Source organism: Buteo buteo, chromosome 15, assembly GCF_964188355.1.
Source record: "Buteo buteo chromosome 15, bButBut1.hap1.1, whole genome shotgun sequence".
Lineage (NCBI taxonomy): Eukaryota > Metazoa > Chordata > Aves > Accipitriformes > Accipitridae > Buteo > Buteo buteo.
In genome coordinates, this window is record NC_134185.1 from 23457352 (window position 1) to 23529440 (window position 72089).

The following is a 72089-nucleotide window of genomic DNA, read 5'->3' on the forward strand; positions in this document are numbered from 1 at the left end:
GTGAAAGGTGAAGGAAAGGGAGTTTCTCATGATAGGTATGTGTGTGTGCTGCCCACAGCAATGGAGCACATTAACAGCATAGTTAACAACAACCACTTAATTACTCTGCTTTCACAGGTGTTTTTACAGATGCTTTCACAGCAATCCTTTCAGATATCCTTTCAGATAACCTTCATTCTTTTAAAATGCTTTTCATTGAAAGCAAATATTCAGATAATTTTCTTTCTCAGAAAGCCCATGCTGAGGGAAATGACTTTGCTCAATGCCATGAGGGATTAAAAAAAAGGAGTTTACTTCATGCTAAGAGAAAGGCCTTTGAGCTAAGGGATGAAGTCAGGAAAATACTCCAATGCAAGTAAAATACGATGAAGATAAACAATGGGAATTACTCTGTGATGAGGGAAGGGACTCAGTTTCCCCTACCTCTACAAGTGCAAACACCTTTTTAATTTGTAGGTCACACAGAATATAGCAGTAAGGGGAAAAAAAAAGGTTTAAAGTGAAAATATTCATCTAAAAACCACTATTGACAGTTGGCAAGATTACATTGTAGAGTAAAATTGGGTAAGAGGTTTCAGGTGAAAATTTGGAGCTTAATACTTGGGGTAACTGCAAATAATTCAAACATTAACATACATAAGTTTTCTCCAGTCATTTAAAAAAAAAAAAAAAAAAGAGGAAATTCTCTTCAACACTTTTTAAACAGAATATTTCAGTCTTCCATATGATTGTTCCCTATTTTTCAAACCTTAATGCCAGAAAGTCAGTTCATAGTATGGTGGTTGGGGATAGTCTGTGTATTTGGAATTCTCCTCAAGATGTCTGAAGTCATGCTGAAACCAAATGAATGGTTTGCACACCTATAATGATTTTTACTTTTGAAAAGCAGGTAATCATTCCCACTTCAACAGACTTGATAAATTGAATAGATTTAGAGCAGAGACGTGTTTTAATAGCAAAAGAAACAATTCTTTAATGTTCTCTCAAATGTAATCAGAAAGAGATGACAATGAGACAACGCTGCCTTATTGCCTAGCCCTTTGCGGCTACAAGTCACCTTGCACAAGTTTGATAAAAGGCTTCATGAAATAACTCCTAGACATATACTACACTCCGAAAATGGCAACACTATTAATTTTCATTTTATGAGCATCCTCACACTCAATTCAGATCCTGTCCTCTGTGCGTACTTATTTCTTTCATACTCACTCTTTCACTTACTCTCCTTGCTGGTTTCTATACTTCTCCCCCTTTCTTTGCTCTCTCCATCAGAATTTCTCTGTGCTTTTTCCAATTTATATTTTATTTTTTTTTAAGAGGCACAGTTCAATGCCGGTTCTCTTCTTGTTCTCTGAAACAGCTGAATTATTTTGACGATGAAATTTCCAGGCCCAAAACTGAGGCTGAAAGACACCAGACATGGAAAACTCAAACCTGCTGCTTCAAAATCTGAGAAAGGTTGAAGCCACAAAAAGCATACTCTGGTGTTAAGAAATATCAGGAAATTTTTACTAAGGTCAGCAATATCTACCTCTCCTTTAAGTCCTTCCTTTCTAGTGGAGCAGGGGATGCGCCTAAAGAGGCGAGAAAAGAGAAGGGTCATGTTCAGGTGGTAAAAATGTGCATCTGTTGGACGAAAGACCAAATAACAACCCATTCATTTAATTGCCTGACTAATGCCAGGATTTCACTCAAAATCATTTCAGGCTTGTGTTGCTGAATTATTTTTATTCATACTGAGTTCAAAGGGAGCTAATGACTTTCAGCCCCTTCCACAAGTGAGCACTAACAAACAAGCTGGCCAGGCAGGGATAGGACCTACAGGAGAAATCCCTCTAGACAACGCATCCAACTTGCTGGAGAAGAGAGGTTTGCCTCGGGGTTGGCACCCTGGAAAGCAGCTGCCTTGGAAAGCTGAAAACTCCTTTGTAAGCACAAGTGTTGGCATCGGGCCGGCCGTGAGGCTTGGGGGAGCTTTACCCTCCCCAGCAGTCGCCGTAAGCTGCTGGGGGCTGCCTTCAGCTCCTCCGGACCCTGCTGCACACCTCTCCGCCTCCCGCTCCCCAAAACTGAAGAAAGGACAAAACCAGTCCAGCCTCTTCGGGGGGTACTGCGAAAGCCCATGCCACCGGGCAGGAGGAGAGGCGTGCTTCTGGAGGAGAAAAGAGCAGCTCCTTTGCCCGAGGCTGGGCGGTGTGTTTGCTCAGAAGACATCCCTGGTCTGTGCTGGAGCACCACGACCCCATCCCGTTTTGCAGCGGTGGCCGTGATGCTCCGCGGGAGCATGTGCCGGCGTCGGCAGTGAGTGCAGGTCGGCAGGGCTGATGGATGCAGGCGTGTCACTTTGCACGTGAGAAGGCCTTAGACAACACGTGCTCTCTCTGCGATGTAATTCACCGTATTAATTTCTCTGATCGATTCAGGCTATTTTTTTTTCCTTATATCTAGCAGGAAACATAAGCTATTTTTTTGTTCTGGCAAACACTAAATCACTTTCTTTTGGTGAAGAAAAAAATAAAAAAAAAGAAAGAAAATACTTTAGGTTTGCATGTTCTCCAGTAGCTGAAATTTTGAAAAATATTTAGTAGCTTAAATCCCCAAATGGTCTGTCTTATCACTTAGCTGTAAAAGGCAATTTGAAACAGAAAGTTTCATACATCATTTAAAGCCTTGTAGATTTGTTATTTCCTGAAGGCCATTCTAATTTCATGATGCTGTTCTGTTTGCTAGAATTTCTCAGCGATTTAGGTTAAAAATAACAACTGTATCATACAAATAGTAAAAATGTCAGAAATTGGTGGAGGAAATTCAGCAATGTGGAGGACTGATGCAGTAAAGCAGAGATAGATTTTCATTTCCAGAGACTTCAAAAGTGGTTTTCACTGGTTTGGGTTACTGGTATCATTCTTAAAGGAGTGCCTCATCAATCAAGCGTTAATTTTTAAAACTTCCTTAGATAGACTGCTAAGGCCATGGCCCTTTAAATCTTCACACATCTTTCTGCACGAAATCTAATAAGCAACACCCCAGTTATAGTCCAGATTTCCATGAGCGTAATTGCTTTTCCCTTAACAAAGCGCCTCGGACCCCCCAGAAGGATGCTGCGGGGGGGGTTCCCCTCCACCCCACAGCACCCAGCCCTCCGCCCAGCGGGCAGGCGGGAGGGCTGGCGCTTCTCTGCTGCGCTCAGCACCGCAGACAGGCCCCGACCCTGCTGCATGGCACATTGCATGAAACGATGCAGATGGTAACCACAGTTACCGGTTGTTCTGCCCAGTGTCGTTTCTCGTCTAAGATGCTGGTCTGGTATGCAGGGAATTGCATGTGGCTTTTTTTTCATGGGAAGTCTCGTGCTGAAGTCTTTATAGGATCTAGGCTTGCCTTGGATGAAAGAAAAGAATACTATGCCCCTTTTATAAGCAGGGCATCATATACCCCAAGTAACAATAACATAATTAGCAGAGCCAGGAAAGGAAGCCAGAAATCATGCTGTCTAAGGTACTCTAACCTTAAGGATTAAAAAAAAAACAACAACAAAAAAACCCACAAACTTCCACAAACTTTACCTTGATGCAAAGCCAGTGAAAGGCAGTACCCCTCAGGCTGCTGCTGGCTACAAATATCAACTTCTTGGAAAACAAGAGGCACGGTCAGTGCCGCTGTGATCCCCGGTGCCTTCAGAAAAGTGCAGCCAGTCAAGAACTCTCTGCAGATGTCGGGAGCAGTCGGTGAAGCAAAGGGGAGCTTCCCGGCACGAGTTCCCGCACCTGCTCACTATGCTGGGGCTCTTCCTTCCTTCAGAGGCTTTCTTTTTTGGTCTATATATAGAAGAAATGCAGATGTCTGTTGTGAGGGGGTGGAAGGCACTGCAGAATCGTTGCTTTCCAAAGCTACAGAAGTTAAGACGCCTGCAATAAGGCACTTGACTCATCCTGTACGTGGCACTGAGTCAGCGTCTTAGAGCAAAGGAGGGATTGCGTGCAGCAAGGTCATATTCAACTAGTGACAATCAGCCTTACGGTACTAAGAAGCAAGCCCAGCTTATTTCAGTCACTTTAGTAAAATCGTTATGGGAAAAGGTTACCCAGGACTAAAGGGATTCTAAACACTCTTCCATTACCAAATTAATGTCACGCAATGGGAAGAGGTTGTAAGCTGGGATGTATTCCTCAGCATTGTGCCTGAATCATTCTCTCGCTGCCGTGGCTTGCCTGAATGAGACAAGCGGTGCTGCCCTGTGGATGCCCTCCAGCCTTCCACCACACACATCCATGCCGGTGGTGATACCAGGCTGTGATGAGCGTACCAAAGACGGTGTGCTCACTGCTGAACTGCTTGTGCGTTCATGTAGGAGAGAAAGGGATCTCCCACCACGTGTTCTTGGCATGCTACTCTCAGTCATGCCTTGGTGAGGGCATTACGGTAGGCATAGATGGGAGAAGCCTCATGTCATTCCTCCTTAATTCCACCCAGCCCCCCTATGGAAATTGAAATTAGCTGGGCAAGGGACAGATAGGGGCAGCCCGCTCCCTCCATGGACTGAACGGAAAGCAAGGACGAATGTTTTGTTTGCACATATCTTGGCTTTCTATAAAACAGTTGTTGATTGTCATAATTTCTAGCTCTTAAAAGTTTTCTGCCTTGGGGACTGGGTTTGTTTTTTACTGAAAACTCTCTTCAGCTTTTACAGGGGCAGAGTTGTAAAATTACCTTGAAAGAAAGATTAGTATAAGTTTGCTTCTTTTTTCACTCATATCCATACACACCCGAACTTTTATTTGACTCATAGCTATACATTGGAAAGCTTTTTAAAAGGGCTATCACTATTGAGGAATTTCATATACTAACCCCCAAGCTGACATAGGAGCACACAACAGACTCCCAGCTCTCCATTCAGCTTAGTTGTATGTAAGGCAACTTCGAGTTCAACAGAATTGTTTCTCCAGCCTACAGGCAGAATCAGGCCCTCCATATTATATTTAGAGTTTGCCGGAAATTTTTCACCTGAAAAGATTTTCAACAAAAACCAGGAGCATTACTGATGAAAATGTTTGTGATTATAAACTACATTATGAACTGCCTCTTGAAATGATTGTTTATTTGTTTTTGCTGGTATCTGTCCAGCTGGCTAGAGAAAAATAAGTATCTTCCAGATTTTCTTTCTATTTTTTTGTCAGTCTTCTGATGGAAAATGTTGAGGGGGAAAATGGCAACAATGTGAAACAAAGCAGCATTTTTCAAAATACTGTTTGTCTAGAAAAAATGCCCATTTCTCACTCCTTGGAATTCTAACAGCTCTAATTCTTATGTATACATGAAAGGAAGAGAAGAATTGTTCCACTAACTTGTCCCCTTAAGCAGAAAAGCTTGCCCATATGTCTTGCTTGCTCATGGCTCTTAGCCATTTTTCATCATATTTTGCCCACTTACATCCTTTCTCCACCCCCTCCGTAGCCCCGTGCCATTTGCAGAACACTTGCAGGTGCTGTTTGTCACTGCCGTTCCCCAGGCTGCTCCTACAGCAGGGCGACTGCTTAATGCAGCCTGCTGGCAGGGCTCCACGTGGAGCCCTCGCCAAGAGTTCCCCCCTCTCCCCCTTGGTGGATGAATGAGTGCGAAATAAACTCAGCAGAAATTTGCATTCAGGCTTACACGGACTGAGCATGGAGTTTGGATGGGCTGACCAAACTTATCACAAGTTTTCACTTTTCTTTCGGTCACAGGTAGAAAGGTTGTCACACTTTCAGTTTACTCTATAGAAGAAGAGAGCTGCGCGCAGTTAATGAAAGTCATAGGAGCAGTTCAACTGTGCTGTTAGGTTCAGAGCATGAAAGATCATATATCATTGTAACCTGCCTAACCTTCCCTGTACTAAATGACAAACTGCTGGAAATAGCCTTTGGGTCAGGTCTCACATTCACTAAAATACTTGTCCTTCAGCTGAGGACTCTGTTGAACTCATTTATCATTCAGCATCTTAAATCACACAGACTTGCATAAATGCTAAATACTAATTAAGATTAAAAAAAATCAGTGAAAGATAAAGTCCATGAAACAGGTCAAATTAAGGCTTAATTATATTTAGAATTTATCTTTTTAGGTGACCTTAGGAAGATATAAGACTGCAATTTTCTAAGAGTTTATTAAGTTGCTACTGCACTTCACGCTGCAACTCATATCACCCCCAGAACCCATTCAGACTACCGTTCGTGCTCATCCAGGACTGGATTCCCAGTTGAACGCTTCAAGAAGCGGGATGTGGTAACATGGCTGAGCTCACAGGGGCTCGGCTGGTGCTGAGAAGCTTCTCAAATTCTTACACAGTTTGATTAATGGATCTCAATGAGCAGTTAAGAACTGGTAACTAAACAAAAAGCTTTTGTTTCTAAGGTTTTATTTCACATACAGGGCGTCATTTGCTGGGAAAATGTTGTTATCGGAAACATTTCAAAGACCGATATAAAAATTCATTTTGGAATAAAGCAGGAGCTATAGGTGGTGGCTTGTGCACTTAGGTACACAATGAAGTTAGCAATTATTACTTAAGCACTGCTCTGTGCATCCTAAATGCTTTCTGAGGAGTGTTTCTGCCCTGAGGAACAAACACACTGAGAGGAGACAGCTAAATAGTCAGCAGACACTTGAAAAAGGGAAGACGAATGGCAATTTATATATCAAATCAGTCAATTCCCTGCAAGTAGCGTGGTAGAAGTGTTGGGTTTTTTTATGTGGCAGAAGGCAGGAAAGTAGCAGATATGTTCAGGGAGGTCGGGCAGTGACTAAAGAGCTTTTAGGTGATGGAGAAGCTGACAAACTGACTGCTTTGATATGAATTGAATTGCGCCGGGGTTTTCAGAACTGAGTAACACGACTTCGTGTAAGGCACATGGTATAAATAATGAGAAAGAGAAGGAGACACGGTACTGAGTCATATGTTTTGAGATAAGATACGAGCTGCCGGCAGGGAGATGCAGGACCTATTCTGAGCACAGCAGCCGAGGCGAGGACTCAAACAAGAGAGGTGACGAGGGAGGGGAGAAGGAGATACGGTGCAGGACGTCAGGAGGAGTTGCATACACAACAAGCACTTTTCTTCTGCATTTCAAAATGTGATATTAACACAGTGGACGTATTTGAAAATAAAAATATAAACAAGTTTGTTCCTGCCCTCTCTGCATTCCTACAAATTGGACAGAAAGGGTGGCACAGCACTACCTCAATTTACTGTCTGTCGTATTCCCTTCTGCACCCGGGCTGCTCCAAGTGTGTTATTGCTGCTGGCCTCTGAGCCTAATTCAGCAGCTCCTGGTGCAGAGGTGTAATCCCCTCTGTCAGCTGAGCTATGGCGTGTGCTGTGCTGTCATAGTCCGCAGCTGTGGGTTAGTCCCTAGGAAACTATTACCAGCCAGTGGAATTTAGAGAAGGTCCAAAGCTGCTTTGAATTACACCCCAGCTATGATTAATGCAGGAACGTAGTGCAAACTGAGCTTCTGTAAGAACTGCAGGGCTGTGTTGTGCAAGGCAAAGAAGGAAAGAGCCTGGGGTAATTTTTCCCCTCTATTGTTTAAAAAGTCACAATATTTCTGCAGTTTTTTAAATGACATTTGAAAGGAATTCAGACAGAATTGTGATTCTTAGGTGTTTGATATGTCTTCTGATTAGTCTTTGTTGGAATTATCTGTACTGCAGAATAATTATCTATACACAATTCCCTGCATTAGCATTATAACCTAATCACATCTATATAGCTTTCTGTATGACTTTTTTTAATTGGTTCTGTAATAGCCTCAGTGTAAAAAACAGTAACCTGAAGTGATTAGTCATTCATTATTTTCCCTGTCCCTCAGTCAAAAGAAAGATCAGCTAATCAAATCCATACCACTACCCAGTCTTTTCCAGAAGTAGCTAGAAGTAACAAGTTGCTTTCACAGAGCAGAAAATCACTTCAATTCTTTCCCCAAATGACTGCCCAAATTCGATGTGGAGCTCCCACAACATCCTCCTTGAAACCACTGTGGGTTGGTTTACATCGGAGAGAGAATTCATATAATTGTGTGTAAGGCAAAGCCTTATTTAACAAAAAGGAGAAACATATTCTTTTTATGTCCAGCACTATCTTATTGATAGAAAGTTTTTCACTAGATTAATAAATATTAAAATGTAAAATACAGTATTAATCAAACAATATAAATGAAAATAACATGCAATTAACTACCCTGGCTTATATTCTGGAGTGAGATAAACTGTCACTGTCTTACAAAACTTAAAGCGTTATGGCTAAACAGCTAGTTCTGTATCTTGAGACAGAAAAAAGAGGCTATATGTAAGGTTTATTGTTTCATATTTTTCATTTAATATACAATTTTATACATAGGTATAATATGCAGTTATATGCAATGCACAAAGAAGTATTGGTATACGGGCTTATGACAATACTTCATCTTATATATGATCTATGTACACTGTGACAATATTGTCTTATGTTAAGCATTATTTAAAAGTATAGGTGACCACTATTAGAGGTTAATACTATTGAAGATATAGATGTCACTATTTAATTTACTAGTGCATACACACTCAGTTACACCACCTCTTTTTATGTTAATCACTGTACGTAGCTAGAAAAAGTCCCTAACTTAAACAGTTTTAATCTAATCAGACGAAATGAAGAAAGGAAATATTTTAGCATATGGTGCTGAGGCACAGATATACTTAATCACTTCCCCAGTCAGTTGATAGTTATTAGGTGAAGGGGAAACTGGACTTGGATGTCCTGAATCCTAAAGAAGTATCTTAAATTCAGTGACCATCCTTCTCTGCTAATGCCCATCCTGTTCTGTTATTCCCCTTTTTATCTTATTTTACACAGTGCTGTGCTTCCTTTTTCAGCCAGAGTATATAATGATCAAAGATACTATTGGTGCCAGAGGATAAAACTTCCATTAACAAGCTGATGATGTCAGATGCTGTTACCAATTTATTTATTTAAAACTGCCTATCTGTCAACAGAAAACTAAGAGGGAACGTACATTTCCCTGAGTCATCCCCAAAAGATTTAACAACTAAGCCAAGGGCATCAAGCTGGACTGATGTTACACAAAGACTAAAGAGCGGTTGCTCAGCACCTTCACGGCCCCGTGCTGTGCAGGTTTCTCTTTTGTGGGATCCCTCCCAAAGGTCTGCTCTCCCTCCCCTGTCCAGTTGGTGTCCGGGATGTGCACTGGAGTGGTGCCCTCGGGCACCGGGACCAAGGAAGAGGCTGTAGAGCGTTCTCCTTCGCCCACAACAGCACCGCCACAAGCCTTCCACAGCCACGCCGGCTGAACGGCTGCCTTCTGACATCGGATTTACTCAGACTCAGCCTGGTCAGCCAGAATATCTAGTTAGGCCATCAAAAATTATGATATTGCTAAAAATTATTGAAAAAAATTGGCTTTCTATCAGCCTTGAGCTTAGCTTTTGGGCAACACTTCAGTAACGTTTGCAAGCTATTCTCCATGGCCATTAAAGCTGGTTAATCGGCTGCTGATACATTGAGGGGGTTTCCTTTACTCCGTTTCTCCTCTTTAATCACACGGATCTAGGAAATGAGGCTTCATTTTAAAAAAAAACAACTCACTGAATATTATCAAATGCACCATAAAAAGATGAATGTGGGATAGAGAGAGAAAAAAACAGCCCTTACTGAGAGAAACAGGAATTTTATGCTTGTAAGGGCAGCAGGTGTGATTCAAATGGAGCTGTACCTTCAAGAATATTTTTTCCCTGCAGAATTTTTGAAAGACCTTATTTCCCAGCTATGTTTTACTCAAACACCATTAATCTGTTCCATCCAAATGGTCACAATACTAACAGACCAGAACAAGGTTTCCATGTCCTGTTATTAAAACACCTTTTTTCTCCCTTGTCTGCACATCTTTTGTCATTTCAAGTAGTAACATTTGGCATTTTTTAAAGCTAGAGCCTACAGCGTGCAAATTTTTCACTGTGATTTAGATGTCCAATTAGTGTAAGCACATGTCGTGTCAGGACGTACAGGGGAAAACAATTACAAGGGGGGGGCAGAAGAAAAAAAAGTGGGCAGTAAGCCCTAAGAGTCCTAAGACTGGTAGGAATAAACAGAATACCTGTCTTGTCTTTGTGTTAGCAGAAGCTAACTCTGCTACATTATTTTCTAGTAAGATGTATTTTTTTTAAAATGTACCATTTCAAATGACATGAGAGATTAAGAGGAAAATAGCACAGGCTGGAATCTTTGAGCAGGAATTCAGCAGAGCTATTCATTTAAAACTAAATGTAGGAGCCCTTCTCTTATGTTCCTAAGTACTGCTACCTGCTAAAAAATGTTATTAAATATCCAGATTTAATTATACTGTTGCAAGAGATCTTGTTATGAAATAGGAATGAGGTGTCTCCAGAATTCGACAGAAACAGATACAATTTTCCAAGCAAATATTTTTTTTAAATATATACAAATCTTTCTTTACATATGTGTATGTATATATGTTCATATATGAAGTCCTTTGCGACCTCCCTACTTTTCACAGAGGAAAAACGCTGGGAATTGGACCCATTACAAATCCTAATCTCACCCTCCCACCACTCACTAGTTTATCAAAACACTGCTCCTGGAAAACAGCTGTCTTCTGAAAATTCAAAGCTGTGGACTACATTCTGCACTCACACACATCGGTCCATGTATTCCAGCTCCCTGTAAGGGTGGGCTGCAAGGCAAGCATAGCGCGGGACTCGCAGAGACCCTGGCCGTAGTGGGACAGGGCAGCATTTGCTCTCGCAGAGAGAGACAGAGCCTTAAAGAACACACAAAGAAAGGGCAGTAGAAACTGGATACCTGATTTACTTACAGCAAATTTCCAAATTCTGGCCCCACTTGCAAGTTCGGGAGCTGGGGGAAACAGAAACGGCAGACACTATTGTGGAAAAGCAGCATGGTAAGGCTGGAGGAGTTGTTTTCCTCGCGAGAAGTAAAAGAAAGCAGCACCCTTGCGCACCGAGGGAAAAGCAAAGTCTGAAACTACAGACCCCAGGGTGCTGCCAGCGGATCTCCTTCTCCTGGCTCGGAGCACACACGCTCGGCTCTTGACAAAGAGGAATGTCGAGAGAAATGGGGGCTGCTGCTGAAACACTGCCGGCAGCGCCGGGGCTCTGCAGCCGGGACAATTCTGGGCACCCCTGCAACCAGCCTCCGCTCAGCAGCCTCTGCAACAGTTTATCCTGATGGTCCCACACACCTCGGTCCCTTCTACACACATCTGGGAGTTGGGTAGCTTCAGGATGATGAGATCAGTTTGCAAGGTTTAAACCAATATGAAGGGAACGATGCCTCGTTTGTATCTTTCTGCAGACAAGGACCATACCCTGTAGGTTTTCTACAACCAGGCTACATTCACAGACGTCTGTAAGTAGCTAATCGTAATAACAACAACAACAAAATCTTTGTCTAAAATGGCATGGGGCTGCATCAACAGTGACAACTGCAGGTACAACAGTAGTTGTACAAGCACTAGGGTATACAAAATAAACCAGCTAGTTTACGTGCACCTTACTTTTAAAAATGATCCATCTCTGGATCAAGACAGTAGCAAGAAGTTAAGAACAACCGTTAATTCTCATACTACTCTACCTTCCTCAGAAACAGCTAGGTAAATCTGTCCAGAGCTATTCAAAACTAGATTGGACACTTCATCAAAAAGTGTTTGTTAGCAGAAAGCCTGCGTGGGAAAAACACAAACTAACATGTCACTTTAATCTTTCCCTCCTAGAGAATAGCTCAGTGACTGAATTAAAATTATGCCTAACTTTCACAAAGGTATTTCTTATAGGAACATATTTGATGATCCTCAACAAGTTTGTTCTAGGACTGGAAAACACAGGAGAATTTTTATTTTGTGGAGCAGTAATACTGCAAAACCGTAGACTCATTTTTTCAAAACAATCTGTTTCACATATATTTATGCTTAGCTGACGAATATACATACCTGATGCCCATACACCAAACAACCATCTGTGTAAAAGTTAGTGGCAGGCAACACAGTGCGAGTCTTCACTAAATCAATGCCGAAAAGTGATAAAACAAGTATTGTAATACTTGGTAGTTGTGGTATAACTTTATCAGGCAAGAAATGAGTGGAGAGGTGGGTGGAGAGTCTATTTCTTTTTCTCCCTCCTACCTGCCCCAGCCCCTAGGCAATCTGATCTCAGTAAAGGTCCAAGATCTCAGTGAAGGGCTTGGACTGGTGGCTGGATGTTTTAGCTCATTGGGAGATCTTTAGCCCAATACGGTTGTGGGAATGCTTGCCACCAGCATATGAGCCTTCCTATCTCAGCGTAGTTCCTACCCCTCTCCCAGGACCCGCACACCCCCAGTATTCCTGCCCCAAGACCAGCTTTGTTGGAGACAGAAAAGAAAGTTTCTGGCTGGGAAGAACTCTTTTGGAGCATCCCAGCCTTGCGAGGAAGCCCTGGGGATGAAGGCAGCGCTGCCCTGAGAGCAGGCAGCACCGCCGGGAGCACTGGGCTGGATGGAGCAGAACAGCCTCAGGCACGCAAGTACCATGGGCTGCAGCGGCACCAGTAAGGCAGTGCCAGGGTACGGGCTCAAACACCGTCCTGCCGTTGTTCATTAACGGCAGCGTGCTCTCTGACATGCACTTGGGCTCATGACAGATTGCACTCCCTAAGCCAATACTCCAGCACCACTCAGGCGGCTGTAAGCAAAAGAGATGCGGTCACCCTTACTTAAAGAGTATTTTAGCTGTCTAGGTGCAAACTGCTTCTAAGGCCAGAGAGCAGGCTATGGACTGCTTTATTTACTTGTCCAAATGTAGTGATGGATACCACAACAGTGATGACACTTCATGGCTTTGACATCTTTTGCTACCACGCACATTCAGCTTTCTAGTGCTACTATATGGTGGAATATCTGCCTTTAACGTGAAGGAATTGTGCATCCAGCCACACGTGTAGTTGTGTGTGTGACTGCTATGGATATGCTGGGAGAAATGCTCATGTTAGGACAAGTAAGCCTGTGCACTTTATAGTGGAAAATCCATCTCTCTAATCTTGTATCTCCAGAGGGCTATTTAAAATGTTCTTTAGCAGTATAAAGTTGCAATATTGTGCTCACTAATTCTTAGGACTGCTTGTGGCAGGGAAAGTGTTCTCCTAATCTCTTACTCCTGAGAAGCATAAGGGAAATAAAACCATTGCTATTAGTGCCTGGACTGTGAAGAGATGCCATTGCAATTTTGTCACTACTCTACAGAGACCTGTTCATCAGCATCAGATTTTTAATTGTTCCAACCCAATGCAGAATTCAGTTAATTTTATGTCTTTTAAAAACTCCCTTTCTGCATAAAAGTAGGTTAAAATATTACCTTAATATGCTCCCCTTATAGATGTTCACATTGCCGGGTAGTAATGTCTGTTATCCTTATTTTGCTTTTAAGTTTTACTTCAGATAAAAGGACACAGATATCTCAGCAGACACAGGATACGCAACATTCATTTCTACCTTTGCATCTACTTACCTATTTATGTCCCTACCTATAACACTCATATAGCCCTGCTTATCATCCTGCGTCTGGGCCAGGGTTATAAATATCAATAGGCAGGCGCTTGCTTGGCTTTTCAAACGCAGATCTCTCCTCTCTGCCTTTCCCATGCACAAGGCAGCAACGTCTCGGACGGCAGCCTTTCTGCTGCTCCAGGACGCGATGTGTCAAACGCCGGTGGTTGGTACCTCAGGCTGACCCTGACGCACGGGGCCACAAAGCAGGGAAAGGGGCTGTAGCACAGTGCTGCGAAAGGGGGACGTGCCAGCCTGGCTGGAGAGGAACAAGTGGCAGACGTCAGGGATGGCAACCAGACACTCAGGCCAGTACAACTGCCAAAAGTCCAAAATTGCCTAAAGGGCCCGTGGCTTCGCGCAACATACTCCTGTTTCTAACACCAATATAATATAGTCAACTGCAAAAGTTTGAAAGGTGAGATTTCTTTAATAATAGTAAAGAAAGGAAAAAGAGGTTGCTCCCCAAATGCTTTTTTTCTAGCTGTGTCTTGATTGCCTTTGGACTCCATGGTCTCGGGATCAGAGTCGTTGCAATTCTGAACCTCAGACAAAGCCAAACCAGAGAACAAGTCATGAGCAGGGTTTTGTCCTGGGTTCCCTGGTGTTCCTGCTGAGGGCAGAAGCGTTCAGCTCTGTGGAGATTTCAGTTCAATCCACATTCACATTTGTACTGGGATCAGACTGGTTGAGACGGGGTGACATTTTTTCAGTTGCACTTCACCATTAATGAATGCAAAACCTGATCTGATTAATAACCAGTGCGTTGCAAGCCCCAACTGACTCAGGAATAAATGATTAGCCAATGGAGCTTGCTGTCAAAAGAAATGATTGAGGACATGAACTGAAGAGGATTAAATACATTCGACATCAGAATTTTAAAGCATGTAGGCAGAAAGGTGCCATATGCTGAGCATAGCCCAGTCACTGACCGAGAGGGTTAGGAACTGACTTCCCCATTAAGCAGGTTCTTCTACAAATGAACACTTCGATTACATTTCACCATGTGGTCTCTTTTTCATTTGGTCCCATTCAGTTCCAGGAAGAGAGAGAAGGAGTATAAAAGGGGCAACAGCATCAGGGGCAGGTTTTATCGGGCAGTTTGGACACTTGTTGGGGTGCTGGCAGCTGCTTGGGCTGAACTTTCCAACCTGCCCACTGCACAGCCCTACCCTGACTACAGAAAGGGAACCACTACCTAGGCGAGCTGTCAGTTTGACCTGGGTAATATCTCTTTTCTGAACGGCAATTTCTGGGACTTTTAAAAATGTAATAAATATTTATAATCCTAATTCATGTGCACTTGTACAGATTTGTTGCTTAACAATTATTAAACTTTTGTGCATGTAAACAGGTGTAAAAATACTAAATTACTAAGAAAACCAACTGATGTAAATTTTGTTGTGTTACAGCAGCCTTTAATCTCTCGTTTCAGGAAATGTAATGTGAAAGAACCAGACAACCTATAGTGGAGTATTGTATTGGAAATTGGCCTAAGTATGGCATTGGGTCTGGTCATTTGCAAGTATTGTGCCAAATACATTGTGTCAAATGTTTTATACCAAACGGCAACTCGTTCCAAGAGTTGTGCCACGCACAGAAATCATCTGCCTCTGTGAACAATCATAAGGCATTAAAAAAATGTAAAACTTGAATCCTGGAAGTAAACCCCAGAATTGCAACCCCAGGAGGGAATTTTCTTTTGCAGATTGCGTGCCAGGCTTTTTCTGAATTATTATCACAGATGGTGAAAAATTCCCATGGCCTTATCCTCATGTTCTTTTTAATTCCAAATGGAGTCTTTTATGAAATACCAGCATGACTGCATATGTTTGAACTCTGACTGTCCACTTAAACGTATGTTGCACTTCATTGTTGCGGTCTCCAGGAGAGAGTGTTAGGCTCTGGTTCAGGAGGTTTAGAACAATTTATTTTCACCCCAAGGCCACTGAAACCTTGCCTAGTATTATCTTGGCTAGACTATACTGCTAAACTAAAACAGAGTTGAAACACAGTCCATCATGCTGTGCCTAACCCAGTAGAGCTGCAAGCTTCAAAAAGTCCATTCCCATCTCTCCCAGCTCCATGTGCCCATCACTTCCCTCAGCTCTCCCCGGTGATCTTCCAGGTGCAGAGTTCGTGGGATCTGCTTGCTGATCCAGTGGAAAATGATGTGTGGCTGGCTGTGCGATCTCTTGGTCATTGGTCTGATGGATGACCTCAGACAAGATGCGCCAGCTCCCTCTCCCTCCCACTTACGCCTTGATAAAAATAGGGAAATGATAGTGGTGAGGTCCCTGTAATTGGTTTTTATCCTGGTGAAAGGTCTTCAATGACAGTCTATTTCTCGGTAATTAGGATGAGCCTATTTAACTGACAGGAAAGCCAAATTTAAAATTACTCAGGTGATGTTATATATCTTAGACCTCAGATTTTCTTCTGTTTGCCTCAACAGGCATATAGTGCCCATTTGTTACTTTGTATAATAGGTATTCACTCAGAATGAATTTTGAAAGTATATAGCGTCAGAGATCTATAAAAGAAATCACGGGAGCTGCAAGTATTCTTACAGCGGGTGTGAAATTTTACATCTGCTGTAAGTTTGGGACGAAAGCACCGCTCCCATTTTGCAGCTAAGTGAATTTCAGAAGCAGCCTGGCTGCAACCTTTTCTGGCGTGCTCGCTGTTTGTCACCCGATAGGGACAGAGCTGGCTGCCCGGCGTCCTGCCCTCAGCCCTCACCCTCCTGCGGGTCCACAGCACCGGCCGCGAGGGCTGTGCACTGCCTGCGTCCCTAACCCCGGGGTGACAGTCCATCAGGCATCGTTTACCTCGAGTCCTCTTGGTGGAGCAGTATAGAACAGCTGGAGTGCGCCTATGGACTTGGCATTTCATGGGCTTTCGGGTGAGTAGCGGTACGAGCCTTATGTACCTGGTAGCGGTACACAGTGTTCAAGCCATATTGAAACGGATCCGTTCCACGGGAAATACAATTTTATGCTTCCTAATTAAGCAATTAATTTGAGTTTTGCCTACTATTTTGCAAATGTCAGGGGACAAAGCTGAGAACAAGTGCATGCTGTATTTGCATCAGGAACTGAGGGCTAAAGACTTGTGCAAAACCGATAGTATGCAAAGTTGATTTCCAGATTAATGTTTGGATGCATTTGAACAGATAGTTAATTTTACTTTTTTCTTCACTGATTTGATATAACCTAGTTTGAAACCCCCCAACAGAATAAGAATACAGATTTAAAGAACGACTTGGCTGACTGATCTCTGTGAGTGTCCTTGAAAGTCCTTCTTTATTCTTATTACGACTCTGTTCTTTTCCACTGGGAAACACATGTTGTCCTGTAACTCTAAACTCATAAGAGACAAATGTCAAGAAAACTTGGATGGTTAAATAAAAATTGATTTGCACAGTCTGAGACTGACAGCTGTTTCATACAGTTTGGGCCAGTCTATGGAAATTTTGAAAAATTAATAACCAGCAAAATCTGTCTCAAGTAAAATATGCTCAGAGTGTTCCATCCAAATGATACTAGTTTTATCCACAGAAAACAGTCTTGAATAAACTGCGGTTCATTCACAGAAAAGAAACCAATGGTTTTGCTTAATAAAGTGACAGCAAACTTGTTTAGTATGAGCATGTACTTATTTACCATACATTTTTTTATTATTACATATGCCTATGTATGTAGATAATTAGAGGCCTAATGCAGAAAAGCCCAGAAAGGGAGAGTCAGCATTGTGTTGGGTGTTACATCAGTTCTGCACCACTGAGGAATCTGTTTTCTTTATGGAGAAGCCCCCTGAAAGCAATGAAAGCAGTCAATGACCTGCTTTACACAAGTGGGAAGACTCTGGTCATGCATGTCTAAAACGTGCCACAGAAAAAGACATGACTGCCCATTTTATGGTGTGTTGGACTTCACATGGAGTCTGCTTCTAGCAAAGAACATTTCTAAGGTATTGCATGCAATAAATGAATCCTCTAGGCTCTTGTTTTTAATGTTGCATGCACTACTTCAGTGTGAAAACTTCTTGGAGGCTTCATGAGCTAAAAATTCTCTGAGTTGAGGTGCTGACACTGTACAAAACAAAACTGATAATGTTGTACCTCTAGGCATCTGTATTCCCACTCTTCTATGTTAAAAAATCAATGTATGACAAAGACGTGGGTTTGGAAGGCCCACTGTATGCAAGTGACTATTAAAATGGTATTAATGGCATCTTAGGCAAATTGGCATTTGTTAAGCATATGGGCAGTATTATTAGCATGACATATGCCTGGCATTTGAGTAACAGTCATCAGTATATCTGAAACAGAAGGTGCCTGCTTCATGGGTCAGTTCTCTGCTGAAATCTGTAGAAAGTGGAATTGAAACTAAATAGCTGTTGAACACAGTGCAATTTGGAGAAACTACGTGGTCTCTACATCTCCCATGTAAACCTGAGATTGAAGGAAAAGCTGCAGTTGACCGAGGAGGCTTATTCAACAAAAACAACTCGCGTGATGCAGATGCCTTCATCATGCAAATAGAAGCATGTAATAGCAATGCAGCTGCAGTGTGATAAAGTGCCCGGTGTGTGTGTGGCAGCAGCTCCATAGGCTGTGTACTGTGTGTTTTGAAACTAAATCTTTCTTCCTCCTATTGACTTCTTGCCCTCTGGTACATTGAGTTGGCTGCTTGAGACGCTTTCACTAAGTACAAAGTCAATTGACTCTAAGTGGCGATGAAGAAAACGTCGTGTGATTAATATTACAGTTCAAGCTCTTCTGATCAGTCACAGAAAGAGCAGTCAAATAAACTCAGCTTCATTTCGAAGAATCACACACTGTTAATGGTGAAGAGTCTGCCCGGAGCCCGAAGGGAAAAACAAGCCACTTGAGGCAAATCTCTCTTCTTTTACATAGAACAAACCAGTTGAGCAGTGTTAAAAGCTGCCTATTGATTTGTGCCCAGACTGAAAGCCATGCAGTGATGTAAATGAAAATGTGTCAAGAGTCAATATTGATTTTTTTCTTTTTTTTCTTCTCTTTTTTTAAAGCAAGGCCACCCCCTTTGGGAAATACTGTTAGCTATACTGCTAGGCTTGTCAGCGAGTGAAGTAAGACCCTTTTCCACAAGACTACATATGTCCAGACATCAAATTTCCTTCTTTTACTGAGGTAATATGGACGGCATGCTGAGAGCAGCTACGTTGACAAAATTTCTTTTTTTGAGAAAATTCCTAGGTGAAGAAAAAGAAATGGCAAAGAGAAGAAATCAAATGTTAGAGAAGATAAATTTGCTGGGCTGAGCTTGCATTCTAATACTTGCAGAGTAAACCAAATTTGAAAAAAAATCTTTGCTTGCAATAGATTTGCGTAACATTATAAATTATACTCAGCAAAAGCCAAGGACAAGAAAAGGGTAGAAAGGGAGTCCTGCTGTCTGTAGAGAGGTGTGCACTCAGCTGGAGTAGACCTGGCAAGAGTTTCCCTTCAGAAAGATGGAGGCCGCAGCAAGAAGACCTACAAGAGTCTCTCTTTTGAGTGAAGGCTAGCAGAAGAGAAACGGGTGATCCCTGAAGGGTAATCCAAATATATTATTTTTCGAGTTTGCATCATCCTCAGCTAGGGATATACAAAGCAGTTTAAGAAAATACAGCTAGCAGTTGCCTATTTTCTTCCCCTGAAGAATCAGATACAAACTGCAATAACCACTGTTCTCAAAATCAATGTTATAGCTTTTTCTATTAGATTACAAACTGCAGCCAGGCTCTTTTAACCAAAATTTCTACCTTGCTACCTCCTAGCAAGTAATATTCTTCCAGGTCTTTGACAAAGACTCCTTCTCTGTAGCCAAAATAAGCTCTTATCAACCTGTGCCATCAAATCTGGCAACTAATCGTCTACACCTCACTTGGAGGTGACAGCAGGATGTGGCAGAAAGCCCATTGCAGCTCTGATCTTCTAAGAATGAACATAGACCCACAAGGGAGGGTTGTATTTAGTGTGGAGGCAGCCTTGTGAGAGATGCTTTTTACTGTATTGGCACTTCTTAAGGCTTTGGATATTTCCACAGCTCCTAGCTTTGCCTCCTGGACAGAAGAAACACTGCTCCATCTGCGGTGGTGGCTTCCTTCTCTCCATTCATCCATCTCTACTGGCCTCTCTCCACGAAAGAAAAACATTTCTCCTGACTCTGTCTACCCCCAGGAAATCCTCACCTCAGCTGTAGTTTTCCTGGGGTGACAAAAGAACTATTTCAAACCGAAAACAAATAAATGGAGAAATGAAATTCTAAACTGTATAGGGAACCAGACCAAGTACCACAGCAGCAAACTGGCAGTCTTCCAGCTACTGGCAGAAAAAGGCGCCCCAAACTACAAAAATGCTGTGGCAAATCAAAAGTGCAACCCCAAACATATTAAGTGTGTGGAAATACTCCTATTGATTTCATGTTGATGAGGTTCAGGTTCCAGCTGATTAAAATAAAAGTTCATTTTTAAGACTCCAGCAAATTGAATTTGGCCTTCTATTAAAGGCTGCAGCTGAGTTATAAAAGGATGCCTGGTTATTTGGGCTGATGAGCTGAAAGTAGTTGAATGAGGGATGTACACATGGCTCCCTTTTGATTTTTCATCATCTCAGACAGGGTTTTGATCCTTTTATTTTCTTTTTCCTTTTTTTTTTTTTTAACTTTTTTTTTTTGCCAAACAGAATGAAAACCATAAATGTAGTAACTTTTTTTTTTTTTAAAGAAAAGAAACATGAGGATAATAACATCTTCTGTATAAACTAGATGTAATATGTCACAAAACTGGAAAGCAAGGCAATACTGAGGTTGTTCATGCATTCTGCCTGGTTTGTCAGGCCGGTTGCCTTCAATTTTGTGTTACAACTATTCAGACTTATTATTATTAAAATTCAGGCAGAGGGAGACAGAAGAAGATATAAAATTATTCCACTGCTACGTTCTGTACATAATGTGCAGAGATAGTCACTCAGTGGAATTCTACAATAAAAGAAATTAACAAGAAATATGAAAGGCAAAACACTTATGAATTGAATGCATTTTATAAATCTGTTTTAAAAATGTACAAACGGAAACGATCTGACATTAACTACTTTCCAAACATTTTACTTGTCTCATAATAATGTTCTTTGTGTAAATGATTTTATTTTGTGAACACCACAATTTCCACTGCTGTCTCACACTTTTCTTTTCTGGGCACAACAACTGAATATAGTATGAGTGATTTCAGCCAACTTTAGAAACACCTATTTCTTCTGTACATCTTAAGAACTAAAGAGGAGAAGGGCTGTACATTAGACCCACTTAGATGCTCCAACATGTGTCAGACACCTACTGACGTGTAGAGGATTTAACTAGTACCTCCTGCCCTCCTCAATCCCTGGTGCGGTGCCCACCTTGGAACTGCACAGGAACCCACCTGAACTAACCAGGAATGAAGTGAAGGGGAAAGAAACATCAGCCTCTGGCCAGACAGACGTCTCCTTTGTCTTGATATTCTTGGCTGCAAACTCTGCCCTACAGCTAGGTGCCAAAGCCTTCTTTCTGTATTTGGTGAAACAGACACAATGATATTTCACATTTTTCCTTGATATTTCTTTCATCCATTCATTCATTCATTCACCCAGTGTGAATGGAGACCTGTGATTAATTATTTGTACTGGAGTGAGGATTTGTACCTTGATAACCCAGCTGAGTGACCTAGCTGTTGGCAATGCTTAACCCTGTAACTCTTAACACCAGCCTTAGACATGTTCTGAAGGCACCTCTGTGATCCGACATGGCTAGAAAAATGGGTGGAGAATTGCCTTGTTTAAGAATTCAGCTTTAGGGACTCGGGATCTTTTGTTTGCACTAGGACCTTTACCTGGGATGCCATCACTTTTCTTTAAGCCTCCCCCAAAAAATATACCAACGCAGTTCTAGCATCATTTCCACCCCACGGGAAGAGAAACCCATCTAACACCAGAACAGCATAAATGCAACATAGTTGTAGCTGAGTTCTGAGCTTTCTGAAATGCTGTTTGACTTTTGGGGGTACCTGGCGAGGTAGTGGTCTGACCAGATGATGACCTAGTAGACACTCTGTGCCAGAAGCTGCCTCAATGCAGACCCAAGCTGCAGCAAACGAGGGAAAACTTCTTTTCCTGGGAGTCCTCCCGCTGCACCTAACCAGTCACCTGGAAGGTGAGGGCTCACACGCTTCACCAGCCAGGGCAGAGGGAAGGACTCAGTTACGTCTTTCATTCAGAGCAGTCCCTGGTTTAAATAGCAAGTAGTCGTTGAAGCAAAATGCAGAAAACGGGTCTCTTTCCCAGCTGAGTGCCCTAATTGCTGCCCTATGGTCATGCCCTGTCCTGCTCTCTGGCCCAAGGACTCCTTAATTATTTAATGTAAAATAAAACAGCTTTATTAGGAGCAGCACAGAGTGCTGTGTCCATCTCTCTGTCTCTGGGTATTCGCGTACCCATGTGCATACATAAAGACACCAGTCCATAGATGGAGAGGTTGCAATTCTCTTGGGAGGTGAGATATGTGAGTTTGAATCCTCTTAGGCTGGAGGGCAAGGGAGGATTAATTTTGTTTCCTGCATAGTCTTATACTAGAAGAGGGTTTTAATAGGGGGCTTGAAGGAGGATAGTAGAGTGACCTTGGGAATGTTGTATGCCTGGTAGTATTTGGTTGAATGCTAAATTGTTGGAGGGGAGAGAGGATGATAAGTAGGGGAAAAGAGGCAAATCAATTTATCGCAAAACAGTATTGGATGAATTAATCATTTAAATGATCCAATCTGGGTGCTTTATAAGATGCACACATTTATATGTGAGTCACTTGTCTTCTTTACAGATGAAATACATTGAAGTCAGTATAATGATATGTCCCATTTCTCAGCACAGGACACAGAGGGTAGACATGATAATAGCTTATCTGTTTTTATTTTAAAAGGAATCTATTTGAAATATCTTCAAGACACAAAAAAAGAAAGAATAATATGGATGAAATAGCAGCTGTCCAAGAGCTCCACTTTCTCTGAGAAATCTTTATGAAAAACAACATAAACAATTGTGTTGTTTAATGTTTTCTTTGCTTGTTCAGGTGTTACATTCAGGAGTAAATTCAGAGTGTAAAAGAAGAGCCTGTGCCTGAGTTTCAGAAAATAACAATATGGAGCTCACATTTTTGAGAAAAGAGAAGGGGGGAAAAACATTACTCATTTTTCTCTCCTCTAACCCAACTCTTTAACCTTCTTTTTAACACTTGCCTTATCTCAAGTACATGCTTCTGTCCTCTTGAATCCAGCGCAGAGTCCTTAGTCTCTCACCCCGGGAAGAGGAAAGAGTCTGTCTGAGTCCCATTGCTTTGGGGGAGTGACAGAGTGGGGAGAGGGAAAGCAGAGGTTTGTGTTCTGTTAAGAAGAGAAGGAGACAGACATGGGGAAGGAAATATTGTGTGAATAGGAATAAAGATCATGCATTCAAAAGCCTTCCAGAAATCCAGCTCTCCTCCCTTTTCCTTCTACCCACCCCATGAAATTATTGTGGCTTTGATCCCATCTCTCTTTCTCTCTCCTTTTGTTCAGTGACACACAAGTATGTGACCCGTGCCCTGAAAGGTATCAATCCCCATTTCCTCTCCTGCTTAACTCAGATCAGGAGGAGGAACTGTTTGCAAAGAAATGGTTATGAAATGGATTTTTAATGTGAGCTCAGTACTTTTTGTGAACATTTGTGCCAGAAGAATTTAACCTGCCTGATTACTTAGAAACAAAAGCAAATACAAAGAGACTGCGAACACAGTTAAAATGTGATTTCTAATTTATTGTAGTGGTTAGGAGCATATTTTAACTCAATTTGCCCTGCTCTCCATGATTACTGTAGGCTTGTCAATGAGAAAAACTCTTCCCAGTGAAATATCTGGATTCTTGCCCTTAAATAAAACAGCATTGTTTATGCCTTCCAATCAAGGATATTGTTTACAGGGCAGATAACTGCTAAATCTTCTTTCCATTATTGACTACATGATTTATTTCCTTTTGCAACTGCATTTAGATGTGCTAAAACCTCTCTTGACTGTTTATAATCTTCTCAGTGCCTTGCTCCAATATGTGAATGCAGCACAGTTATATCAAACCAGCTGAGCATGGAGCAGAGTCCAAGCTACCGGTCACCTGCATCGAATAGCTGTGGCAGTCTTTTTACTGTTTGTTTTCTGCTCTGTAGCAGAGCGTGTAAAGCTGCTCAGGGAATAGTGTATTATTGGACATGGGTATAAAGACTTCATCAGCCTAATGGAACAATTAACTCAACCATTCTGCTGCTCTTGATCTGCAGAATTTTGCTTTAAGATTAGAGTGATAAGGTGAAGATTAACACCTCTGGGTCAGCAGGGATGATGAGACATGATTTATTAATCCTCAAAGAAAACCTTAATTGGACACTGGAGCACTCTTTCCTTCATTGTTAAACACTGCCAATTCCCCAGATAATTAGAGTAGATGGTGAGTATGATAGAGACTTATTGTAATCAGATGCACCAAAACTAAGGTAATGATTTTTTCCCCTAGGAACACCATGTGTTATTTTCTCCAAATAAATCAGTGCCGATGCTTGTGAGTACCTGAAAAACATCCCCTACAAATGGTCACTGACTGCCCAAACATAACTTATAGAAGGGAGCTGGAGAACAGGATTCATAAGAGTCCTTTGATTTAGAGGAACTGTCTTAAAACCCAGCCTTCAGAGCACAGAGAATTTACTGTGCAAGCAGGTTAATGAGCAGGTTGATTTATTCTTATTTTTTTACCTATCATTACTCATTCTTTCATCAGGTTCTTTCCATTAAGAGGCACTGATTTATAGGAAGAAGCGCTCCTCTAAGGAGTTTGGTAGGTTTTGAAACCAAATCTCGGAAATACTTTCTTTTTCAAAGAAATGTCTTTTTGCAGGCAGTATAATAAATGGGTTCATTATAATGCAGCATGCAGCTAAAGGTGGGAGAAAAGTCCATAGGCATACAATTCTAGCTACTGTACCCCAGGCTCAAGAAACGGAGCTGTGTGACTTGAGGATTCATTAAGACGTTTGGTGTAGCACAGCCCTGATGCAATAAGTTAACATTCTCATTAGGGGGTTGGAGCAATCATTTGGAAAAAGCCTCCTTTGCTACATTTGTTTACTGTGTCGCAGGAAGCATGTCCTCAGTCAACTGGGATAATCATTGTTAGAGTTTTACATAGTTACAAAGCTAACTAATAAGCCAGATTGTTGAATTATGTCAATCATGTCTAAACATCAACAAGCAAATTGCTGAATGCAGATGGGAAATTTGTAAAAAAGCCGAGATATTCAGTACAGTGTGAACAGTGCACATTGCAAGATTGTGATTTAAGACTAATATCCGGGGGAATGTGACTTTCCACCGTGTGGCTCTGTAGCCGGATTGCTGTCTATTAAATTGTCTGGTGAGACTTTTGACATTTAGGGCACTGACTGAGGAGAACTTGTATCATTAAGCATTACGTCCTGCTTCTCCTACCCTGTCACTTTACCCACCACATTATCACACTGGTATATTAGTTGTCTTCTTGTTGCTTCTGCGGGAGTCCTCAGGATTTATTGCAACTTCACACCCAGACTAACTTCCCAAGGCTCTAGCCGGAGGAAAGATGAGAATCAGGGAGTGGTGTCAGAATTTTTTCTGCTAAAGACAGAGGAAAATTCTAAATATTCCTACCCAGCCCTGTTGGGGATTGGAGTCAACTTTTAGCCCAGTGATCCTGATGTCAGCTTTCTGAGTGACAAATCCTGTTGGCACTTGTCATCTTTGTACCAGACGCCACCCTAGGGGGGAAAGGACCTGTTTGTGGCTGGTAGTTGCTGAGTTCTTGTGTGATTTCACCCCTGCCCAGGCTGATACATAAGGAACAAAAGAATGAAGAGTTTAAAACACACTATGAAGCTTTCAGGATGTTTAAATAGACTGAAGTGAAGATTGCACGAGAAAGTAAGATAAAAAATAAGACATTAATCTGTAGAAAGAACAAAAGATCTATTAAATTAATCAATAGGTCTTTTACAGTAGCAAATATAATTTAGTTAAAGAAAACACAGAGAGTGCAAGAAGAATGTAATGAGTTTTCCACCTCTCCTAAAAGCAAGGACTGAGAAGAGCAGTCATTGACTGACAGGTATGTTGTTCAGAGAGGAAGAGCATGCTCTGGAAGGTGGGTCTCGGAGCTGTGCTGAAGTTACAGACCCCCCCGCACCATACTGTCCCACGGGAGCACAGCCTTCGGCTCACAGCAGAGAGATGTCACCTAACCAGGAACGCTGGAACATAGCACACACCAAAGCCAGTTTCTGTCTTTCCTCATATTTAGAAGGAAATAGCAAGGAAGAGATATATATTAATTCCCCAGCAACTTTAACTGTCTTTTAGGAACATGATGAAATAATGGGAGAAAAAATAATGTGCATTGTAAACAGGGACAACTGTCTGGGGTCCCAGGTAATAGGAAGACCTCTCTGTTATTGTACATGCCAGTATAAGTCATTCTTTCTATAAGGTAAGTCCCAAAGGGTTTTATGGTGGTTCTGCCCAAGACATAAATTGGATTGGTCAGTCTCAATGAAATATAGACTTGTTTTTTTTACTGAGAATATAGTGTGTCTTTATCCAAAGTTTTTATATTCTGAAGCTGATGCCCCATCATTCTGATGGTCATTCCTTACTGATGAATGACTGGTTGAATGCTGATTTGTTTTTCCAGAGACTTACTCAGCTACAGATTTACCTGCATCACTGTTGCATGTCCTATTGTATTGATTTCCACTGGTCCATGATCATTATTATTTGGGATTCCTTCATTCATCCTGCATAATATGGAGCGCCTGGTCCATACTGTGTTTTTTCTTTACTAACCTCTCTTTGAAACACAGTCATGAGCTACTCAGAGCCCAGGAACTTGGAGACTCAGACTTTTGCAATAGCTCTCCCCTGTAGCATCAATAGGCTTAACTCCAGGATTATTGGTTATACTGTTACAACTTCCCAAGAGTTTAAGTAGGTGTCACAGTCTGAATCCAGGAGCAGTGCAGAATGTCCCTTCTTCTAATTGTGAATGTTTATGGCCAAATGCAGGCACCTGCTATTCAACACCAATTTCCTGAAACTTGGGCAAGAGGAAAGCCAGAATCACTAAATTAAACTATTAGTGTAATGCACAGAAGGGGGGTGTATGTGAACAAACTTAACAACTGTATCATGCCCCATCTGACTGGAGTACTGATGTTATTAATTTAAAGTTGAACCAGCCATCTGGGCTCTTTAGCATCCATATATGTTATGTTGGCGTCTGATCCTCAGAAAGGGGGAACCAGGGAAAACTTAATCTGCCATTCTGAAGAAAGGCAATGATATTTCCTTTTCTCAGTGTGAAGCAGACTTTGCTGAGCAGGAATTTAGGAGGCCCATGGGGTCTGTATGTGCCAGCAGGCACAGAGGTTCATTTTAACTTCAGCTGGTCCTTTGGGAGAGAGTAAACACATAGAGCATCTTTCTTTCCGCATAGCTTCATAATAAACTTCCAGAGGAACATGAGCTTGACAAATCTCGCTGTACAATACTAATTAAAATAGACCATTCTTTAAAAAAGTCAATTCCAATAAAAAAACCCTCCACAGTTCTGCTTCAATCTCAGTCTCAGTAGAAAGACAAGTATCAGTAAGCTGTTGGATCTTGTGAAAAAACATACACAACCTGACTGATTGATTGTAAAATACAATCAATTAGAAATCACAGTTGGCTTTTTTGATTGGAACTTAATTTGATTTGGAATGGGTTTGTGTCCTTGCCTACTATTAATTAGCAATAATAATAGTATTGTTCTTCTACGGGAATTTCAAACAGATCTGCCTTCCTATAAGGCAGATGGTTGGTACAGCTCAAAGCACTCTCAGTCAGAGCAGAGGTCTCAGCTCCATTACTTCTGTTTGCTGGCAAGGGAAGGCTTTGGTGGAAAAAATTGGTAACCCTGAACAGAAGAAGTTGTCAGTGGAACAAGTTTATCTTTTCCAAGCTGCGACCTGAGAGAGACAGCTACAGGCAGGAGGGGCTGCGGCATTCCCACAGCATTGCAGCCATCGAGGCTTGAATGCTGGGACACTGCAGGGGAACGTATAGGAATGCAGCAAGGCAGTGGCTAGAGCCTGCTCTAGAATTCCAGGTATTAAACTGGTGTCAAACAATCTGATCCACATTTTTAGCTGAAGCATTCTGCACCCCTCTGAACAGACCTTCCTTGGCCAAAAGCAAACTCAGTTGCGTTATCTTCTGTTTGTTCAAGGGATAAGCCTAGCAGCTGTTCTTGTTGTGTAACGTTTATATCTTTACAGAGGCTGCAATAACAAGGGAAATGCCATGTGTGGGGCTGGCCCCTTCAGTAACCTCAGAAGGAGCAGGATGCACAGCCCTGTGCAGAGCAGTCTCTCACTGACAGGAGACAATTGGGTGGATGGCTTAATTTTCTTTTTTTTCCCTTTACACTGCAGACTAAATACTAGTCTGCAGAAGTGCTTTCCATTAATATTCAGATGACAGGCTTAATTTCAAAGCAAGTATTCTTTATTTTCATAGATGGAAAGAAGCTGTTAGTATTCTAATAGATAAACGGGGTTTTTTTCCTTTCTTTGCCTGGTGCATCAAAGGGTACAAACACGTTCATAATTCTAGAGCTGGTTTCTCCAACGTATCCTGGTAGAGCTGCGAGGATTTAGGACAAGGAGCAAGAAAGTACGTGAAGAGTTGGCTTCTTTTTAATCAGCCCTGTCCTTCACACAGCAGTGTGAATAAAGCCTGAAGCTGGGCACTGTGAAAACTGATGTGGTTCGGCACCTTTGGTGGTAAGCTAAGCAGAATGATGCTTAGCGCTGGTTATTTTGTCGTACCAGACTAAGGATCCACGCAGAGATCCATGACCTGCACATACAACTAGCACGGGGATCTGAAGGTGGTGAGGTGCAGGGAAATGCCCTCTCCCTGGGTCTTACTAGGCTGGACTTGGCAGCAGGGGGACCGGCTGCGTGGCTTGTCCCTGGGGGCCTGGGACCATGGGCAAATTGGGCAGGAGCCCGACAGCTTCTCCCTGGGACAGGCTTCCCACCTACAGGCAACTGGGGAGAAGCAGAGAGCAGGGGGGAGCAGTCATCCCACGTCAGGGAATCGCTGTTTGACTAGGATACATGTACTTGCATAAAAACTTTGCTCCTGGAGTCCCAGCAGGACCACGGGAATGGTTCCTCTGACATGGGGGAGTTGGAGAAACATGATATTGCTGAGGCATCTTTTCTGCAGGTAGATTTAGCTGGTGAGGACGCTGAAACTGCGCCTTTCGGAGACAAAAAAAATATACCTACAAACACAAAGGGGAAGGACAGAAGCATGTGTAAATGTAACAACAAACCTTTGCAATGGAAAGCGGGGTTCTCTGCATATGTAAAACTTCCACTCTGTGGTACCTTTGTATACTACATACCTGTGTTTTACAAAACAGAAGCATAGTCTGTTAGGTAACTATTAAACAGACAGCATTAAGACCATTAACTTGGAGGTAAGAGGTGCCCTATCTCATACTCTACTCTCCAGAACTCTGATTATTTTGATTATAACATTGTGGCTACTGACATCATCCCACCTGTTTGGATTCTTATTTGTGATCACTCCCATGGAACTACTAAAAGCATTAAATTTAATCAAACGCAATCCATTTAATGCCGTTAGAAGAGTAAAAATGCCTGCCATTCTCAAGAATGAGAATTGCTCAAGGAAGTAGTAAGGACATTAGCATATTAATGCCCACAAAGCCCACAAATATTTCTGGAGAAAAATAAGGTGGTTAGTTAGCAGCAAGAATGTTCACAGAGTCATGAGAGAAGCATCTTCAAAGACCAAAGGATTAAGGTGAGCCTGCAGATAAGACAGAGTGCTACTTGAAGGAAATCGGTGAATTAAGCCATAGCTGGTACTAGAAAAATAATCTGGGGTAAGACTGTACTATTGTTTCCTTATTCTAGGTTGTGATCTTGCATTTGCAGAAAACGGGCCCTGTTGCAGAGGTGCCGGGAGGCGAGTCGTTCGCCCGCGCGGCTGCCAGCGGAGGGGATGGAGCGTGGCACGGCCATCCATCCTCCGGCCTGACAGGGGCTCCGGGGGGGACGTGCCGCTGCTCCGCAGCACAGGCAGCTCCCTCACGGTCTCGCTGTACACCGTCCACTGCGGTTACCTCCTCACAGACCTGGATTTTTAAGCAGCTATCACCGGGCCTTCTTTGCATAAGGGGAACCACAGCTGGACAGAAATGGCCACAAGCCTTCTCTCACTAGAGCTTCTCTTTAGAATCATAGAATCATTTAGGTTGGAAAAGACCTTCAAGACCATCAAGTCCAACCGTCAACCATGCTCACTAAACCATGCTCTGAAGTGCCTTGTCTACTCGCTTTTTGAATACCTCCAGGGATGGTGACTCAACCACTTCCCTGGGCAGCCTGTTCCAATGCCTGACAACCCTTTCAGCAAAGAATTTTTTCCTAATATCCAACCTAAACCTCCCCTGCTGCAACTTGAGGCCATTTCCTCTCGTCCTATCTCCAGCCACCTGACAGAAGAGACCAGCACCCACCTCACTACAACCCCCCTTCAGGTAGTTGTAGAGAGCGATAAGGTCTCCCCTCAGTCCCCTTTCCTCCAGACTAAACCACCCCGGTTCCCTTCTTCCTCCTCGTTCACAAGAGAGCTTCAGCCAAGGAGCCCTGGAAGGAAGGGGCAGGAAACCGATGTGCCACGTGGGCACGAGGGGAAATTATTTTGGACCAGTGTAATTGAGTCTGCTCTTGTACCAAACAGTGAGAATAAAGTTTTCCTCCAGGCTAAGCTATGATCTGGCTCCAGTCCATTAGCACATTGTTTTAGGTGTAAAGCTACCTATATATGTATTTTCTTAAATGGAAATCTGCCTGGTAGGCTGCTACCTGGTAATTGCATTAGCAGAGCAGGGTGAGGGATGGCAGGAAGGGATGGAATCACGTTGTGGGAGTAAAACAGGAGGAAGTCAATTATAATAAACATTTGCTTAAGAATATATTGTACGTTCTGCCATGGAAAAAAACTAGTGTCTCCTTTACAGTCTGTAAGGTGAAGCAATTGAGAAGCTATTCCATTCAGCTGCTCTTGTAACTGGGAAGCTACACGATGAACTGCCTCAAAAATTAACTTCAAGGAGACAGACTTAAAGTATATAAAAGAGGATTCCTTTCTGAACTTAACCAGCATAGCACATAATTCACTAAGCTTTAATGGTGAATTTATGATGTGGACAAATTTATTTCCTATCCCATCTTCCTACTTAAAAAAAAAAAAAAAAAGAGAGAGAGAGAAAGAAAAATAGAAATATTTCTTACATAAGCTTTAGTTACATCTTCTGGTGAAATGGCAGGATGAAAAGAGTAATGTGGGTTCAAGGTCAAAATGAAATTCTGTTCACATCTCAGTCCTTCACACATCATTCTCCGAAACGAGAGAGCTGAACAGAGGAAGAATTAACTGATTTCTTTTAAGTTTAGTAATTGCAAATGCAAAATGAATATCATTCTGCAGACATGGTGCCAGAGGACAACGCAAGCTAACGAAATAATGGTAGCCCTGATAAATAATTTATGCACCATATCAAAAGCTGAATGCGATAAAGATATGGAGAACCCATTTGAAAATTTGGAAATTGCTCAAAGCTCTTCCTCCAGTGACTCCCAAGGGGATGAGCACGGACCACTAATAAACTCTGTGACTGTGTATAATTCATAAACTTTCCCTCATTTTTTGATTTTCAGTGCTTACAGTTTATAGTTAACAAAGGAACAAAGAGAGGAAAAATCCTGGTAGCAGTTGAGAGGAGAATCTAAGCCAGCTGATTCCTCCACTTAGTCTATTCATAAAGGGCATCTGTTTTCGTCCCAAACTGCACATATATCCGCCATTAAACTTAGCGTGTTGAAAACAGAAAAAACCCCTTCTGCTCACATCCTCATGCCTACTTTGTGTTTTTATGACAGCTATTACGATGGGAGATTATAACACAGCAAAAACCATTTCAGGATGATTTTTATTAACAGTATTCTGTCGTGGCTCTTGGTTAACGTTCAGACTGGGTTTGTTATGGATTCATTCATTCAATGGCAGTAGAGCAAACTCAGAGCAAACCAGTGGATGCTATCCGAAGGCAGTGGGGTGTTCCTAAATGCATTACATAGCAAGAAACTTCCCCCTCACACAGCCACTTTGGCAAGATTAAACAAATCTAAAAATTACATTCAGATAAGTTTTGCCTTGAAATGATTTTAATGGCCACAGTAACAAGCCCGTGAAGTCATATTCTGAAAAGACATGGTGGGCAAGAGGGTTATTTTTAACTCTTTGCATGCCAGCAATTTGTTGCTTGACTTCAGGCACAGCACAATTCGGTTGCACAACCAGACTTCTGTCATCTCGTGTGGATCTGAGTAGCTTGCCCTTCAAGCATGCAACATGAAATATTTTAAGTAGTTAAGATTTTTTTTTTTCTCTAAAATGCCCTGGAGTTTTGATTTTTATTTTTTCAGTCTACCTCGAAACAGGGGACAGTGTCCTGCGGCTTTCTGAGGGAAACCCTCTGCTTCCTACCTTAAGTACCCAAGCAGAGCACAGCCCTTCTCAGCTGCGCGACAGCTTTCAAGCTGCTGAAAGGCTGCGACGGCACCCGCAGCCTCTGCTGCCCCGTCTCGGAGCGAGCAGCATCTGGCTGGAGCGATCCCAGCAGAAGCTGGTGGAACACCAGAGGAGGGATCTCCAAACAGCTCCCCACGGCCAGCAAAGACACAAAGAAACCAGGCGGTGCTCTCAGGGCACTTTGCAAATCTGTTGTCCTGGGTGGGTAGGTGGGGAAGCAGGTGACTACTACCAGCAAGCTGCAGAAGTGGCTACGGGGCAGCTGCCCTTTGGTGGTCCGCTGTGCTCCTGCCCAGGCTGACGAAAGGGATCCACTCCCTCAATTCCTCCCCGGCTGTCCTGCTTGCCTCTGAGAGCCTGTTGAGTGTTACTCGAATATTGTTTACTTCATTAATTTCCTCCCACCACCAATTGATGAATAAATTATTCATAAGTAAATTTATAAATTATTCTACCAGTTCTATTGATGATTGAATAATATTGACCAAATAAATTATTCACTCTTCTTTTCCCCCACCAAATGGCAAATAAATTATTTGTGAGGGGTTTTTTTTCAGTATTAGATCAACTCTTCCATCTTTTGAGACATTTATAAGATGTCACTCAGTCTGATAACTACACAATTTGTAAGCAGGACTTTTTAGGACCTATATTTTCATAGACAAACAGAACTAGTTTAACTTTGTTGTATACTTACACGGCAGTTGCTTTAAATATGAGATCCTTTAAAACACAAGGAGGTGTTTTTGTATATTTCAAAGCCAATTAAACAAAACACTGAGATATTCTGGGGTTAATTCTCACCCAACCAATATATTGTTGGGTGAGAATTGTGCAGATTATTTTACAGTTTTCTATATTTGTATAAAATAGTCAGTGTTGAGGCTGCAGTCAGCCCATGATCCCAAAAGGTATTAGGATACAGGTTCTGTAAATAAGCATCAGAAGCAAAGCCAAACCAGACAGATACCTTGACTAATGGCCACTACAAACGTGAACTGCATAGGCCAGAGGTTATTTCAAGTTCCTGGGTAAATTAGATGAGCTTTACATCTAGCTAGATCCATTGTTTTTCTCTCTTCTTTCACTGATTCACCACTAACTATGTGGCAGACAAGTGATAGTGTCTTCTAGTGGCATCATTTCTAGTGTATTTTATCATGCAGACAGAATGTGTCTATATCCAAAAATATGGACAGTCCACGAGGTGACTGTCGTTATGATGGGTCTGGGAAAAAAAAAAAAATAAATAAAAACATCTCTAGGAAAGTGATACGAAGTCCTAAGCACACATAGAGAAAGGATTAGATCCTCTCTTTTCATGGAGCTAAAGTTAGATTAAGTCCACCAAGTCAATCAAGCTGCATTAGCATGAAATCGGTATAAGGACCGTGAATAGTACACTGAAAAGTATTCTCTTAAAAGTTGCTCTAAAAGAGACAGAGAGAGAAGGCATCTCATGCCTTCTGTAGTTTTTCAGGTGTGACTGTCAGGGAGGCTCAGAAGCACATATGTCTCTCTGCTGCCATCTTCCTTGCCTCAGAGACCCACCATGTGCAAAGAGGTTTCTGTTGATTTCTGTTTTTCTTTTTTTTTTATTTAAAACCATGGAGCAGGCGTATTTGCCAAGCCGGGTACGTGTAAGAGAGTGAACGCAGCCCCAAGACAGCAGTTACTTCTACAGCTCCCGCCGCCCGATGGGAGGAAGATGAATGGGCTGTGCGAGGGAAGCAGGACTGCTTGGTGAGCGGAGAGCTCGTTTATGGGGAACTCGCCGGCACCGCGCAGCTCTCTAACACCTGGCTGCTGCAGACATGAGCTGTCTCTCCTTGTTTCCCCGTTCTTTTCCACCCAGATGGGGCTGTGAGCTGTCTCTCGGGCCAGTATAGCAGTGTAATATTGGCCTTTAAAACACATGCATAGCAGAAAATCACAGCTCGCTCATTTTCAGAGAAAACTGTTAACAGGTCTCCCTCTTTCATGGCGGCATTGTAACACGTTCCTGGTTAAACTGGCATCGGTACTTCCACTTAGATTTCCACATTAAAATAGGCAGCACTACTTAGGGAAGTGTTGTGGTCGGGACTTACAGGGGAAGCACCTAGACTTTGCATTCTGAAAAATAACTGAGTGGTCTTTAGGGTCAAGTTTTTAAACTCCCTTTCACCCTGTTCCCCCAGGAGAAATCCCATGGAATACCTAGACACAGAAATGTACAGAAAGGTATGACAGAGAAAGTGGGAAGGTAATAAAAGGGTGCCTAGAAAGATGGAGTGTAGTCAGAGAGATGGGCTGGAAGAATGCTTTTTTGCAGCGCTGTTCAGAATGGATGTGAATGGAGCACAGTTATGTTGGTCAAGGCCAGAGAAAAAAACACAGCAGCTGTTAGGATAAAATGGTGAAGGGGGCCCGTGGGAAAATTTCAGATACATTGGTAGGTAACAGACTGTATTTTGTATTTATGCAGAAAGAAGCTATGAAATTGAGCCTGCATTTGAGGTTTCAGAGAGTAGTCAGAGCTGAATATGTCTCAGATGAAGGGTCTGAGTAAAAGACAGAGATGCTACCGATCCAGAACAAATGTAGGTGCTCTGTATTAGGTAGTATGACATCTATTCATCAGTAACAGGGCAGTCCAGAATATGAGTTTGGACAAGAGAAAAGAGATGGGCAAGTGTACTACATAAAGATACCCAGGTGGGCAAGAGAGAGCTGCCTGCTCCACAGGACACTCGGGGGAAGCTGAGGCTGCATAAGAAGCAGATCGCAGAGTCACAGAAGCTGAAGAAGTCACAAGAAGACGTCATCATATTTAATTGCCTTGCAGTATTTTGCAATGTCATCTCACTGCACCTGGTCATTTGCATCAATAGTAGGAAAAAAGACTTTTGCCACTGCTGCTTACTCCAGTTTAGCAGCCAGAGCAAGGCACAGCTGCGCGGGCAGTAGGAATTACTGCATGGGGGTTGGCAGCAGTGTAGCTAGGCCAATGCCTCTGGCCTGAGGAGCAAGGACAAAGATTAGGCTGCAAAAACATGTTCAGACTCACCCAAATTATTTTTTTATAACATGTCCATATATGCACGGGGGAGGGGTGTTATCTCATACATTGGAATTTTTTCTCGCTGGGGAGTAAAAGCCATGAGCAAAAATCTACTTAGGTGGTTTTTACTGTAAATGCAGTGTACCAGCAAAATATATTTGCAGTTTGGTTAAGTTTTTGCTGTTAGTTTTCCCATCAATGCTTTTGACTGCTAGTAATGTTTTGCATTTAAGTCAGTTTTGCTACTTTTCTAAAGGAAAGTCACAGAAAACAGAGCTGTAAGGAGCTGCAGGAGGCCGTCTAGATTTTGCCACCATAATAGCTAAGAGGAGAATCAAATTGTTTGCCAGTTTTAATTAATTAAAGAACCTTCAAACAGTCTTTCATATGTCTTATTTCAGGTACGTTATTATTTGGGAAAGGGCAGCTTTTTCCAGGGAAAAAAAAAGGGAGCAATAGTCTGCAAGCATGACTCAAAGTAGTGGAAAAGAACATTTTAAAATTACAAGTATGTTAAAAGATGCAATTTCATTTCACGCTGAATCATATTAAGCAATACCTCCCTGCCTTCATATCCTACTCAATGCAGTGAAACTATGACAAAGATTGGACTCTAAATGAAGGACAGAAGAAGAAAACTCTGGATATCTACCTGTTTACCTTTCTCTCTGAAGACTCATAATCTTCTTGTTTAAGTCTTTCCCTGAGCTGAAAAACAAACTGCTTACTCCTAATGTGACAGTGCTATTGGCATCCCTTTCTGATTTCTCTTTTGACTTTTGCAGTTATTCCTCCCCTTTCTTCCATTTCGCTGTATTTTGCTCCTCAACGTCCTTTTCCCTTTCTGATTGCTATTTTTGGTTGCAGCTGTTGTAATGCCAGCTGGAAGAAACGCGGCTGGTATTCTCTTTTGAAGACTGTGAAATTAGTATCTATTATAAACTTTCTACAGACAGAATTGCAGTTCCACAGGTTTTCTATCTTAGTGTCATCAGCTCCACATTTCTGAGAAACGCAGCAGACAAGGAAGGTGATCATTTCAGAAGAAAAGGAGGGAGGTAGCTGGGGAAACACCATTAATTCGAAGAAAAGGGCCAACCCTATGAGATTAATCTCGTGCTCTATGAAGAGCAGTGCAAGATAATGTACTCAGGATGCTGGCAAGGAGACAGGCATCTGTATTTTGGACTAATGAAGTCCTATTAAGATCTATGTGCTTGGAAGTGTTCCTGGAGCACTGTAGCTAAGCGTGGATCGTGGCAACCTAGTCATCATTCAGCAGAACGCGGCCGCCTGCCTCGCCAGCTCAGATGCAATAAGGCAGTTTTCCTAAGCAGATGTGTCTGAGACCTCAAGGGCATCAAAGCGTCTGAGATTCCTAACTACTCTGACAATCTGGCAGCAGATCTGTTTGGCACAGGGCACCGCAAAGGCAACAGCAAGCTTTGGAGTTGTTTCTCTCTTCCCAACACCATCTTGCTCAATGTCTTTCAGTAAGATGCAAAAAAAAAGAAGGGGTCAGGCTGAGAAAGGAATGTGATAAAGAGCTGGTTATGGCCTTCTGTACTGTTGTCACTTGACACAGCAGCTACCTAGAGATAGTAAAACTATGGATAGATGAGTCTTGAGGGTGTCTGGAGTTAAATGTCCTGTGGGCAGTGGACTAAATAAATAGTTATTACCACTCTCTACAGGCTTAAGAGAACCCAGATATCTGGGTGTACCACCCAAACCAGCCGTAATGGGTTTGGGATTATGAATCACAAATGCTCTTTCAGCACTGAGAGTGTGCTAACTTCTACAAAATGAACATATGTTTTCTTATCTAGTACCCACATACAGATGCTGACTATGTGGATGGTCTCCCAGAGTAAAGCAGCCTTTCTGGAGAAAGGGTCTTACCACATCTTTACACAAAGAACTGGCTTCAAGGGGAGCTTAAAAGCAGTCCTGAACGTCAAAACTCTACAATAGCAGAAAAAAAAAGGTATTTTTAAGTTATTGTCACAGCTGTGGTGTAAGATTATAGGAAATCTTTATGATGGAGTTTATCTGCATCGTTTACTGTTTTCTGTTAGCTTTGCTGACATTTTCTTCTCCACTGTTTCAGTCAATATGAGTCACGAGGAGAAAAGGACATATTTAGTACACAGGGACATTTGCCTGAGCCTGTGAACTTGTTCCATGTTGTCAACATACTTCCTTCTTTTCTTACTTCATAACCTGAATTGAGTAATGGTGCATTAGTCTTATTTCATCCCATCTCACTCTTATGCTAGAGAGAAAAAATTGAAACACTGTAATTACTCATCAGAATTAAACTTCTTTTTGATATTGAAAATATGAACCATTAAGGAAAATTACAAAAAAAAAAATCTAAATTCCATTTCTGCAGGCTCAGCACTTTGCCATTCTCTGAGAAAAAAAGGCATTTTCAAAGCCTTCTGTTCCCATTATCCACTTCATTTTACTGTGTCAAAAACGGCACAAATTTTGTCTGTTCTTAGGCTATTCAATGCTCTCTCAAATGAAAAATCATGTTCTGCTTTGTCACAATTATTCTAGCTCTTTAACACAGTCCACATGGTGCAGTAGTACTGTTGCAATTAAGCCATTGAAGCGAAGGGTACTGCGGAAAAAGTACAGCAGGGCTGTTATCTTTTCCTTGCCATTAGCCTTGGCCTTCATCAGTGATGAGATAGCACAAGGGGAAGGGGAGGACCTGGACGAGACTAAAGAAGGACAGGAGCATGACCAGCTATTCCAGCCAGACCATGAAGATCTTGATCTGATGACATGACGCACACAATTTGAGGGATAAATTCCCTCCTTTCCCAAACACCATGTGATTTCCTACCCCAGAAAACGTCTGTGTTTGACTTGTATGAATTTTACTCACAGTGACAAATGCAAGAAGCTGCACTTAACATTCAAGAAACGTAATGCAAAATCAAGAGAAATGGAAACATGCCAAGTGATCAGTTCCCTGACTTGTTTTCTCAGTCACCTTATTTAAGTCCCACATAAACTCGAAGATCTTTTTGCAGTGTACAAAGACAAATATTTGTTGGTCAACAGATGACCCCTGCTGGTGTGCAAAATCAAAAAAATCTATGTCAACTGATTGATGAATTCAACTAAAAAAACACCTCCTGTTTATTATTTTTTCTAGCCTCCTTTGTGCATATTTGCCTGTGGTTTTTACTTCACTTTGATTAATCACATCACTCCATCAAGACTGTATCTCTTCAGTCTGTTTACCAAAGGATTATATGTTGCCTTTCTTTCTTACACTTCTCTCCATAATCAACCACATGCTATTCATTTATCAATTGCATCTTCTCATCTCTGCTCCGTGTGTCCAAAAATTTCCCTCTGATCATTTTCAAACAAGCTCCTGGTGATTTTCTTGTCTCATTGTCTGTTTATTTGGAATAGGTGATTACATCAACAGCTTCTGTTTTCAGTACTTCTGCACAAATTGTGGTGTTATCAGATTCAGACTTTTATCAATAATACCGTCATTATTGGTATGCTTTTTTTCTGTTTTCTCCTACTCATTTGACTTTGACCTAACTTGAACCTAAAACTAACTTTTACAAGAGTTCACCAACAATTCACATTATTTGGCCAGCACATGCAATATCTTCCTTTATTCATGATCACTTCATCCTGTCAGGAACACTCCATCTGTTTTTCAATTGGTATTATCATCAGAGCTCTACATAGTTGTACTGTCTTCTCTTGGCAATTTACTTAATAACCCTAGTCCTCTCCCCAGCAAGAATGGGAACATGGGGAATGGGGTTGGATGAGGCATTCACATCAATACACTGATAAGGCTACTTTCTAGTGCTAAATGAAGCTTCTCTATTTAACTTTAGCATGTCAATCTAATAAGTTAGATCAGCTGTGCATCTGAAATCACAAAGCACATTACATTTTTTCCTCTACATAATGTTGCACACACTTTGATTTCTAGAAATTATACATTCCACATTGTGAATGCTTTGTGGTGTTCTTTGTGCATTGTGACTCTCTTGGATAGCCAGGAAGGGACTTTCCTCACATGCATATTTAACGAGATAGGTCAAGATAGACAGTTCTGATGTAGGCCAACTGGAGGTGTGCAACAGTATACTTTCATCTCTTTTGGTGGGAGGTTCCACGTTCAGCATCAGCTACTGGGAAAGTTCTGCCTGCGGCTTTCCCAACCCTCCTCCTACTGGTCAGTAGCTTGTGTGCCAGTTCAGCTGTCATACCTAACAGAGAGCAAATTTATTTTTTTTTTTAAAAAACCCTTCTTTGCCTCAAATAACTGCTAAAATCTTGTCACTTTGGTTTACATTTTATCTTGCCTTCCAGCTTCTTGTTAAAAGTATGCATTCCTTATAGAAAACTTTGTACAGCTTATAATATGTCCCAGCATTTTCATTTCTTCCTTTTCATTTCTTCTTTCCATTTCATTTAAGGGTTGCCATGTTAGTCTCCAGCAGCATTTCTGCCTTAGGGACCTTCACCTTAATCTCATTCTGGTTGTATTAACTCCGTGGCTTAAATAGAAATGTTTCTTCAGTCCTCTGTCACGTAGAGCTATCTCAGTACATCCATTGCAAGATGTAGCCTTTTCTGAAGCTGAGATATTATTTCTCTCCTTTTTGGTTTTTTTCATGAAAAAACCTAACATTTGAGGAAAGTATTGTAGAGGTCACAACTTCTCTGGAATAAAACTCCTTCCATGGACTCTAAATTAGATGCTGAAAGTGATAACAAAAATGAAACAAGCAAATAAATTATGTTATATTTGCATTTCTAGTGAGTGTTTAGTACTTGTCATTCTGTGCAAAAGTTTTCTGTACTCCAGTACAGGCAGACACAGAGCAAATGGAACTGGTTTGGTTGGTTAGTTTGGGTTGGGGTTTTTTGCATTGAATCTTATTGTAAACATTAATATTGAGGTCATGAGCCCTTGTGGAATCTATTTCAGGAAACAGCTTGTCATTAATTTGATTTCATTATGACCTGATGACCTCCACAGCCTTAGTGAGGCCTGCAGGTAGGACTTAACTGGGGTCCAAGAGCCTGTGTAAGGGAGAACATGTGGACAGCACTTTAGCTTCATGTACAGAGAGCTTCATATGTGCATGTTTCCTGAGAGATGAAGTTCAGAACCAATTGTTGTAACACTGAAGTGGTACTTTTATTCAGAGAGAGCAGCACTGAAGAATTTAAAACTGCAAACCGTTGAAAATTTGCTGCTATCATCTTCATCACCACCACCATGTCCTTCTTTTTCCTCTTTTTTAATTAAATAACTTAATTAAAAGAGTAATTAGCAGTAGCATATCAACATAGAGGTATAGCATCTATGCATTTTTCTTAATAATTAAGCTTCAGCTATGGGTTTTCTGCCTTGCTCAATGTCTACAATTCCTCATTTATATGTCATTTTTATGTTTATTTTTCAATGTTAAGAAAAAAGACAAAAGTTTATTATGCAGTTAAGGCACTAGATAGGAATTCAGACATTTCACACTGAATCCCAGTGGTGCTACAGGTTTTCTCTGTGACCTTGAGCAAATCACTTAATCCCTCTGTACCTCTGCTCCTCATTTATTTTTTAAAGGATGATAATACTTCTTCTGACTCTGTATTTACATTGCAAACTCCTTTTATTCTGTGTTTTATATGATTCTTGTCTTATCTAAGAATTCTTATTATAGAGTTGCTTTTGTCTATGTAAAAAGCAATATATTCTGTATGATAGGTTATCCTGTATGATAGGTTATCCTGAGCTATGACCTGGCTGTATAAGGAGTTACTATTATTATTAGCACACCAGAAGTGTGTTAGAGGCTCAGTCAGACTCAGAGCTTCAATGTTCCATGGCTCTTTTATGAAGAGATGATGGGCTGTTTTACAAAGGTTTTCTCTACAGCAGTAAAATAAATGTGCTTGGGAATGACTGTTCTACCACCCTTGAAGACAACCAGTATGGAGTGAACCGCATCCATACCATTAAAGTCAACCAGCACTAAGGCAGGCAGGCCGCATGCGTGCTGTCTATTGGGAATGGTCCCTGGCTGTAGTAGCTCCCAAACTGTATCCTGGAGTCTCATGAGAGCTTTCTGGGCCAAAAAAATTAACAGAAATGGGCAGGCTCTGTTTAACAGTGGCTGGTCAAACCTTGCACCCTCCCTAGCCATTCTGCTTCTGTGTATAGTTATATGCTTATAATAATCTATCCCAGTCTTGCCTGATGCAAATCCTAATACTGGAAAAGAAGCAAGTGAGCTGCAAAAGGAGCTTTTCTAGTAGTAGAACATAAGAAACTTGACATCAAAAATTGTTCAAAGTAAGTCCAGTCAAAATTCAGGGGGGAAAAAAAAGCAGTTTCTGTTGAAGCTACTCCATAATACATTAAACATTCCCTGGTTGAGGCAGTGAGACTATGGATGAGTAGTTCAGGCGATTCCAGTTTATATTTATGGTTTCTGTATCAAGAGGATCAATATGGTGATTAAAGCATTCATTCGGTAGGTAGACGATACGGCTTTACATCCCCTGAGCCAGTGAGAGGATTTGAACTTAATTCTCCTGTATATTTGTAGCCCAGGATTGGTACAGAGTGAAGAACCACATCTTTGGCTGTGCTCTGAAAGGAGGAGCTGATCTTTCTCCTCAGTTCTTGTAAGAAGGCATTAGGCATGCAGCTCTGAGTCTCCTAAACAGGACTTCAGTCCTGAACACAAACCTCATGGCTAGGGAAGAGTCAGGCTGAAGACAAACAGCTGTACTCAGCATTTCCTTCTACTTTACCTAGGGACCTCCTGGTTATTCTGGTTGAATCTTCTTGGCACAAGGTCACATCTTTTGACTCCTGCCTGCCTCATATCTAAAGTATTTGAAGTGAAGCTCATTTGTGGGCTTTAGATGGTTTCTGGAGCACATCAGAAAAGGAAATTTAAGTCTATGCTTTGGTGTTGCTGAAATCTGGGTATATAGGCATGCTCAGTTCAAGGATGCCAGTTTGTGTACCAATCAGGTCTTGAGGTGAGAGCCGAGGCTGGTGTCAGGCAGATGAGGTGCTTAAGAGGTTCTCCACAGAACAGCCCAAGCTGACACGCAGCGCAGGAAGAGCTGAAGGATGTGCTGGTGTCGAAAAATCAGCATTGTGTCTACCCCAGCTACGTGCTTCTCAGGTCTGTCGTCATGGGCTTGCTGGCACAGATCAGGAAATACACTGGTTTAGATTTGTCTCCAGCTTGCACTCTAATAATAATAGAGACACAGTAAATGTGCCCCCATACACTGTGTGTACAGGACCTAACTCCTGGTTACTGCTGCCTCACTTGGCAGCAGAGCATTTAAATTTCTGTTGAAATCTAGCCCAGGCTGATTCTGAAGGGCTTAAAGTCTAAACATGTTTACCTAACAAGAGATTCTATTACAATGCAAGCTTCTACGTAGTCAAGACCCACAGTGTGGCTATCAGACAGCCCTAGTAATGATGGGTATAGCTGAACTGTCACTTCCAGAATTATCACCCTATCCCAGATACGTTGCCTGGTGTTACCACGTGGGACAGAAAAACAGTAGCAAACAAAAAAATTTTAACGACTTATTTTGCAGCTTGAAAAGATTTTGCAAGTGTGGCTTAATCACTGATTAAACATTACCCTGCACATTGCTTTCTGATGAGTGTTTTATGTGTTCTCTCTGCAGACTGAAGAAGTCCTGAAGATTGATGGAGGGCCATGCTATTCAAACAGCAGGCGTTGCTGAGACAGAAGCTCTTTGTGCTAGGCAGCCTTGCTATTGGAAGTCTCCTATATCTAGTTGCCAGAGTTGGGAGCTTGGATAGGTAAGTCATTAAGTAGCTGCTCTCTTAATTATAAATGGGCTATGATTTTCTGAGTTTTTGCTTCAAGGGTCAGATTTCCGTTTTGGTTTGGGTTTTGGGGGGTTTGGTTGGGGTTTTTTTTTTAGTGTCTACTCATGTATAGAAAGACAGAAAGACTGTCTATTCTAGTAGTGGTTTTCATTGTTCTTTCCTCTCCTTTGGAGAAGAGAGTAAGAAAATAGAGTCACAGGTCATCCCTGTCAAAGTATTTCCGTCTGTTCATTTGTATTCTAAGCACATTGACGCTTATTTTCAGAGAAGAAATAAACCAGCATCCAGTAAAAATGTCATTACAGTAGCTCATTTTTGTCTGTGTGCATCTGTGTGTTGACCTCTAGTTTCAGCAAAACAGTTATGATGTATTTATATATCATCTTTTCTAAATTTATGAGCAAGCAATTAATGTGCTACAGTGGTAGTTAAAATTAAGTATGAGCCTGCAGAGTAGCTCGTCAAGTTTTGAATACTATTTCACTTGAAAGATTGCTTCAGGGTTTCAGAATTTTAACTATGCTAATTAGCCAGTATTTTCTGGAGCTGAATGTGCTAAATAAGTGGGTTTTCTCTGCAAGTGATTTCCTGGAGAGCAGTAGAAAATCCAGCAGAGGAAATCAAAGAGTATTTGGCACTTTTGACCAGGCTGAGTTTTGACTGGTTATTGACAGTGCAACAGTAGTGCTACCTGCACTGACACTGCTCTTTCTGTCACCTTCAAAATGGCCTGGGATTGCTCTGGTAGGTGCTACACAAAGACAGGATAGAAAAGCTGTTTCAAAAGAATGAATGAAACAAGACTTCAAGATGTCCAGAAGCTGGTAGACAGCTTGCCGGTGCTAATGCTCTATTAGTGTCCATTTTTAAATGATGGAAAATATTAGCTGAGTTCAAAATTGTGACACAGTACTGGGTGAATACGCAGTGCATGAAAGGGAATTGAAAACAGAGCAACCTAGTGTCCATTGCTAGGTAATGTTGAGCTCCATCTGAGTTCACTGGGTGCCTTCTTCAGCTACTTAAATCCACTCCAGAAGAAGAGGGAGACCGTCTACTCAGCTAGGACCAAGTGCATTGCAAATTAAGCCCCAGAATTTATGTCTTCTTTCCCCTGGTGGTCAAAGCATCTCTGATGCTTCAGAGGTGAAAACTTCACTGAGACTAATGTGATTCTGTAAATGGAGGCAGAAAACCTTACTGATCCCTGCAAAAGTATATTTTATCCTCAGAGGCATGAAATCTAATTAACCTTATGCTATTATCTATGCTTGCACATCTACAGAATTTACTGATGGCTATAAAATTATCTCGCCACAGTATTTGACTCGCTGACCTCCTGCGGCAGTGAATTCCACCAGTTTCATATATAATGTTGCCAATGGCAGTAAAATTCAGTTTCATTCTCTTGCATTACCCAATGTGAAAAATACCACACTGCTAAAAAGCACTCCTTTATTTGGACTTGCTATGAAAGAGAGAGAGAAGGAAGCACTAGAAAGGATGAGACACAGATGAATTAACTGGAAATGTTCTTCTGCCTCAGCACTAGGGCACAATCCAAACTTGTTGAATCTGTCAGTAAAAGGACACTGAGTAGCTTCAATAGGCTTTGGAATAACTAATTGTTCAGGAAGAATCCAGATTCATTTATGCTTAATTTATGCTGATCTAATTTGAACAAGAGAGCTGGGGTTGGCCCACATTTAATAGCCTCAGATTAGGCTCTTCAACAGGGATGTTTTGAGTTTTCTTAGGCTCGAAGGGAAATTACCACTAGCTTATCTGATTCACTGGGTCATAAATTCCGATAAACTGAGCACTTCCCTCCAGGGGAGACCATCATCTGTCCTTCTGATCCTGAGTGCATGGAGCTGCCTCACATGTGGAAGCTCAGATTCAGTGCCTGGCAATTTTGAGACGATCTGGATCAGTTTTCGAGTCGCCTGACTCCCTCATTGGCAGTACCAGGAGCCTCCGCACCTGATTTCCACACTCCAAACTGCTCCTGCTGGAACCAGGCTTATAATCTTGCCACTGTGACACCTCCTTGGAAAAAAAATTAGCAAGTGTTCTGGATCAGGAGAGACAGCACTGCTACTTGTCATTAAGATTGCCCAGCCTTATTTTAGCTGGTTTGAAATTTGTCAAAAATAAAGTTCCCTGAGATCAATTGGTTTATGGTGGGTTTTCTCAAGAATAATATTTGTGGAGTTTTATTGTTGTGGTTTGAGAAATTGCCTGTTTTGGGAGAGCAACTTTGGTGATAAAATAAATGTCATATACTCTTTCTTTGCAAAGGACTGTTATTTTAATGGAAAAAATGACTCAGAGAATCAAAAATATTAACATGTTGCAATATATCAGTAAATAGTTGCATCTGGGGATTCAACTACCAAGATCTGACAGCCTGCTTAATACCACCACTGCCAAGATCTTTTAAAGGATATTTTTTATTGTTTAGAGAGACGAGAAGGAAGGGGAAAGAGTGAAAAAACCTGAAATGTAAAGCGTTGAGGAAGGACTTTTAACAACATCCAATCTTTTCCCTTAGGCTAGAGGATATCCTGAGTATTTATTTACTTTTAAAGGAAACCACCCTGTTTGACAAGCTGTTGTGTTACACTGAAGGCAGTGCTAACTGTCTTTTTGAGCAAAAGAGATAAAATTAGTTGAGATGGGTCTGGAACTGCTGGTGTGGAATCCTCTTTGCTTGAAAACAAATAACAAATACACAGAAGGAGAGGGAAGAGAAGAACAGAGATAGCAATTGCAGCTTCTGTTTCTTATGCTTTTAACTGCCACCTCGCTGCTGCAGAAAGACTGTCTTACCAGCCACGCCGCAGTCTGACCAAATTGTACCACTGTTAAGTCAAGACATTGCTTTCTGCTTATTTGTTTGGGGTTTTTTAATTGGCAGCTTTGCATCAGCATTTCAATGATTCGGTCTTTGCCACCAAGTCAGGCTCTTATTCAGTAGATGGCAGAGAGCAAAGGAAAAGAAGAGACTGGAAACTTGAGAAAAGAAATAACAGGAACTCACTTCTCTTCGCACTTTCTAAGTAGTCTGCAGGACTTAGCTAGAGCTCATGTGAGCCCAGCAATGTCATCTGGGTTGTTTCTTTGCCTGTGTCTGGACAGGCTATATCTCTCAGCATTTGGATAATCAAGGAACCAGCTAGTGGGTCAGCCAGGGGAATCAAACTTACTTTGTCCCAACCATCCATTGTCCTAGCATCAGTGTCAAATTAGAGACCCCGACAAGCAGTGATGGATGGAAAAGCCATAAAGAAATAAATAATTCTATCCTGAAAGCAGGGTTTGAATAATATACAGTAAATGAGTGAGGGGCCACATGCTGAGAAACCAGAATAAATACTGAATACCTAAACAGCTATTAATGAGCTTTGCCCATCTGGTATACTGGCTGAGGCAGGGGTCCTGTGAAAAATAATAGCATGTGGCCGTGTAATTTAAGAACCATATCATAATATATACGCACAGCGAGCTCATATTAAAATTGTCTAGGCAACCTTTGTTCTTACATAGCCTTAATTTTGGAGCGCATAGCTCCGCAAAATTATTAATAATAGTTTTCTGTAGGACTTTGGAAGCTCTCTCTACACACCAATTTCATCTCAGTGCAATATTGGCTTGTATAATGACCAAAGCGCTGATTTGAGAGTGGAGGTGAGGGCTTGTTTAAGGTTCTGTAGTAGCAAAATTTTAACACTTTTCTTACTGAACCATTTCTTGCACTCAGTGACATCAAATACAAGAAGGAAGCATTAGAAAACTAGAAAATAGGTGAAATAATTGCAGGTGAGTATAAAAGAATAGCACAAAAAAAGCAGGGGCAAAAGTAGAAACAGTAAGGCACAAAATGAGGTTCAGTGGGAGGATACATAAGTGATGGTAAGAAAATTATCGAGGTAATGATGCAATAAATGCATTTTAAAAATACTTTTCTTGCCATTCTTTCTGTCCCTTGCTAATCACGCCTGATTCAGAACCTTGGTCTTTCTGATTCTGATTCGCAGGGAAAACATTGGGCATCTTCTAAAGAGGAGGGGAAATATTGAAAAGCAATGCCTAGAAAGCTGGTTTTCATCCCTTTTGCTCCTCTTCACTAAAAAGGCCAACTCTGGATCAGCAGCTAATAAAGTCAACGGAATGGGAAGCACAGGAAAGAATTCAGGCTAGAATAGGAAAAGTGTGGGAGAGAGATGACCTAAATGAACTGGATTTTCAGATCAAAATGACCAAATAAAATTCATCTTAGAATGCTTTTAAAACTACTAAAGCAATCACAAAGTAATGAGGAATGTGGGAGGTGAGCAACATTCCAGAAGCCCTGAGAACAGTAATCATGGTGTCTATATTGGCAAAGACAAGAAGGGTAGAGTTAGGAGTTGCTCAGCTAAATCACAGCAAAATACCAGAATAAATAATCAAACAATCTGCAAACAATTTCATCACTGGCAGAATAAAATAGAAGTAGAAATGTGGTCACACCATATTGCAAAAGGTTTCCAAGAGTGTGATTGCCTTATATAGAAAACTTGCCTTAAGAGATATCCTCTTTTTACATGCACCTCTTATTTTGCTTGCAGACTGCAGCCCCTCTGCCCCATCGACGGTCGATTTGGACCCCGCGGCCAGGACGAAATCCCGCTGCGAGCTCTGCAGTTCAAGCGAGGGCTGCTCCACGAATTCCGAAAGGGCAATGCCACCAAGGAACAAATACGACTGCACAATCTGGTTCAGCAGCTTCCCAAGGCCATTATCATTGGGGTGCGGAAAGGAGGCACCCGAGCACTACTGGAGATGCTGAACCTTCACCCCGCAGTGGTCAAAGCTTCTCAAGAGATTCACTTCTTTGACAATGATGAGAACTATGCCAAGGGGATTGAGTGGTACCGGAAAAAAATGCCTTTTTCTTACCCTCATCAAATAACAATTGAGAAAAGCCCTGCGTATTTTATCACCGAGGAAGTACCTGAAAGGATTTACAAAATGAACTCATCTATCAAATTATTGATCATTGTCAGGGAACCTACCACAAGAGCTATTTCTGATTACACTCAGGTGCTGGAAGGTAAGGAAAGAAAGAACAAAACTTACTACAAATTTGAGAAGCTGGCTATTGATCCTAATACCTGCGAAGTGAACACTAAGTATAAGGCAGTGAGAACCAGCATCTACACAAAACATCTGGAGAGATGGTTAAAATACTTCCCAATCGAGCAGTTTCATATCGTGGACGGAGACCGGCTTATCACAGAACCGCTGCCAGAACTCCAGCTGGTCGAGAAGTTCCTAAATCTTCCTCCGAGGATAAGTCAGTACAATTTATACTTCAATGCCACCAGAGGGTTTTACTGCTTGCGATTTAACATTGTCTTTAACAAGTGCCTGGCGGGTAGCAAGGGACGCATCCATCCAGAGGTGGATACCTCTGTCATTACCAAATTGCGCAAGTTCTTTCATCCTTTTAATCAAAAATTCTACCAGATCACTGGGAGGACATTTAACTGGCCCTAAACTAAACTTCATACGACATTTTCTGTTGCACCTGAGACATGCAATAAATGTCTCTGCTAAAATATGCACTTTTCATAGACACGGCTATCAAAGTAACTTTTTTTCATGCATACGTGTACATATGCAGTGTGTGACCAAATATATGGTGGGATCAATTTTTTCTACAGAATAGTAACTAACATAAATTTACTGTCAGCATAGTGGCATCTTTTAAGACATAATAAAGGGAAGGAGGTATTTAGGGAAACAAAGTCAGACACCGTTAAAAGGGTCAGTGTTCCTCTCGCTTAGTGAAGTGTTTATGTGATATACTTATTGATCTAAGCAGAAAGTTAGTTATGCCATAAAAATTCATGTCAAAAGTCTGTGAAACTGTGAGAAAGCATAATCTTCAGGCTATATTTGGTATGTATATTGCTAAAGGAATACTGACACTTTAAACACAGTGCTGAATTTTTACAATGAGAGTGGATAGTACTATTTTCTTATTATTTGAAATGAATATCTTATCTCATACAAACTACATTGTTTCAGAGTTCCTGTGGTGAGTTTGCACTATTGTTTTATTGTATGGACCATAGTGTCACTTGTAGCATGTCAATCATGTGTCAAAAAAAGGTCAAATAATTTTTTCTTCTATGCTTGTGTGTCGACAAAGCTAAACATCGTGTACATAGTGTACAATGTTTGTAAATACTGGTTTCACACTAAGTAATTCTATTTTGTAAACTGAATATGGCTATTTAATTTATTGTGAAAATTAAATTTATTGTGGTATTTAAAAATGGAATGGATTAAAATTACCTATATGTGCAATGGCTTTTCACCTTTGCTTGATGTACATCAGTGTGGTCCCTTAGCCCAGACAGAACATGTGCATGTGTGTGAAAGAGAGCTGCACGTGTAAACTTGGTTTCTAGACAATTGAGAAAGCTGATACATGTGATGAAGCTGAGTTTATTAAAAAACTCATCTGTCTGGGAGTCTGGTGTAACGCACACCTCAAAGAACATTATTGCTGTTCTGTTGCAGCACTTTGCTATAATTAATTCAGTTGCAGTAGCTTGTGAGGCTAAAGAATGACTGTAAAAGCTTACTGTAACCAGGTACATCAAAAGAGCAGAGCGGCCATTAAAACCAAAACGACAGATAAACAAGATTAGAAGAAGGTTATAGAGATTTCATCACTGAAAGCTGGTGATGTTTCAGAAGTCAAAGAAAACAGTTGTGATACCTCTGTTTTTTTCTGGCAGCATATGGACCTGCTCTAAACAAACAACCACAGAGTTGTTATTACTGGTATAAACATAGAGCTCATGTTTCCATTCAGTAAGTCACAAGAAATTAGCTCAGGAAATGAGTATTTTCATGCTTTATACATTGCATGGCTCTTAAAGATGCATAAGCAAACAAATAAAAGCAAATGAAAAATGTCTTTTAAAATAAGAAAAAAGAAAGAAGGAAAGAAAGAAAAAAAAAAACAACAACCCAACCACTTTAAAACCAACACCTAAAGATTGATGGGGACACAGATTTTGGAAGGTATCCAGAACATCTGAATATTCTGAGCAATGGTAGCAGAGTAGCTGGTAGTTCAGATTATAATAAGATCAAGTTTTCCCTGTGGGCTGTTTATCTTGCTCAGTGATTTGGAAGGATCGGTTTTCTAAATAAGTGATTTTTAAAACTCTTGTGAGAGATTGCTACTTGTCTTGCTGTATCTTTAATCATATGTGCTAGCACTGTGAGCAATGTGCCCTTTCTTCATGCTGCTTCGGAGCCTTGCCAACACAACACAGTGGAGCATATGTGAAATTTTCCGCAGTAGCTACAATACTACTCACTGTTTTCCTGTATGAGAGCCATTTATCCTGCCCACGTCCAGACATAAAGGCTGAGATATTTAACTCGCCTAATAGTGTTGAACGAGGAGATTTTATCCAATTTAACGTTTTCACAATCTTCAGGTGAGCGGACAGATTCCAGGTGGCTTTGGGTGATACTTACTGTCTTCATATAGTCCTGGCTACAAACTACGACTGAAGGCTAAGATGTATTTTCAATGAAAGGGACAAATGAGGCCAAAGTTACCTCTAAGCATGAAATATGCATTTGAAATGAATATCTCTCTGCGTTGATCAGAAAAATCACAGAGGCTGTAATCTAACAGGCACGACTACGCACATTCCTGTTAAAGTCAGCTGGCTTAACTCCAGCTTATCGTTTGCAATTTTGGAGACACATGGATAAATTTAGGCGATAGCTGAGACAAATCTGGTTCAAAAAAGCACCGAGGAATAGTCAGGAATAGCAGGGGAGGGAAGAGGGTTCAGAAGCATTGCAACATATTAAGAAGCCTAAAAGAGCAGGAGACTGAGTCATTTTCACTGAGCCTTCAGCGCAACGTCCTCGAGTCTTTTTGACATTACCTAGTGAAGGGAAAATTTCAAAACTGCTTCTTAATACATAGATCCAACACACCGCCCAAAGCACACTCCTAGGTTAATGGGGATTTTGCTGCAGTATTCATAACCGGTTTGAGAAGTTCTGACCTTATGGTATTTACCTCTTCAGGAGCAATTTGTGAATAATTCATTTCAGCCTCTTTGCTTTGCTTCCCAAATCCTGAGTGAATCATTTCTATTCAAATTGATCATGAGTGTTCAGACTGGGAAGAGCGCTCATAGCTTGAGTTTATGATTGCAGAGTGATGCACAGCTATATAAAGTTGCAGCTGTTAACTTATGGCATTCAAGTTCTCTAAAGACATTGCATCTTTCATATTTTCTGTACCGTAAAATTGCAGGCTTCACAGCTCTGATAAATGTTTGGATTAAAACTGCTAATATTTCTGTGCATTTTTATCAGATTGTCCCAGCTGCTATTTAAACTACATAGTACAACAATTTGCAGCATAAAAGAGTATCAGAGATGAATTTGAAATTGTATTTTCAGAAATCAGTATATAGGTAGATAAAGGACTGACATTTGGAAATCAGTGATTCATTTACCATTAACCCACTATACTAAGAAAAGCAGAATAAGCATGATGAAAAAGTATTTTCCCTATTTTAATGGATTTTTTTTTTTTTTGCAACGATGTCTAAGAATACAAGAGAGACAATGTGTTTAGCCACATATTTCAACATATTAGTCCAAGGTTTTTAAGAGGCAATGGGCACAAACAGGAACACAGGAGGCATCATCTGAACCTCAGGAAAAACTTTTCTACTGTGAGGCTGACTAAGCACTGGCACAGGTTGCCCAGAGAGTCTCCATCATTGGAGATATTCAAAAGCCATCTGGACACTGTTGTGGGCAACTGGATCTAGGTGTTCCTGCTTGATCAGGGGGTTGGACCCCCCATTCCAACCTCACTCATTCTGTGAAGATCTCCTTCTACCATTAACGTTCTTCTTAAGTATTGACCATCAGTTCAGCGTAACACAGACCTCAGGGAAGGTCCAAGCCCAGTGTCACAAGCCAGTCCAACCACTGTTCAAACCCAAGCTGTGGAAGCACTGCTGTACACATTTATTCCCTGGCTAGCTGACCTAACTCATACTGGGAGCCTGTGCAACTTATTGGAGCCCTCTGATTGGAGAAGATAAGGAAGTAACTTAGAGAAATCTTTCTTTTTCAGATCCTGGATGACCTCAGTAGTGATGTTGAGTGACAGAGGATATAGTAATACAAGGTCCATAGCAGGTAAACTTCCAGAAAGGAGAACTTAGTGAAGCTCTTTTCAAGAAGGCCACAGTGAGCAATGTCTCTTGCATGGCATTCTCTACAGCAGGACACTGAGGTATACCCATAAACTTGGGACAATAAGGCCATTAAAATTTGTTTCATAGATGCATAGTATTTAAATTCTCTGCAGTTCCATATTACATTAGCAGCTACTTATAAAGGACACATGCATTAGGGATATATCCAGAATGTGTGGGCTGCTGAGTGAATGCGAAAGATTCATGTCTGAATACACATGGAAAAGATTTAACTTACATTGCTTCACTGTTTTGATTTGAATTATATGTAAGACCAAAGTGTAGGTCATAATTTGAAGAAAACCAAGGCAAAAGTTCAGTCAACCCACAAACACATGACAATAAATTTTTGAAGAAAATTCCTTTCCTGTCCTCCACACAGACTCCTTGATACTAATGAGACTTGTTGAAATCATGATTTAGCAAGCTAGATCTACTTTACTCTAAACAATCAAATGTTAGCAATAGTGAGAGAATAAAGGTGCTGTAAAATTACTGGCAGCTGGTTTGTGTGAAGCTTTCAAATGATGCTTTTGTAACAGATAAAACTTTATTACTTAAAAGCTTCTGCACCTGTCCAAGGTGGTAAGCTCAGAAATTTAATAAATTTTAGGCTTTTCTGAATTCCACAATGCTGTTTCCAGGCATTTTCAGTTTGATGGAATAAACTCATTGTTAACCTGCAGTACCTAAATCCCACGCTGAAGTCATTGCATCCAGTTATTTTGCAGACATGATTTCACACATGCAACTGATTTATCTCCAGTGAGGTAGGGTTGAGTGCTGTAGCAAAAGGTATTCGCTTGCAGTTTAACTGATATATCTCACTGAAGTTTCAGCAGTGCTAGAGACTGTTCCAGCAATAGCATATCACTGAAATGAAGTATCTGCAACCTTGGAGAAGGCCAAGGATAGAGCCATCACTGGGAGGGATTTTTAATACCCACTTGAAAAAGTTCAAGGCGAGCTTCTCCTAAGGCAGCTAACGTTGGAGCAGGGATCATGCAGAAGCATTGTTTGTTAAGGACAGTCTAACAAATCACTGTTGCTGCTTTTGTTACAATGACTGAGAAGCCTGCAGTAACCAGGACATTCACGAATGACCCTTCTTGATGAAGAAGAGGTCAGGATCAGAATGTATCTCTGCTTTAATTCAAAATGGGATAAAATGTTATTTCTTTTCTGTGTAAAAAAAAGAAACCAGGTTTGTAGAAGGGCTGTACAATCCCATGGCAGTTTAAGTCACCCAGCTGATGCCTGCCAAGGTGCCAGCCTCCCTGCTCACACAGGGTGCTCTTTCCCTCTCCTTTGCACTGACTCTCATGCTCCTTCCACATGGAGCTGCTTCAGTTCACTACGCTAGCAGAAGACTAACCTGACCTACGAAGGTGAGTAACGTCACTAAAACTGTACTGGGTCAGAGCAAAGGTCTTTTCAAACCAGGATCTGTCACTAGAAGTGGCCAATAGCTAATGCCTCAGGAAGGACATAAGGACAAGGAAAGAATGAAGACATTTCCAGGCTCCAATGGTTTGCAGTCATTGGATGTCTCCAGTGGGACAGCACAGTCTTCAGATGTAGCAGCACTGAGTGCCTTCCTCTTCTGGGTACTTAGAAACCCAGAAACCCCTTGTTAGTGAACCCACTGTTGTTCCAGAGCTGCCCTCTAAACCCTCTGATGTTATCAATTTGCAAGAATAGATGTATAAAAGGAATCAATCAGAGAAGTTTGGGCAGTACCTTTAAAATCTGATAATGAATATACTGATATGATAATAGAAGTTTTATTTTCCTTCCCAACTCACTCTGAAAATCCTATGGCTTGTTTTATTAGTTTCTCAAAACAAATACTTGCCACAGTACTTTAAACTTATTGGAGATCCCTGAGCAGACTTAGTCCTCAGATTTGTAAAAGACTGCAGAAACAGAATAAATTATGGTAAATTTTACTTTTTAAAGAGCTTGTTTGCAGAGAAAAGGACTTCAGGTAAAAGCTTTAAAGAGATTTTTAATAGTAATCTCAAACATTTGTTGTTATTGTACCTGTCAACTCCAAGGAGACTGACTGGCTACTGGGTCACAGTGTTGTTAGTCTTCTACTTCAGTGTCACTGTAGAGTCTGTCATGTAAGATTTACTTCACAGAGGAGGAAAAAAAAATCATTTAAAAAGCTTGGCAACATAGATCTAGTGACTCTCAGATTGCCATATAAGGACTTAATTTTGTTACTGAAGGCTCATGCATATTACTGAAATAGTGATGTGCCCAAGCTAATCATTAGTACTACCTATGAGTTGATTTTTCCTTTGTTTATGAGTTTCCTTGAGGAGATCTCTACATGTGATATTCCATACACTTCTACCAGCTGATCAGCTCTGGCTAATCTGTTCTTTAAAGCCTGATTTACCTTCTGACAACTTTGAGACAGACATAATAAACCCATCTTCAGAGCTACCAGCTATCACTAGCTGCATTTACATTTATAGAGAAAGGATTTTCAATTCTTTCTGCAATAGTGCGCCGATGAAAGAGTCAAGCCCTTAGAGAACATCCATGTGTTATCAATCTGGATAGCAGCCTTTTTCCCAGGGCTTGAATTGACAAGTGCAAGGAAAGCACAGAAAACACTAGAATGCCATCGTCCATCTGCTGCACTGTGCTTAGCATATGGTAAGTAAGATTACCTGCTGTTTTGAGATCCCTATTAAAACTGGCAATAGCATGATTTTAGGAGCTGATGTTGACCAAGCTACCTGACTCTTTTTAGTTCATATCTAGCTTACTTTCAGTTCAGCTTCATCTCCATTCCACTGTCTATCAGTTACAAAGTTCTCTGTCCTGGTGCACAGTAATCCACAGCTCTCCCTGAAATGTATGTCTTGCGAGATAGAAAAAGAAACATCAGCAGAGGCTGTCACAGTCTTTGCCCTGTGACTACAGAGAAAGATCGTGACACACCAATTTCATTCTGCTGATGTCCTTGTATTTAGCGGATTCCCTCTAACAACTTTCTAAATAATCTCCCCCCAGCAGCAGTGGTCACTACTTTAGAAAGTTAATGCTTCTATGAAAATGTCCCGATTATTGATCAGGATTCAGGCAAAATATGAAATGTGTCTATTTTGAACAGATTGCAGTTCTTTGATACAGTACATATACTGTACACATAATACACAGCAAATCATAGGACATGACAAGGAAACAATGCCACTTCAAACCATCTAACATTATGCCTCAGGCTGATTAAATAAACAAAAAGAAACATGACAGACTCATGCACATCTTACTCCTGGCCTTAATTGCAAACAACTGTTTTGTAATGTATGAGGCCTTTGCCATCCAATTCCTTGGCTGATTTTCTCCTGATGAAAGACTTTCCACTTCGTTGAACTGTGAAGGCATCGTTTCTATTCCAAACCCATGGAGACAGAGGAATTAATTTACAATTCCCTACTATATGAAAAAAGTGATAGGCATTTCATAAGAGGTGGGACTAGCAGCAGCACTATTACTAACTTCATCTTCAGAAAATTGCTCCAGCTGTTACAAGCTCCTCAGCGTAGCTCCACTAGTAATACAGCTTTACAGGAACAGAAAAAAGCCTTTTTACTTTGGATGGCTGTGTTGCATCACAGTGCCTTGCAAAGAAGCAGCCCAGGCCTATAGAGTTGTGAAGCAAAACCATCATTTGTCTTAAAAAAGGAAAAGCGACACATTTGCTATGCATTGACAGGGCCAGCCTGCATCAAGGAGATAAAGGAAATAATAGCCTTTTTTTTTTTTTTTTTGTAAGTGAATGGTAAGGCCAGTCTTCTAAGAGGTAGCCACATGTAATTATCATTGCCATCAGTAGTAATTAGCAATGCATATCCTATACAATGGGCAGTTACTGTTACACCTTCAGGCTCATTTAAATCAATTTGCTCTGAAGGCCCACAGGATTAACTGGAGGAGAAACCTGCACTCAGTGCTGATTAGGGAAAAAGTCTGACTATGGTTCCATCCTGGAGTCTAAAATTGCCTCCTGCGTGCATGTGGTCTGCCCTGGTACAGTGGCCTGCCATTCTACCCACTGGTGACAAAAGGGGAACAAGTACAGCTATGTATACAGGTTCATTTATATTTAAGATCCAGTAAAATTTCCTTTTGCAAAGCCATACAGGCTTTATTTTAAAATGCTGTAAATTGACGTTGAGTATTTCACAGCTGTCATGCTCGCTTCCACTTTTGTCAAATATTAAAAGAAATCCAGAATATAGCTACTCAGACATCTTATCAAGCCTTGCAGCTACCTAAACACTCCAGATTTCTATTTTTCTTGATTTTAATAGATTAGTATAGCAATGACACAAAATGCTAAGTTACTTGATAAGTAAAAGTAGTAGCAATGCATTCTTATATTGCATAAAAGAGTAGAAACAATCACAGGCGTAGGCTATAATTGTAGGTACCTTCTCTTCCTGGTTGTTCCAAAGTGTTAGCCTACAAGACTCTTCTTGCCAGCTTTCTTTTTCAGCCCCAAAAGTGCACTGAGCTACACCCAAAGGCTGTTTCTACTTGCACCGTGGCTACGATATTCTTTGAATGTATGAGACAAGCATTCAAATTCCCCCAAGCTGAGGAAACTCTGTAATGCAAGGCAGCCATTTTGGGGGGCAAGTACAAAACAGAACTGCTGGTGAAGCAAGGTTGCATGCGGTGAATGTTTGCCAGGCTTGCTCAGCACCAGCTGATCTTGTACAACCTCCTCAGGAAGCCTAATGGATGGATGCCATGAGTCTTGCAGAGGTAAGAGACTATACTGACGTTTCTGGCATGGGCTGCGTTGGTTCCTGAATCATTAGAAGGCACTGTCCTTACTCATGGTAAGGGTAACCTAGCACCTACTTCTGGGTTACAAATTCTGCAAGATGGTTACAAAGTTTAGACATTGCAAAAATGATCCCCTGTTACCCCAATGTCTTGGAGTGACACTCTTGAACTAGAAAATCTTGTATGTGAAACCAGGCTCCAGGTCTGCAAGTTAGCAGCCAACTTGAAACCATCTAAGCTTACGAACACCATAGCAGTTTGCACAGTGAAACGAACACTATCACTGTTTCCAGAAGAGAGATGAGACCAGGTACTCTGCCATATTTCATCTCTGAATAGTGAACTCGAGGGCTGACATAGTAGCTGTTCACATGGGATGGGGAAACCTAAGTACTCTGAGTAGTTTGGTCAAATGGCTAAGTGGTAGAACTGCTCTATTAGCCACCAAGCAATCTTCAAACCTAGTAATGATTATGAAAACAGCATTAGAGTTCGTTTGAGTAACACTGGTGATCTCATTTCATTTCCTTTACAGCTCTTTATTAGTTACAATTCAGCAGATCTGATGTCCTTTTAACTTGCACAGCTTTTTGTGTAATCAAGCTGAAGCTGCAGTAGCACTTTATATTCAATTAATTCCAGGTTTTCTACTGCAGCTTTGGGGAAGTGCATTCTGAGAATCTAGAAGGGCTCATTTTCTCCCACAGAAAAAAAAAAGTCAAATCCAAGATTGAACCAGAGCCCACAGGAATGAAATACCACTGCCTTTAATTTAAGAGACCGTGTCTGCCACACCTATACCAAAATCAGTGGGAGATAGCTCTGTTAACCCAAACTTCATGATCCTGTAGAGAGAAGAGGGAAGTGTCCAGTGTAAAAAAGCAGGGAGCACCACAGCTGCTGGAGCCATTGTTCAAAATAATGTATCCTCAAAGACAGGCCAGGGTTGCGTAGTAGATATGCTTTGTCTATATTGATTTTGGTCCTAGCATATCCAGCCAGTGTATCCCAGCATATTTTCTACTTGCACCCAGACTGGGAAAACTCCGTCGGTGTTACACTGCCATGCCCTGAGTGTGGCCAGATAATCGACAGAAAACTCTCTGGGGGACTGACATAGCACCCCTGGGAGCACATGTGTACCCGTTTGGGAGTACCCCATCTCCTCCTCCTCTGCCTTACCTATCCCATCGCCTTCCCACTCTGAGTCCCGCCTCATTAGGGTCCCCATAATCTCTACCAAAAGGAAACACAAATCCAGAATAATGACTAATCCAATGTCTCCACGCGAGTGGTTGCGGATGGTGCCGACTCACACCAAACGGATGGAAGCAGGGAAGCTCCTGAGCCACGTACAGCTCATGAGCGGCCTCAGTGCAGCTCCCAGGGTTGGGCTCCGCTTCCCAGCTGGCAGAGAGACCTGGCTTTGCTGCAGGAACCCACATCTGCAGTGGTGGGAGGGCAGGGGCAAAGCGGGTTTGCTTGCTGGTGCACCCTGGCCCATCACTCGGTGAAGAGGTGTGCTTCCTGAGGGAGCTGCTCTCTTCTTCTCCTCGGGGATATAAGGCACGTCTCTCCTCCTACATAACCTTTCTGTATATGTACATGCAGAGCAAGCCTTATGCTAAACCTTTCATATACACCTGCTCTTTCCTAGTCTCCAGAGCTCAACTCCGTCATATCTGAGCTCTTTCCACCTGGGAGACAGATACCTGGCATGGGTCTTCTCTCACTCTCTCCCTAAGGCTGTTTAAAAAAATCTCTTGTTTTGGTAAGACTGTTTGTTTCTTTGTTTGTTCACATATATTGTTGTGGTTTTGCATTAAGGAAGGGACTCCATGACTTTCGTGTGCTGGGTTTATGTCCTTTTGTAAAGCAATAGATATGTAATTGCTCAGACTTCTCACATGAGAGAATCTTGCCCTTTTGCTGGCTTTCTTGCTCAATGACTCACCAAATTTCCAGGGGGGCAGAAAGGACAGCTCTGTATGCCAAGCCAAAGGTACTATGAGCATGACTGACAAAGCTTATTATTCTCCTCATCAAAATGTAGGAGAAATTAACCACTTAAAAAGTAGCTAATCCCAGTTGACCTCCCAATGTTGCAAATGAAGGGAGATGTCTGCATACGTTTTGAGCTACTCTAAAGCAGGCATGACCAAACTGTGTCTCCTGACCCACATTAATTTTACTCAGGGACAGTTCATACACAGCTTTCAGGCAAGGATTATGTTATTTCTCCAAGCCATGGAAAACCATTAGGCTGCAGGATGCAAGGGAAACTCTAGAAGTTGTGGATGGGAAATTTTATACGCTGAACTAGCCAACTTGAATTGTCTGAATGAATCATTGCTATAACCCTGCAGCTTGCATCTTGGAAGGATAAACAGCTTCTGTATCTCAGAATAAAAGCCACACAAAAAAACTTGGAGAAAATAAAAGCGATAGACAAAAGGCACTAGTTTCTTTGGAAAGAAAGAATACATAGAAGCAAGCACAGATATAATTTGACAAGAAATTGGGAGGGCTCTCTATCTTTGGTTACTATTTTTAAGTAAAATTTTGCTGATGAAAAGCTGCCAACCCTTATGAAAAACCCATTATATATATTCACAGAATCACCACACATAGGTAGCACGGGTACTGGTCTTGCTTACACTACCTGCCACTTTCCAGTTTGGGTCTAAACATGCCAAATCAGTGAGCAAGATGGCCATTCAGCTCCCACAGTCTGTTTTTTAGGGAATTCAGGACCTCATAAAGCCAGGCCAGGAATAAAAGTCTGTGGCTGTAAGTATGTAAAAAATTTATATTGAACATAGGAAAAGAGAATAAAACAAATCTGTTGCCATATGTGAGGACACAATATGAGATGGAACTAAGCAAAACTATTTAATGCCAGTCAAAGTATTTAAGAAGAATCAAAAAGGCTTTTACAGGCATATTGGAGAAAGGGAATAATAGAGAAAATAACTTTATAAATAAACCAGGACATGTTTTCCCTGATGAATGGGGAAAAAAAAAAACCAAACAAGGAAAGATTTGAAAATGAAATTTAACATGAAAAATAAGAACTAAAACAAGCTGAAGACACATATTGTGGCTTGCATTTTCTGATAGCTTTTTCTCCAGGTATATACTTTTGCTATGTAGGTCATGTACCCCTACATAATTCTGAGTATCTGTGCCAGGTTTGTGCTATCTGATGAGACCAGCTGAATTCTGCAGCCTTGTATTTGTGTGGATGAGGGCAGAGGCCCACCAGCACAACTGTTCTGCTTTCCCATTTAAGAATACAGGAGTCTACGAAAGTCTCATTCCTTCTTGTAAAAAAGAATGACCTACCTGCAGTGGATACGTTCAGTTTAATACCAGTTATTTTTTCTATTTTCTGTCTATAAGCCAAATTTTTACTTGCTCAGCTGAGTGCCCCAGTTCCACCGGGAGAGCCAGGCTTCCTCCCCTGCTCCCAGCAACCTCCCAAACCTTCCTGCCCTCAGCCCACCTCCAGCAGAAAGACCAAAAAGCATCTTCCACCAGCTGGGTACTTAGGCTTGAACTTCCTCACCTTGTGGAATCCGAAGCCTCAGCCTCCACCTGCAGCTCTCACCATCAGGGTTTCATAGAAAAGCATGGCAGTGCTGAACCCAGGTCTCTTTGGAAGAGGACCTGCCTCTCACTTCTCTGCTCTTAGTGCCTGCAGACTGGGCTCATAACTGGGTCACTTTAAACTGTTACAAAGGCAGGTAGTACTAATTCTGAAGAAATAATACAGCTGTGATTATTATTATTATGATAATTATTATTATTATGTAAAATAACAACAACAACAACTACTACTACTACTATTATTATTATTATTATTATTATTATCATTATTATTATTATTATTATTATTACGTGAGAGCTGGATTACCCAACAGAACCAGTGGGGAGAGCTCTCACTCAGAAGCAGAAATGTTAGTTTTCTATTCAAAGTCCAGACTTATAACTAAGATGAAAATCCATAAGCAATAGGGCAAGCTATGGAGAAAGAGAGCATAACCAACAAACTAAAAAATAAAACCCATTAAGGCTTCAAACTATGATCTTATCCTCAAACTCCACTGCAGAAATGGAGTGAAGAATTTTCTGAGTGCAGAAATTTCTCCTGTGCTCTAGGATAGAGAGAAACTTGTCTGACCCATTACCGGCCACAGAGCTTCAGATCATGCCTTGTCATGCAAATTTGAATACTTTGAAAGATAGCATTTCAATTAGCAACATAAATCCTAATAATAGTAGCTGTGATGGGGTACCGTTGTGTATCTGCTTCAAGCCACCAAATCTACCTAGAGAAAAGGATGGTTGTCTCCCTAAAAATCTGTCCAAAAATTATATGGCAAAGTAGCACCACAGCTCATTATTTTGTCCAAGGGCATTTCTGCTGGAACGCTCATAATATTGAACATAACTTCAGTGGAGCATTTTTTTCATATGATATTTTACATACACTATTATTTAATAATTAATTACATTTTTAAACACAGAAAGTTCAATGGCTCCATGATATTTAACATTTTACAAACCTTGATGAGTAGAAGTCTTTTCCCAGTCATTTCCAGATAACATAAAAACTGGTGAGAGAATGAATAATCAGGAAGTTAGCTACTGTTACCCAATGATTGTATTTTATTGTCATTTTGACCAAAAATACATCATTGGTTTATTGAACCTGATAAAAAGAGAAGATCAAGATCAGCTTCTATGCAGAATTGCTCCATCAGTGTCAAGACCATTTACATTACGTCTCCTTCAGTACCACTGTCCCTCCTTCCAATTTTGTTATCCGATAGCGCACAAGTCCCTTTTGTGTCATCTGCAGGATGAATTATCAGGATGGAAGGTAATTTTCATAGCTCTCTGGGGGTTACTATATTTCTGTTCTTTCGCGAATGTCGTCAGCACATGAGATACCTCCATTGTGCACAGCAGTTATGCTGACGAGGTTAGGATTTCCAAACATCTGGTGCCTCAGCTGGCTTAGGCACAACAGCTCCACTTGATGTGCTGGATATCTGGAAACCCCAACCCAATGAGCAGGACCCTTAAATCATGGCTGGGACAAAATTGCTTGTACCGGGTTGAAATTTCTAGGCCAAAAAAAAAAGTGCACATGTTCTAGGAGAATAGCAAGTTCACCTGTTTCATGAAGAAGCCTCAGAACTTATCCCACAGAGCACATGAAAGAGGTTTGTTTGACAGCCCCATCGACTGAAAGCTGCTGTGAATAGCACCAGATAGCCAAGAGCAGCGTGAATTTCTCTATAGTTACCAATAAGGGCAGGACAAAGCGGGACAAGATGAGAAAGACTGATTTAGTCTTCCTGCCCCTTTCAGTCCTTTGCTTTTCAGCAGATTCATGTGACAGGGTCTCCTGTTCATATAGCATAAGACTTTAGATTCTCAAACATTTTATTTCAGTAAAATGAGCCAGGAATAAGGGCATAAGCTGTCATAGCCACGGTTTCTAAAGGTAATAGTAGTTACTGACTGGTAAAAAGTTCAGTGGCAGTTTTTAAACAAAGATCACTGAATAGAAGTTCAACAGAGACCCCTGAAGACTGAAAATGGACCAATTTAATGTCATAATTCAGACAAAATCCCATGAGTATTCCAGAGATTATAGAACAGTTAGTCTAACCTCTTTTTTTAGTAAAGCATTAGGTACCATTTTTTAGAGACCAGATGGGAACATTTTAAAAAAAGGAAAATGTCTTGATTTAAGGGTAGGCAGCCTTCCTGAAGAGAAGCATAAACATGTTTCACTTAGGAAGGTAATAAGAGGCAGTTGACTTCCATTAATCTTGAGTAGATCAAAAGGATACAGATAACATAATTAAAATTTCAGTGAGTGCATAACAAAGTTTCACAGTGGTTGTGAAGAGCTAAGAGTTGTGAGAAAAATGAAAGAAATTTGCCTGGCATTAATGCAGTATAAGCTTTTGGCAACAATGATACTTCTATGAATATCTGTACAGGATTGCCTATTTAAAGCTAGAAAACAAACTGTTTCATAGGAATAATATTAGTGCCAGCTTCTAAACTGTAAATGAAAATATAGGAAGACTATTTTTACAGGTGGCTTTCCCACTTTCAAGAATATATTTTACAACTTAGAGAAAACATCAACAAAAATCTCAAAAGAAGTAGCAAGTCAGCAGCTGAAGAAGCAGCTGAAAAGCAAGATATTTATGAAAGTACACACAAATATGGATTTATGTTTTTAACCTCAGGCAGTCAAGCTAGAAATTATTGGCTTTTAAGAAACATATATAATCTGATAAAAAGGAAGGCTCATCTTACTATTAAGGCTCTGCCTGAAAATGCAGGCGCTATGGGTTGAATTTCTGGCTCTGCCTCGCTCTCACTGTATGACCTTTGGCAGGTCACTTGTGGCTCAGTTTCTTCTCAACAAAGTGGGAATCATGTTTCTGTGCTGTGTAGAGGTTATACCAGGTAAATTCATTAACGTCTGAGCCTGACAATGCACAGCAATAAGGAGCAAATAAATTAGATGTGTATCAGAGAAGTCAGTGGCTACAAAAATTTGTGTTAGTGTGACAGAAAAACAATTTCACAAATATGTTTTATAATTTTCTTTCCTTTGACAGTTAGAGTTGCTGGACTTTTACCAAATTGCAAAACGTCTTCAGGCTTCAGTAGCTTAGCTTCAGCCTCATAAGGTAGCAGATGCCACATGAGAGAAGGCACCTGTTCTGCACCCTTGCTGCATTAGGTAATCATGTGCAAAACAACTTAGATGATATGCAATCTCTAAAAGTCAAACCGTTACCTCTATCAACATCTTGAGCTACTTATGGAGCCAGTGAGAGTGTGTTGAATGAATTTATGACAAAGTATACCTCCTCAATTAAATGTGTGTGTGTGCGCCTGCAAGTGTGTGTGCACCTGTTTCTGTGTGAATCTATAGATTCATAGATACAATCTTTTTTTTCCTCAAGAAATTGGTGGATAAAGCAGTAATAGAAAGCTCATGTTTGTGTAAATGAATTGGAGCCAGATGGTGAAGTATTAGAAACTGAAAAGTTCATAAGGTCAAACAGACATATGGTTGAAATGCCAAAATGTCACATTAGGTCAGAAAGTGTCACCACAAAAAGAAATATGCAGGAGTATTTCTGTTACTTTGCAAAAGGGATAGGAAAGAGATAGTGATCCATCACTGATATCTTCTGCTTTCTGCTCCTACAGGTCCCAAATTACAACTGGCTCTAGTCAATAGCATTGATTTAGCTAGTGGGCGTGACTGACTGGGACAGCTCATACCTCAAAATGGAGATGATAAGACTTTTAATTTTTAGCTAAGGATTTACACTCCTGCTAGCTTTGTAGTAATCTCAACTTTCTTTCTCATCACCTTGTTTTACCAATGTCAACTTTTCAGTCACTTGTCTAACAAACACATCTGGCTTCCCCGAGGTAGCGTGCTATGAACTACAAAAGTGTCATGATCCTCTCTGCAGGTGGTTCCACTTTAAAAATTTAGGAACATATTCTTGTATTCTCAGTCACAGCGGTCAGTGCTTTAGAAGAATCAGATTTGAAGCGTATCAGGGTCAAGAGAGACGCCATTGGTGCTTAAGGCTTTCTTTCCCATCAGGGTCCTTTTCCATGTATAACTGCAAATGTAATAGAGTTTCTTTCTATGGTAACTCTGCTATCACATCAGTAGTTGGGGACAGTAAAGAATGAGAACGCAAAGTTTTCATGTTTGCACCTAAGAACCTGAAAATTCTTTGGGATACCAAAGGCTTTATGGCTCCTTCCAAGCAAAGATGATTTGGTCATTATTGTGCCAATTAAAGCAGATAACTTGAACCAAAGCAATGATCAAGGTGATAGATTAAAACAAACAAACAAAAAAAACCAAACCATGAATGAAGGGAAATTTGGAGAACAGAATAAAATTATTAGCAAAAGAACACACAGAATGATGTGTTGCTCTGATACAGCAATAACATTTTAGAAGAAGCAGTTGTGAGATCTATCCTTACATTTCCTTTCTTAATGAAAGGAATGAAGGAAGATGTCTAGAAAACATTCTGTGGACCAAACTGTGGGAAATAAAAGAGTAAAGGTACAAATGTCTGGATAAAATGATACCAAAGTCAAATGTTGACAAAAATCAACAGTAGAACTGGCCAAAATATTTTATTCTAAAAAAAAAACTTTTGTCACAAACAGATTTGCATTAAAAAAAAAACAACACAACAACAAAAAATCCAGACCAGAAGTGTTCTAGCTTGAACTATAACATAAGTAATCTCTGCAAAGAGGGTCTGGGAAGAAATAACTAACATGCACTATCAAGGAAGTTACACATATATTCTGAAAAATAAGTGATTTTTTTATTGAATGAATCCTGTCTGAGTATATGGGCATCACCTACCTGAACCACAACAACACATCCAGAAGTATCAGGAAGATCAAGCTAGATGGTTCCACTCTATTCCATGTACCATTATGTAACCAGCTGTTTCTGCTCATCTTTGAACAGCATGCTAATAGCTAAATCTGAAGGTTGGAAGCAGTCATAACATATGATAAAACAGCTCAAATATTTTTAGGAGTCTTTTGTAATGTGACCAGTGCATATTTTCATGAGGAAAGTAGTAGGCCACAGAAAGAATATGTGTTTATACTGAAAGTAAAACCAAAGAAATATTTACATTTTTCATATTTGCACATTTAAATCTAATTTGTACAGTATGCCTAATGAACCATACATCTGCAGAGAAAAGGAACAATTCGGCTCTCTCTGCTGCCTTTTGTTTCTGTTTGGTTTATGTTTGTTTTTAAGTGATTCTAGGTTCCCAATTGCTAGGTTTATTGTATATTGATTTTTACTATTATTGGGCTCTACATACATACAGGAATTCATGGTCCAGAAATTTTTACTAACTCTGCAGTAAAACTGTACACAGGGACTTTTTTCATCAAAGTCGGTGAACTACCAAGGAGGTAGGGCCAGATCCTGGGTATGCCCGGCACTCTGGGACTGAAGGTGCTCAAAGGTCTCACAGGTGGGGTTATCAGGGTATAATTATACCGAACCATGGAAATGAAGCTGAAATCTTTTCCATGCTGCCTATATACCATAGGATAAAAGTTCACAGATTTCTGAATGCTGTAGCCAGCCCTACTAGTGTGAGCACTTAGTCAGCATTAACATGCTATTCTATCTTCCAGCCTTCACCGCAGACAGCCAGGACCGGACTAGGTCTGGCTTTGCATTGCAAGAACTGTCATCACGGAATCATTTCATGTTTGTCCTTATAGAGAATTGTCAGGAAACTTTTCCGTTGTGTTATAGTTGTGGAAAGAAATGTCCTAGGCCTGTAAAATGTATCCCCAGTAAACTGCTCTCAAGGGCATGGTTGTCAAGATCTTTCGTTAAAACTTGATACTTTCAACGGACCTCATGTTGCTTTTCCAATAACCTGCACAAAAGACATTCGGGATTTTGAGGCTGGAGAAGACTAACTTGCCATTTTTTGCAGCCTAGTAGTCAAATGAAAAGTCTCAGAGAGGTTCATGGATGAGGAACTTGAAAAGGTTTAGGTTACTGATAATAAAGTCTTCAAGAGTTGTATCATGCACCTACTTAAGATGATAGCTATAGAGCAAGCTAGACAAGCAATTTATCATTTCTGAGTTGTTTGTCAAGGAAATAACCGAAGCCAGGAAATACTGACAAATGTGGAAGGGGACCAAGTTCAGCAAGATACGTCCTTTACAGGCAACATCCTAGCCTTGTGTGACCTAAAGAGCAGAAATCGGAAAAAGTCATATAGGAAAAGGTAAAAAACAACCAATACAGACTAAGTACCATTTAAATACAGTTTAAGGAAATAATAAACCATTATACATTTATACTTAATTTTATTTAGATTCTATAAGTCTAAAGAATAAGACTGGTGTATTGGGTTTGTGTGGCAAGGTTTTGGTAGTGGGGGGGTTACAGGGGTGGCTTCTGTGAGAAGCTGCTGGAAGCTTCCCCCATGTCCGACAGAGCCAGTTCCAGCTGGCTCCAAGACGGACCTGCCGATGGCCAAGGCCGAGCCCATCAGCGATGGTGGTAGTGCCTCTGGGAGAACAGATTTCAGAAGGGGGGAAAAAAACCCTGCACAATTGAAGCCGCAGAGAGGAGTGAGAAGATGTGAGAGCACCAGCCCTGCAGACCCCCAGGTCAGTGCAGAAGGAGGGCAGGAGGTGCTCCAGGCGCCAGAGCAGAGATTCCCCTGCAGCCCGTGGTGATGAAGACCATGGTGAGGCAGGCTGTCCCCCTGCAGCCCAGGGAGGTCCACGGGGGAGCAGATCTCCACCTGCAGCCCGGGGAGGACCCCACGCCAGAGCAGGGGGATGCCCAAAGGAGGCTGTGACCCCGTGGGAAGCCCGCGCTGGAGCAGGCTCCCGGCAGGACCTGTGGCCCCGTGGAGAGAGGAGCCCACGCTGGAGCAGGTTTTCTGGCAGGACTTGTGACCCCGTGGGGGACCCACGCTGGAGCAGTCTGTGCCTGAAGGACTGCAGCCCGTGGGAAGGGACCCACGCTGGAGCAGTTCATGAAGGACTGCAGCCCATGGGAAGGACCCACATTGGAGAAGTTCAGTCCTGTCTCCCATGGGAGGGACCCCACGGTGGAGCAGAGGAGGAGTGTGAGGAGTCCTCCCCCTGAGGAGGAAGGAGCAGCAGAGACAACGTGTGATGAACTGACCCCAACCCCTATTCCCCGTCCCCCTGTGCCACTCAGGGGGAGGAGGTGGAGAATCCGGGAGTGAAGCTGTGCCTGGGAAGAAGGGGGGTGTGGAGAGAAGGTGTTTTAAGATTTGGGTTTATTTCTTATTACCCTACTCCTGTTGATTGGCAATAAATTAAGTCAATTTTCCCCAAGCTGAGTCTGTTTTGCCTGTGACGGTAATTGGCGAGTGATCTCTCCCTGTCCTTATCTCAACCCAGGAGCCCTTTGTTATATTTTCTCTCCCCTGCCCAGCTGAGGGGAGGGGGGAGTGATAGAACAGCTTTGGTGGGCACTTGATGTCCAGCCACGGTCAACCCACCACAACTGGGGAACTAGAATGCCTCATTTAAACAAGAGTACTGATATAATAACAGCTATATCAAGAATTCGTTAGAAGGAGAACAACCTGTTGAGCACTATGGCTACATGTCTGTCAGTAATCTAATCAGGGTCAGGTCTTAGTCTGGAGCACTGCCTTACCATGGTCCATATTGCTAGTACACCTCATGGCAAGGCAGTGATTTGTGGCAACAAGTGCTCTCCAGACATCTTATTTATTAGTATATATGTAGCCTATAATACCAGGGTATGAAGCATACAGAAAAGCTAGAATATGCTTAAGTTAAGATGTCAGTCACATATATAACTAAGGACACTCTCAGCCTTTTTTCTCAGGTCTAAGCCAAATGGAGTCTCCCTTCATCTTTGCTAACTGTAACCTTGCCACTTTACATTCCCTAACAGATGAAGTAGAGAGGTCTCAGCTTTCTCCCACACTCCAGACACAAGAGTCTGTTGGTCATGCCCAAAGGGAACACCAGAAGCCTCTATAATTAAGAGTAGTTCAACATAAAACAGATGGTAGAGCTAACGGAAGGAGCTGCTTTGGAGATGGAAAAACAAGAATCCCCTCGTGGAGCCATCCAGTGCTGAAAAAGTGGGATAAGCAGCAATAAGGCTACCTTCATTCAATACTAGGCATATTCACAGACCTGTGTGAGCCACATTGTACCAGTTCATGAGCCTCCCCATTTTACTGAGACACAAATAAAGGCTAGAAACATGCTGCTATTTATTACTCAATGCAAAACATCAAGCCCACACAGCTACAGATCAGTCTGGGGCTATACAGTCTACACAAAGCTGTCTTCAAGCTTTTCATTTCAATTAACTCTGTGCTGTCCCTCTTCTTGTCAACACTGGCAATATCCACCACGCTTGGAGCGTATGCTGTCCCTCAGCTGCATGGGCACCACTGACAGCATTGACTATCACCAAAACTCACTTTCTGAAAGGAAACAGCTGCATTCAAAGCACTCGCAGGACCTTGGCAGAGACCATTGCTACCACTGCAAGCTGACGATGAGCTGTTCTCCTTCAGGCAGCAGCTTCTGCTCCAGCTGAGCTTTGGTTGGCAGGAGGGAGCGAGCTGCAGCATTGCCCGGAGGGGAATTTCTTGCTGTAGGAGGGTGCAGCTTGCTCCGTGATGGACTTCACGAATCCAGTAGGAGCTGGAAACTGCAGCCCCAGCCATACGTGGTGCCTGTGAAAGGCTGCCGTTGAGCACGTGGGCAGCTTTTGATTTGTGCACAGGCAGATGACCGTTTTGCTTTTCTTTTGCTCCTCATTTTGGGCACGCTTGCCTGAGAGGCAAGATTCATGATGCTAGGTAGTCCTGTAAGTCTGGCCTGTTTCAGCCCAGCCACCTCCCTCTACCCTTCGTGATAAAGCCTTCCTCATCACGGTGAACAATGACTGTATTGACTACATGCTCCGCAGTGGAAGAATGGTGGTAAAGTGCGTCTTGAGACTAATTACTGCCTTATCACTGCACAACTCCTTTATGTTTGTATATGGAAAGCAAATGAAAACAGATAAAAGAGTAATACAGCATATTCAGGTTGTCTTAAGGTAAGTTAATCCTGTTGCTTTTATTCACATAGGAATAGGTATATCTTAAAGAAATAAAGTTTCCTTTCTTTCCAGCTATACTGAAGCTCACTGATGCCTCAAGCCTGTCCAAAACAGTATTACAGCAACCATGTGACTAACAAAGGCCATAAAATTATTTAAATACTTGCTGTTTCTGTTGTATTGCAGAGGATGTAGAGGCAAGTCAATGGTATGATGGCTCATGGCTTTCTTATCCAAATACTATGATTTTTTGTTATTCTAAAATACAGGGTAACAAGGATGGGAACCCTTGAGGTCTCAATTTTTAGCAAATCAGCCTGTTCCTAAGCATAAAAGGCAAAACTGTGGCACCTGTGAGGGTAATGTATTTCCATTTCAAAGGCAGTAAGTTTTTTTTTATAATCTTGGATGTCAATAATTTTGTAGCAGTTATCTCTTAGAGTGCAATTATAATTCCATGTTAAAATGAACCTTAAAGTAGGGAAAAAAAAAAAAAAAGGCAGGGGTGGGGAAATCTCTCTTACTAAAAGAGAAAGATGTTCCAGAAAGAAAAATCACAGCTGGAAGATTCTACCTTACTATGAAAACCTCTGAACCTGAAGCTTAAAATGCAGTATTACATTCAAAAAGACCAGGGTTAGTAGTCCATACAGAATTTGTAGTATTTTTGTACCTTTTTTTCAAAGGCTGAGACAAATAACATTCCTTAAAATATAAAAGCTTTAACTAATTTCTTGTTGTGTGTCATAAAATAATTTTTTTTTTTTTTGAAATTTAACTTAATGGAAACCTTTATTCCCTGGAGAGTAACTGAGAACTCACCAAAAAGTAGTATGTTCACTCAGGGCTGGGAGAGGTTGAGAAATTCTGTGCATAGAAGGAGCACAGGTTGAGAGCACAGGAGACAGTTGGACCATTGTGCCCCCCTGAAGATGACACAGAAATCCTGGTTACAAAACTTGACTGTGTACTAGTTGAAAGGGGACAGCTACAAAAGCAGTGTATCAGCTAGAAAATTAAGCTTGTTACATATAAGTGAGAGATTTGTTCCATCAATTGGCTTATTAACATCTCTAGAAAATAATCCTTTACTTTGTAGGTTTTTTTCTTCAGTGGATTTCACCGAGTTGTTTTCATTAACTGGAGCTCCCCCTCAAGGAATACAATGGGAAATTGGTTTTGCAATAAAAGAGACAGATTTCTCATTTTAACTAAAACAATCCCAATATCCTAACCTACAAAATCTTAGAGATTTTCTTCAGCATATTCCCTCGTTTACAGCTGATATATAGTTTGCTAAGCAATTTCATGCAGAAGTGAGGCTGTTCTTAAATAAAGAAACCTAGGCCAGAAAAGATTAGAACATTGATCTGAGTGACTTTGGGGACTTAAGTATGATTTTACTCAAACTACAATTTGTGTACCATAAAACGGCTGATACCCACACTCTGTTACAGTACAAAAAGCCTACGTTTTGGCTTAGTCCTGTCCCCCACACTTCAGCAAAACTTAAATGAGAGCTGCTAGATAGGTCATGGCATGGAGCTCGCAGCAGAGCACTTCTCCCACAGCCTACTGTCTGCCAAGGCACTACATGCAGAAGAGATGATGAGCCAGGAAATTTCCAGTGGCAAAAGGGGATGACACAGGAGGACAAGTCACCAGCACTCTGTCAGGGAGGTCTAGGCCATCGTGTCCAGAAATATTCTCTAGGTTTGGTCAAAACTCTGGAGGGAATTCTTCCCAAGACGTGAAGACCTTCACAAATCTTACAGCCTTAAATTTTGCATTTCTTCAGCCTTGACCTCTCTGATACAGACATTTTGCAGCATAGATAAAAGAACCCAAATCCTATCAAAACAACAATACATTTCAAACAAAACACAGCACACAATTATTTTGGGGTGGAGGAGGGGAATGAGTCATATATGACAAATGTTAGTCACC

At 41.3% G+C, this 72089-nt stretch overlaps 1 protein-coding gene across 3 annotated transcripts; it reads left to right on the plus strand.

Moving 5' to 3' along the window:
* Positions 1-16356: 16356 nt before the first annotated feature.
* HS3ST5 (heparan sulfate-glucosamine 3-sulfotransferase 5) lies at positions 16357-49653 on the plus strand. 3 transcript variants are annotated; one of them, XM_075046388.1, is made up of 3 exons: positions 16357-16493; positions 43136-43274; positions 47918-49653. In XM_075046388.1, the coding sequence occupies exons 2-3, from the start codon at positions 43168-43170 to the stop codon at positions 48846-48848; spliced, it is 1038 nt and encodes a 345-aa protein (XP_074902489.1). In that variant the 5' UTR covers positions 16357-16493; positions 43136-43167; the 3' UTR covers positions 48849-49653. The 3 variants fall into 3 exon arrangements, 1 of the variants encoding a protein (XP_074902489.1); XR_012652994.1 differs by lacking the exons at positions 43136-43274; positions 47918-49653 and adding an exon at positions 29685-30203; XR_012652993.1 differs by lacking the exons at positions 43136-43274; positions 47918-49653 and adding an exon at positions 29706-30203.
* Positions 49654-72089: the final 22436 nt, after the last annotated feature.

What these genes read in the sequence shown, in the direction of transcription:
- HS3ST5 (XM_075046388.1), top strand. Translation starts at nt 43,168, where the DNA reads ATGCTATTCAAACAGCAGGCGTTGCTGAGACAGAAGCTCTTTGTGCTA. An exon ending in AGAGTTGGGAGCTTGGATAG is followed by an intron (nt 43,275 to 47,917) that starts GTAAGTCATTAA and finishes TTTTGCTTGCAG; the next exon opens with ACTGCAGCCCCTCTGCCCCA.